The sequence below is a fragment of the Carcharhinus amblyrhynchos genome, chromosome 26 (assembly GCF_965287045.1).
Source record: "Carcharhinus amblyrhynchos chromosome 26, sCarAmb.v2.hapA, whole genome shotgun sequence".
Taxonomy (NCBI): Eukaryota; Metazoa; Chordata; class Chondrichthyes; order Carcharhiniformes; family Carcharhinidae; genus Carcharhinus; species Carcharhinus amblyrhynchos.
Genome location: NC_137349.1, coordinates 27,864,215 through 27,936,303, shown reverse-complemented (window position 1 = coordinate 27,936,303; position 72,089 = coordinate 27,864,215).

Below are 72,089 nucleotides of genomic sequence, written 5' to 3'. Positions count from 1 at the left end.
CATCACCAGGCAGCAGAAGAACCAACCAGCTATTAAGCCACCATTGGGAGATTGCAAACTGTTTTTATGCCAGTGTCACCTCTACAGGTAACAGTGCACACAGCCTCCTGATGGAATGTGTAGAAGTCCATGTGGGGCATGGGTGGCATATGATGGGTTCGGGAGATAGTGGGAATGTCCACCACAACAACAACAGGGTCCAATATTAGTGGTGGATGCTGGACAATAACAGGCAGCAGGGTGATAAGGTGTGATTGAAACGATTAAACCAAAGTGGACGCTGTGCTCCATTCTTTGAATACCTAAGCAAAAACATTGGAGACAGTCCGGAGAATGATCATTATTATTTTCTTATTCTCATTGGAGTTTCAAGGAATAAGAGACAACCTTATTGAGACATAAGGGGCACCATTTTCACACACATACACCACCCCCCCCCGCCAAGCTGGTTGTGTAGCGTAGCAGGGCGGGCAAATATCAGTGGGAGGCCAATAATGGGAATTATGGTCAGTGTCCGGATAGTTGCAATCTTCCCAGGTCATTTTTTAAGACAGAACGAGACTGATTACAATATTCATAGGCTGATTCAAATCTCTTTAGTGAGCCCGGGGATGCAGTTGTCCGGGTTCGTTTGGGTTTTCGACCTCGCCGGTGGAAGTTCATTTCAGCAGGGATCACAGATAGTCGCCAGTATTTGGGAACTGATATGGTAGCCTCGCTGGTGGGATCGGAGGCCATTAAGAGCTTCTGGTTGGGGGGCAGTGGCACGGTGCCCATTGGACAATGCCATCCTGGCACTCTGGCAGTGTCCATCAATGATGTCTGGGGAGGGAGTTGGGGCTGACGATATCCGGGGCAGGGCGGGGACCAGTGATCAGGAGGCTGATGATGTCCGAGAAAGGCATAACACCCGAGCTCCCATATACTCTGCGATTGGTGCATGCCCAATGGTGCCCTTAGCAGGATTAGGCTCCCTCCCCCTCCACTGGCATGTATCTCCTGATGGCCTCTGTCGTGCATAGAATGCTGTGAATTCATTAAACTTAGCTTGCCCAAAAAATGGGGTGGGGGGGGCCTCACATTTTCCTACCCATTTGGCACTTAGGAAAATTGCACCCATGGAATTTTCAGAGTTGATGCTGAGAAGTTGTTTCTCGTCGTGGGAGAGTCTAAAACAAGAGGGCATAATCTCAGAGTAAGGGGCCACCATTTAAGACAGAGATTAGGAGGAATTTCTTCTCTTAGAGAGTATTGAATCTGGAAATTCTTTACTAGCGAGGGCTGTGAAAGCTGGATCATTCAGTATGTTTGATGCTGAGATAGACATTTTTAATCAGTAAGGGAATCAAAAGTTATGGGGATAAGGCTGATAAAAGTTGAATTGAGAATTATCATATAAGATCAGTCATGATTTCATTGAATAGTGGAGTGGGCTTGATGAGCTAAATAGCCTACTTCTGCTCCTATGTCTCATGGTCTTATGGTAAAGGAACGCTCAACAGACTCTTATTATCTGAATTCTTAATGCTCACATGAACAGTCATTTTTTTTTTGTTTTTAGTTATTCCTAGTTAGAAAACATTTCTTTCCTATCTCCTCATGTGCTTTTATGTATGTCTGTTTTGCAACAACCAACCCCAGGTTTGAATATATATCTTACCAATACTCCTCTGATTTTGTGCAACTTCACCTTTTGTACCAGTTTACCATGAGGTTCTTAGCAAAGGTTTTACTGAAGTCAATTTATACAACATCCACTGCCTTATCATCTTCATCACTTCCTCGAAAAACTCGATCAAGTTAATGAGGCACAACCTCCCCTTCACAAAACTATGCTGTCTATCATTAATAAGTCCATTTGTTTCCAAATGTGAGTAAATCCTGTCCCTAAGAATCTTTTCCAATAATTTTCTACCACTGATGTAACGCTTACCGGCCTATAATTTTTTGGTTTATCTTGATGCCCTTCTTAAACAATGGAACAACATTGGCTCTTCTCCAATCCTCTGGAACTTTACCTGTATCCAAAGAGGATGCAAAGATTTCTGTCAAGGCCCCAGCAATTTCCACGCTTGCATTCTGGAGTAGATCCCATCAGGCCCTGGGGACTTATCTGTTTCAATGCTTTTTAAGACACCCAACAGCTCCTCCTTTTTGCTATTGACATGACCCAAAATATCTACACACCCTACCCTAGGCTCCTCATCCACCAAGTCCTTCTGACTGGTGAATACTGAGGCAAGGTGTTCATTTAGAATTCCCACCCATTTCCTCTGGTCCCATGCATAGATTCCCTCCACTATCCTTGAGTGAACCAACCTTTTCCCTGGCTACCCTCTTGTTCTTTACACAAGTAAGTCTTAGGATTTTCCTTAATCCTGTTTGCTAAGGACTTTTCATAGCCCCTTTTAGCCCTCCTAACTCCTTTCATAAGTTCGTTCCTATTTTCTTTATATTCTTCAAGGGCTCCATCTATCCTAAGCCTTTTAGACCTTATGAATGCTTCTTTTTTCATTTTGACAAACTTCATAATATCCTTGTTATCCAGGGCTTCTGATACTTGCCACACTTATCCTTTATCCTCGCAGGTACATCCCGGTCCTGAATTCCATTCAACTGCCATTTAAAAGACTCCCACATGTCGGATGTTGATTTGTCCTCAGACAGCCTTCCCCAACCTACACTCTCCAGATCCTGCCTAATGTAATCATTGCCACACATGCAGAGCTGAATAAATTGTTTAAATAAGAATTTGCTTTTCATTTGCAGGCCCAGGACTGACAGGGGGTTGGGGGTAAAGGGGGTTGCCCCCTGGGCATTGCCAGCCTGGTCCCTTGGCTGTGCCCAAGGGCCAAAGTGGCAATGCCCAGAAGGCACCTTGGCACTGCCCACCTTGCATTGGGCAGTGCCAAGGGGGTGAGGTCTATGTGGGGAGGGGGGGTTGATTGGTGGGGGTGGGGATGTCCTGCTGCCACTCTGCAGTTGAGATTGTAGGCAGAGGGACAACGGACAGCAATTAGTGCTGGCCATCCGGGGGTGGGGGGGATGTGTGGGGTGTTGGCCTCCCAAGAGGTTTGAGGATTGGGAGATGGGACCTGCCAGCGGGGCAGGGACAAGATCAAGGCTGGTTGGTGGGGAGGTAGTGGTTGTGCTTGGGCCTGGCCTGGAGACGTCTCGAAAGCCAGCGATCGGAGGGGTGGGGGGGGATCGGAGGGGCACAGGTCTGGCCCAGAGATGTCCGGAAGGCCAGCAATTGGGAGGGGGGGGGTTCGGAGGGGCAGCTTTGCAGGGTCACAGGGCTAGTCAGTGATTGAGCTGGCCAGCAATCATGAGGTTGACAGTATGGGGCTACTGTGCATGCGCTGATCTCGTTGCTAACAGATCGTCACATATACAGTGGCCCACTCAGCGCTATGCTGCTGGCCTCTGCAATGGAAATAGGCCCCTCCCTGTGATTTATGTCATGATTCATTGTCTTTAAAGTTTGATGTCACCGTTCTGCTGCTTCCTGCAGCTCTGGATGGTACACAATTGATTTAAGTTGTTAAACTCCCAAGCTACCCATAACCTCCTGGAATAATTTGATTAAAATCTGATCCTTGATTTGGTTGATTTCTGTGGGTAGTCCCTATCTAGTAAACAACTGAAGTAACTCCTCTACAGTTCTTTTAGCTGTAAAATTGCATAATGAAATGGTCCCTGGAAACCTAGTAGACAGGTATATTGTAGGCAATAGACATTGATTCCCACTTTTCACTTAGGGAAGAATTCTACACAATCAACAAAAACTCTCGTAAAACGTTCCTCAATTGCTGGGGTGGGTTTTAAGGGTGCTGGTTTTTATCACCACATGAGGTTTCCCTATGACCTGCCATGTGTGACACGACCGGCAAAATGTAATCACTTCTTTATGTAGTCTAGGCCAATAAAAATGTTTTTCCATTTTAGCTTAAGTTTTCCTTACTCCCAAATGATCTCCTACTGGTACTTTTCATGTGCTACCCGCATCACTTCCCAGGCCTCCATTTCCTCATTAAGACATAATGTTTAAGATGATAACATTCTGGTATGCACTCAGATTCCTCTTCTATGTATGGTTTTTGATACAACTGTTTTATTTCTATATCTTTCTATTGTAACTCTGCCAACTTTCCTGAATTAAAAGTATCCACCTCATCCTCCACCTGTTCTTGTTCTTTTCCAATCATCTAATCAAAAATTGTTTCTGAAAATTGAACTTCAACTTCTTATCTTCACTCTTTGATTTCTTCTCTTGTCTTAACGTATGACTTTGTGACTTTGTTACTACATAATCAAGAGAAATCCCAGGATATACATCCTTTAACAACTCAGTTGTTTGATTCTCCACAGTCTTTTCAACCACAATAGGCATCACTCCCACCTGTGATTGCGTTATTTTGTTACCCAAAATAAATTATATTCCTGGACAAGATAATTTCTCTATTACTCCTCCTTCTACTTCACCACTCTTCACTGGACTCTCCAACCACACCTTATATAATGGAACACGACTATTCTCACCTTGAATTCCACATATCACTACCTTTTGTGGCAATAATCCTTCCAAACTACATAACTCCTCATCTCTTACCACCAAAGGTTGACTTGGTCCCGTATCTCTTAAAATTTTTAACTTCTTTACCTACTCCACCTGGTACACATGGGTAAACTTTACTCACATAGTAAATTCTTTAAAGATATCTGGCACCTTCTTATCAATCCATTCCTGACCAAGCTGTACATTCTTGTGGACCTCCTTCACTTCAGTTGGGCTTTCCTTTACCACCTTTACAAGCCCCACTGGCTTATCCTGTTTTACAACGTTAGTCTTCTCGGTGCTTTTCTTATATTACTGCAACTTTGCATGGCCTAATTTATTACAGTGAAAATATCTAAGGCTTTTCATTTCTCTTCCACCCTCCTGCACTTCCTTTTTTAACCTCAGATACTATCTCTCACAAGATTTCCTATACCGTTACCACCTGAGAATTTCTGTTTTCCCCAGTTTCTATCTCTCACAGGCTGAAACTCATATCGGAAACCAAGTTTTGACTGCTGAACTAATTCATAATCATCTGCCATCTCTGCTGCTAACCAGTTTTAACACTCTTTTTCCACATGTGTTCTCACTACATCAAGAACTGAATTTTTAAACTCCTCCAGAATAATCATTTCTTTAAGAGGTTATAGGTCTGGTCTATTTTCAAAGCCCTTATCTATCTATCAAAATTACTCTGTTTGATCCTTTCAGATTCTGTGCATTTGACCAGGTTCTTCCCTTAGATTTCTAAACTGATGTTTGTAGGCTTCTGGCACTAGTTCATATGCACTTAAGATGGATTTTTCACTTGATCATAACTCACAGATACCTCCTCTGATAGTGAAGCAAACACCTCACTAGCTCTACCTACCAACTTTGTTTGGATCAGTAATGACCATGTGGTCGGTGGCCATTTCATTTGTTTAGCCACTTTCTCAAATGAAATGAAAAGGGCTTCTACATCCTTCCCATCAAACCTTGGCAATGCTTGGACGTATTTAAATACCTCTCCATCAGTCCTTTGACTATAATGCTGTTGCTCTTTCTCACTGTCCTCATTTGCCTTTTCCCTTTACCTCTGCCAATTTAAACTGGTGCTCACTTTTTTATTGCTGGTTTCTGAAGTTCAAATTCATGTTTTCTTTTTCTTCAGCTAGGGCTATCCTTTCTTTATCTTTTTGTTTTGCCTGGGCTATTCTTTCCCTTTCATTTCCCTTATTTGTAATTCAAACAGTTAAATTTCTTTTTCTTGTTGCAGTTCAAACTATTTTAATTCTTTTTCATGTTCAAGCTGTTTAATTTGTAATTGAATTCTAGCCATTTCCAATGATTCTGACTGTGTTCCTGGCTATCTTAAATACTGAGCTATCATCACAATGATCTCCCTCCTCATCACGCAATCAGGTAATGTCAACTGCAACAGAATCACAGAATACGGGGCAGAAGAGGCCCTTTGGCCCATCGAGTCTGCACCAATGCACAAAAAGCCCTGACCTGCCCACCAAACCCCACTTGCCAGCACTTGGCCCATCATCATTCGTTTTTGTGAATTCCAAAAGCTTTTTGAAACCCACCTCTTCCCAAAGCACCAAGGAGAAAGAAAGACTCTGGTTACTAGTTAGCAAAGCACCAACAGCGGGATTTTCACTCCAGGAAGTGAAGAAGCCTTGCTTCTAACTGGCCAGCAGAATTTACAATACCAGGAAGAGAGAGAGAAAAACACTGCTTCTCAGTCTGATGAAAACACCTTCGAAATTAAAACTGAAAGTAAATTTTTGGATTCCTTTGTAGAGGAACCATCTGACTTTTACTTGTCAATCAATCTTCCCACAACACTTCATTAAACAAAACCCCATTTAAACCATTTAAGCAGCAACAAAAAGACATTTAAGTAGACAACTGGTGTCACAGTGAAAACAAAAGGCCTGCTTACAAAATGCAGAGTGCATGTTTTTTAAAAAAAATACATTTCTTAAAGGCACACTAGCATCACAGAACATTCAAAATTGGCAACCCAGTTCACATGAGGAACTTCAGAGACTTTCTCAGCTGGGTTCCTGGGATCATAATGGGGAAAATGGGGCCCTTATCTTATAAAGTAAAAGTGCAGGTCAAAGTTGTGAAGAAGTACCTGGACCACCTCAAGAATAAGGAGTGCAGGCCCCATTACCAGCCATGGATGTGGCCTGTGCCAGCACTGGGGCATGAACCGAAGCTGACCAAAGCCTGCCCCTCTGGATATGAGGATACAGATTCTGAGATTAAAGCGAAGGAAGCTAATGCCCCAACTGAAGCTGAGCCCCAGGAACAATCTATGTCTATGGTTTAATGATGTTCACTCTGAAAATGAAGGTTTCCAATTCAGTTCATGCAACTAGGTTCGGTCCCTCCTTCGATCTACCACAAGTGGATTGCCAAGCGGTGGAAAGGACCTTCCCACTGCAGGGGTGCTGGGAATAAATGGATTTAAGGGGGGAGAAATGTTATAATAGCCAGGAGGATATGGGGATAGTCAATAGATCCATGGGCCTCATGGAATAAGAATTCCCCTATTGAGCATGCAGAAAGAAGCAGCAGGAGTTTAAAACCAGATGTCTCTACCCAGACTGGGCATTGTAGATCTTGGGACTTTGACTTGTGTAATGTAGCCACTGAAGTGGTGTTTTATTCAATGTGTAACTAAGGAGTATTACACGACAAATAATACTGACAAAGAATAAATATACGAGTATAATAGATGTTGCAAAGAAATGTTAAAATGGAAGTACTAATTTTTCAATTTTTAAAGTATATACATTTTAAAATTAACTGTTGCAATACACTTATCAATTATAATAAATACTGAATAATTAAAATGGGATACCAATTTGAATAATCACATATTTCAACTTTTTTTGTGGAAACTGCCATGAAAATATCTGGGCCGCAAATTTTCCCAAAAACGCTGAATTGACAGCAAAATTGTTCTAGATCCCGACTGCTTTGTCAGTTCAGCTTCTCACTTGAATCTTGCACTTTGTGCACTGCAGAGGTCCCAATCATGAATCTCATTAAAAACCCAGGAGGGCAGGGCCTACTCAGTCTGATAGTTCTGGAACTCTGCGCATGTGCAGTGGCCCCAATCTGTCAGACTCCCCATTTGCTGGCCAGCTCGATCACTGGGCAGCCCGGGACCCCCGCAGTGCTGCCCCTCCAGCTCTCCCTCAGCCTGATTGTGGCCCCCACAATAATTCCTGGGCGAGCCCTGAACCCCCCATCCCGAAGCATCCTAATGTCCAGCCCAACCCCCTCTCAACAATGGCGATTCCCCATCTCCCTGGCCGACCCCCCTCCTCCCGAACCTCACAGAAGACCACCCCCTCCAACCCAGCCCGGCCCAATCACTGGCCTCCCTCCATCCCACATCAATCCCAAAGCAGAATGGCAGTGGGAACCCCCCACCCCATTGATTTGCCCCAAGGCCCTATCCACAATAGGCCCCACTCCTTTGACACTGCCCATTGGGCAGTGCTAAGGTGCCCCCTGGGCAAGGGCAATTTGCCCTTTAGTCAGTACCACAGGGCACAGGCTGTCACTGCCAAGGTGCCCATGTCTGGGGGCACCACCCCTGCCGCCCAACCCCCTGAAAGGCACCAATATCCCCCTCTTCATTCTGTGTAGTCTCCTGCTAGTTCCCCGAACATGGGGATCTACTCTAAATCCCACCAGAATGAAGCACTCCTGGTGGGGTGGGAGATTCAATTGAAATTGGTAAGTTCCCGATAATTAATTACATTCAAACTACATTTAAAACATATTAAATACAGATTCAAATTACATAAGAACATAAGAAATAGGAGCAGGAGTAGGCCATCTAGCCCTTCGAGCCTGCCCCGCCATTCAATAAGATCATGGCTGATCTGTCGTGGCTCAGTTCCACTTTCCCGCCCTCTCCCCATAACCCTTAATCCCCTCGCTTATCAAAAACCCATCAGCCCGCGTCTTAAAAATATTTAGCGAGGCAGCCTCCACCACTTCAACGGGCAGAGAATTCCAGAGATTCACCACCCTTTGACTGAACAAGTTCCTCCTCAACTCCGTTCTAAACCGCCCCCCCTTTATCTTGAGGCTGTGCCCCCTAGTCCTATTGTCCTTTCTGAGCGGGAAGAGTCTCTCCACCTCTATCCTATCCATCCCATTCATCATCTTATACGTCTCAATGAGATCTCCCCTCATTCTTCTAAACTCTAACCAGTACAAGCCTAGTTTATTCAGCCTCTCCTCATAGCTCAACCCCTTCAACTCCGGCATCAGCCTAGTAAACCTCCTCTGCACTCCCTCCAAGGCCAAAATATCCTTGCGTAAGTGCGGCGACCAAAACTGCACACAGTACTCCAGCTGCGGCCTCACCAGTGCCCTATACAACTGCAGCAAGACCTCCCTACCTTTATATTCAATCCCCCTCGCTATGAAGGCCAGCATCCCATTAGCCTTCCTGACCACCTGCTGCACCTGCAGGCTGGGTTTTTGAGACTCATGCACAAGGACCCCGAGGTCCCTCTGCACCGTCACCTGCTGCAGTTTTTCGCCACGTAAGTAATAGTCCTTCCTACCATTATTCCTACCAAAGTGGACCACCTCGCACTTGCCAACATTAAATTCCATTTGCCAGTTCCTGGCCCATTCACCCAGCCTATCTAGATCCTTCTGCAGACTCTCCACACCCTCCGCGCAATTTGCCATTCCACCAATCTTGGTGTCATCAGCAAATTTCGACACCATACACTCGGTTCCCTCCTCCAGATCATCTATATAAATGGTAAATAGCTGAGGCCCCAGCACCGACCCCTGGGGCACTCCACTAGTCACCAACCGCCAATCCGAATAGCACCCATTGACCCCCACTCTCTGCCTCCTATTTGACAGCCAATCCTCTATCCACGCTAACACCCTACCCCCAACTCCATGCCCCCTTATCTTCTGCAATAACCTCTTGTGAGGTACCTTGTCAAACGCCTTCTGAAAATCAAGAAAGTGATTACTTACCTGCCTTCCCGCTAGTTTCCAGTGTGGTCTGGCCTGCGACTGTTTGGGAGATGCAACACATTCCCGGTGCATGTGCAAATCCCGGAACAAGGCCGGTGACCTGCATATTCCAACCTGACCCACCAGAAAAGTTGCGGGTCACGATGAGAGAATCGCGACCCTGCTTTCGCTATCTCTGTTCAGCAGATTGATATACATATCTTTCTATCTTCGAAATTATTCAAAAACTAAGTTGATGAAAAACACAAAGACTTGTCTAACGATCCCCAGATTGCACATTGTCCAAGGTCCTTCCTGATCTTTGTCTCCATGATTCTATATGAAGCATAACAAACACATCTAAAGTTGCAAGAACAACAAACTAGGACTTACCATACAATTTTGCAGAGGTATTGTCAAGTTGTTAATAGCATGACTGATTTGAATAGTACAGTGTAAGAAGTCAGCGATGCCTTCAAAGTAACCACTTCTGGTTTTAAGTATGACCAGATCTCCATTTTTGTCAAACATTAGCAATCCATCAATTGAAGGCGTTACTTTCTTAATCTATAGAAATCAAACCATTGTTAAAAATTACAGGTTGTGCAACAAAAAATGTTAATCACAGATAATGCAACTAAGAGGTGGAAAGAGTATTTATTCTTCATGTGTTTTTTAAAAAAAAAATCACTGAAATTCTCAATGATCAGGATTCGAGAAAAATACTTTTGTAACATTCGTTTTTCAAGCGAAAAATACATGACTGATGGTTTTAGGGACTGTCAGGGAAATGAGGAATTTTAATATTTTTCTTTTGGTATTAACTGTTGTATTTCTTGCATACTGGAAAACAGGCTGGTGGGAGTGTAATTGGATAAGGAGACAGACTTCAAAGGTCTAATTATCAGTAAGAAGTGGCTTTGATATATTAATAAACAGAGGAAAGCAGGAGGAACTTAAATAAGAATTTACATAAGGCTTAAAAGAAGTAATTTTGAAGTTGGTTAAGTTCAAAGGGCCACAAATACAACTTGTCAAATCATAAGTGAGGCAACAATAGGGTTAATTTACTTTTTAAAAAAATAGGAGTGAAGTAAAAGCAAGGAGTTTAATCAGTGCCAGGAAAAGGGAACTTCTGACTATACAAAACAATAGACAGTGGAGAGATGAAAGGGAAGTACTGAAGCCTGTGTGAGGAAGAGCTGCTTAGATCTCCCAAAAGACAGTATGGGAGCTGGTCAACACTCCCAGAATATAGTGTGAAAGCTGGTAATATCTCCAAGCAGACAGTGTAGTGCCTGGTAAAGCTAAAATACACACCATGGACAAGGCCCAGGGAATGAGTTTGCTGTGACTATCAAAAATCACCCTAAGAGCAACAGAGCATTGTGTGGTAAAGTTAACCGAATTCTATTGATTTAAAAATCTATAAGGACTGTTGCCATCAGAAAAGGAATTAGCTCTGAGTGTAGTTTAAGAACTTTTTGGAACTGTTTTAAAGTACAATCAACTGTGTGAAGCTATTATTGTATAAGTATTGTTTTTGTTTTCTTTATTTTAATAAATATTTACTTTAAAATACAACAATTGGCCAGGTTCAATTCCTGCCTCGAGTCACTGTGTGTGGAGTTGGCACCTTCTCCGTGTCTGCGAGAGCTTCCTCCAGGTGCTCCAGTTTCCTCCCACAGTCTAAAGATGTGCAGTTTAGATGAATTGACCATGCTTAAAATCTTGCTCAGTGTACCCGAATAAGCGCTAGAGTATGGCGACTAGGGGATATTGACAATAATTTCATTGCAGTGTGAGTGTAAGATTACTTGTGACTAATAAATAAACTTTATTTCCATCTTACATATATTCAGCAACTTGGTCTTCACAGCCTTCTGTGGCAGAGAATTCCACAGGGTCACCACCCTCTGAGTGAAGAAGTTTCTCATCTCAGTCCTAAGTGGCTTACCTTGTATCCTGAAACTGTGACACCCCTATTCTAGACATCCAAGCCTGAGGAAATAATGCCCCTGTCTATCCTGCCCTGTCAGAGTTTTATGCATTTCAATTTGATCCCCCTATTTTTCTAAATTTCAGTGAATACAGAGCCCAGTTGATGCAATCTCTCCGCATACGGCAATCTGACCATCCCAAGCATCAATCTTTGAACCTTTGCTGCACTTCCTCTATAGCAAGTACATTCTTTCCTGGGTAAGACAGAACTGCACACAATACTCCAGATGTGCAAATGTTCTAGGGAATGAAGCCAGACAGGTGATTGAGGTGATGGTGGGGAGCATTTTAGTGAGACTGATCACAACATGGTACAATTTAATATAAAAGCAAAATACTGCAGTTGCTGGAATCTGAAATAAATATAAAAAATGCTGGAAAATCTCAGCAAGTCTGACAGCATCTGTGGAGAAATAATAGAGCCAACAAATCTAGATGACCCTTTGTAAGAGCTGCTCTGACAAAGGTTCATCTAGACTCAAAACATTGGGTCAGGTGTGAAAACTTGGTAAAGTCAGGCATAAAGCGAGTAGCACAGTCTGCACCCACCTCTGTGCTGGTTCACCTTTATCACGGCCCGAAAGTGGCCGCGATTAGGACCGTGCCCAAAACAGGCTTGATGCATTTCAATTGACTTAATGGGCTGAACACCCAACTTTAATGGCACTTGCCCCTTTGCCACCGCGTTCGCCAATCCAGAATCGGCATGAAACAGACATGTTCCGAGTAAGTCCGATTTGGATACTCCATCAGTGAGGGTTAGTGAGAAGGTAAGTGCCTAGTGTCCAACGGCTCTCTGCTGCTTATGGAGGTCATTTCATTGTGGCCATTTTCTTTCTCAGATCGGTGGGGTCTTTGCGAGTTTGTGGGGGGTGGGAGCTATTGCTCAGCAGGGTGTTTGATATCCGATTTGCAACACGGACCCAGGTCTCAGTACTGACCTCAGGTATTGTGGATGCTCTTGGGTCCTAGTGCACTCAACGCTCTGCAAGTTGAAAGATGTGCACAAAGCCCTTGCAAATTGCACTGCTGCAGCCTCTCAACTTTTAAAGGAGCTGTGGTTCTGGGGAGCATTTGGATGGGGGAATGGGGGGGGGGTCTGAGATTCTGGAGAGCATGTGGCTTGGGGAATGCGGGGGTTTGTGATTCTGGGGAGCATGTGGTTGGGGGAATGGGTAGTATGTACAGTATGTACAGTTGATGGGCTAGGGGCAAGCAGCTTTCCCTAACCTCGAAATGTGTTTCTCTCCATCTCCAACCCACCTCCCCCTGCCTTTCAGAGTGATGAGATGGCTATTGTGATGCAACCGATTGATCTTGCTGTTGGTTTGGTTGCTGCTGGAGCTGAGAAGGAGGAGCAGGAAGAAGAAGAGTTGCAGGCATAGAATGCCCAGGCCTTAGCCCTTGCAGGAGTAAAGGGAGATGATCACCAGAGGCAGGAGGTGGCTGCCATTCGCCCAGACAGGTAGGGGTGGGTGCAGAAGAAGGAGGGAGCAGAGACCCCGGCAGTTCCGCGCACAAGTGTCATTTGAGCAGATGTCAGACACCATGTGCTGCCGACAATTCCGCCTCTGAACAGAGACACTTCAACACCCGTGACACCTGTTGCAGGGCTTGGCACCTTGGAGAAAAGCTATCCACTCTTAGTGGCTGTCAAATTGATGGCTGCTGTGAACTTTTATACAACTGGCTACTTCCAGACCACTAGCAGAGATGTATGTGGCATTTCCCAGTCAGCTGTGCCAGTGTCAAGCAGGTCACGGAAGCCCTATATGCCCGAGCAGGGCAATACATCAAATTTAACCTGGACCGGGCCCATCAGGAAGCCTGGGCTGCAGGGTTCACAGCCATTGCGGTGATGCCTAATGTACAGGGGGCCATTGACTACACCCAGGTTGCCCTCAAGGCCCCCCTGCAGAATCCACAAAGATTTATCAACAGAAAGAGGTTCCACTCTCTGAATGTTCAACTAGTGTGTGACCATAATATGAATATTATGCACGTCTGCACGAGACACCCTGGCAGCGTGCATGACAGCTTCATTTTCAGGAGCTCTGACATCCCAGAAGCATTTGAGGAGGAGCCCAGGCTGAGGGGTGGCTCGTGGGTGATTTGGGTTACCCGTTTCAGACATGGCTGATGACGCCTGTGCAGAGGCCTGTGACTGAGGCAGATACCTGCTAAAACGAAGCCCATGTAGCCACCCACACAAGAGTGGAGAGGTACATTGTGCTCCTCAAAATATGATTCCAGTGCCTGGACGGCTCTGGCGGGGCCCTACAATACATGCCCCTGATCTCTTTCCACATTGTGGTGGTATACTGTGCCCTGCACAACCTGGAACAGCAAAGAGCTGACCTATTGGAGGAGGAGGACGTGGAAGCTAATCAGCCAGGTGTCACTGGGGAGGATTCTGCCAAGCAGGAGAAGGAGGAGAAGGAGGACAAGGAGGAGGAGGAAGAGGAAAAACACGTCAAGCAACACCACCCCAAGCGTTGGAGAGCTAGCAGCTCAAATGAGGCATGCTTGAGCAGCTAGGGGGGCCCTAATCACCTGGCAGTTCAATCACTAGGGACTTGTGTCTGTTCCATTCCCTCCGGCCTCCCCTCAAGTCCTTCTATCTCCTGCAACATTGTTACACCAGGGTGGTGGGCCTGGGTACGCTCTATTAGTGAGTTTCTTTGGCAGGCAGGAGGGTGATGACAACTTGCTCAGCACCATTATGATGATGCCCCTGATGCAAACTAAACTGACTCCTATCTGAGCTCTGCATGCACACTGGCACCTGGGCCCACATCTGGGTAAGGGATCTGAAACCCCCATACAGAGCCCTGAGGCAGGTACAGTAGGGGAAGGGAGGGAATCACTCGTGGGTTCTGGGGAACCAATGACTAACTTTTCTCAGTGACACAGCATCGAGGGGCCTCCCCAGCTGACATCAACATGAAGCGTCCCTCTGGCGATTATCAGTGGAAGAGGATTCCTATTTGAGACAAATTAGTCACAGGTGGGTGGTGAAAAAACATTTAATGATTACAATAAACGTGTTTAAATCATAAGTTCTAACATAAAAATTTGTGAACGGAAAACATTAAAGTGCTTAAAGATCTAACTAGTGCAGCCCTTCACCTGTGCCATCTTAGTGCTTTTACAACTTCCTAATCTTAACCTATCACTATGTCTCAGTGTCTCTCCAGAATGTACATCAGAGGTGGAGGGGCCAGCTGCCTACCTTGCTCCGTTGCCTGTGATGCATGTGGTGGACGTCCTGTGGAGGCCCTGGACCTTGAGAGCCCTGACTGGCTTCCAAGTGTCTAGGATGTTTCCATGACACCATCTTCATTCTGCTGCCCTTGAGATGCCCCAATGTCAGGAAAGGGGGAAGTCAGAAGGTGTAGTCACTGTCACAGTCTCCTGGCTGGAAGGCCCTGGCAAATGCTCAAGCCCTCCCTTCTCCCTCGGGGTTCCTGTGTGCCCCTGGGTCACTCCATGGGATGGCAGTGCTTCTGCAGTGAACTCTAGAAGCTCCAGTGTCATCTGGCCCTGCCAGTCCTGGAGGACCACCATGGGTAGTCGTGCCCTCAGCCATGGCCACCTGAGCCAGGTGCCACCTGTCAATGGCCATGACAAGTGCCCTCTGAGACTGGGCCATGCTCTATAGCCCCTCAGCTATGACCCTGTGTCTGGGCCACGTTCTCAAGGACTGTTGCCATAGCTGTAGTGTTTCAGTGCTGTCCCACTGGGTCCTCTGCAAACTCTCGAGTCTCTCAGTCATGGGCCTTGAGAATCCTGTCCAGTCCCTCAGCTGTGGCCTGCTGTGACTCAGCCATTGCGAGGACCTGCCGCTTATGGTGAGGATCCCCTGTCCCACCCTTGCTGTGTTGGCCTGGGAACCACACAATATCTGGTAATAGCTGGTCTGAAAGCTTTGGGACTTCTCCAAAAGGCCCCGCAGTTAGTCCAGTGTGGCTGTCAGCCCCTCCTGCATTGCTTGGCTCTGTTGCTGAATCTTGTGCAGCTGAGGGAGAAGTGATTGCAGAGACTCAGCATGTAGATTGGGCCAGCTGAGTCCTCGCCTCCAGCAGGCCCCCGTCAATGTAAATTATCAGATGTGTTGTGCTCGCCAGAGATTGACCCAGAAGCCTCACCATTAACTGGACCCACCGACAGTATCAGCATCAGTATCTGGAATGGTGAACTGCAAGGTGGAAGTTGATGCCAAAACAACGTCACCCTCGAAGGTCCCTCCGAGGATTTGTCTGATCTGTCTGGAGTAGGATGGGCGAGTGCCGCAGTGGACGCCACGATGCCAGATGGCCCTGGGATGTCCAGATCTGTCCCTGTAACACAGGACACAAGGTTAAGTGCAAGAAAGAGAAAGAAATCTAGGATGCAAAAAACGTGATTCACATTTCACCACTGAACATAGAACAAAGTACAAAGAGTACATCACAGGAACAGGCCCTTTGGTCCTCCAAGCTCGCAGCAGCCAGGCTGCCCATCTGAATTGTAACCCCAGAGCCTTCCAGGGACCATATGCCTCTATTCCTATCCCATTCATATAGCTGTAAAGACGTCCCTTAAAGATCACTCTCGTATCTGCTTCCGCAACCTCCCCCGGCAGCAGGTTCCAGGCACCCATCACCTTCTCTGAGCAAATAAACATGTCTCATATATCTCCTTTAAACTTTGCCCCTAGCATCCAAAACTCATGCCCCTGAGAAGTTGCCTCAAATTGAGTGGAGGATTTATTGACAGGTGCTCAGTTCTTGTCTCCAGCCCAACCAAGCTATCACACTGACAGCCCACATCTCCCCTTCTCTGGGCATCTCCAGCCCCGCTCTTCAAAGGGGGTGAGGACCCAGAGGTCTGGCTCTGTCTTCGCCCTCTCTCTGATGTTATGGTTAGTCTTCTCCTGTGGAGCCATGAAATAAACGATGAAGTGACTCCTGCAGAGAATCAGGTGGTGGCCCTTAGAGGGCAAGCGCCGCAGTGCTCTTGGTGGGGGAAAAGAAGGTGCTGGAAACATGCAGGATGCTGGACATGGGAGGATCTGGTGGGGTTGGGAGGGGGGTGTACGGTTGGGGAATGATCTAGATGGGGTTAAGCTCTCACCTTTGCTGCCCACATGAGGTGATTGACCTTTTTGCAGCACTGCTTCCCCATTCTGGGGGTCAGTGTCATGGCACTAGGGCGGCAACTGCCTCACAGACCGTATTGCCATCAGCCTCCCTAGTTCTGTTTCCTCCTGGGGGGAAGAGGGTATCCTGCCTCCCTTCTGCCGCATCCAGCAGTCTCCCCAGGTTGCCCTCAATAAATCATTTTTTCCTGTACGGCCTGCCTGCCTGTCCATCCTTGGATTTTTTATCGAACTGCTCCTCATTAGGGCAGATCAGCTGCAGCAGTTTGGCACAGCATTCCAGCAAATTACATGCAGTTTGCTTGTTAGCATTGAGGGGAAGGCAAGTGAGTACTTGCAAGTGTGTTGATTGGGCCTGTGGGGTGTTGGTGGTGCATCAGTGTCTAAATGATTGGGGTTAGGGGAGAAAGGAGGCGGTGTCATACAGCTACTGGAGTCAGGAGGAGATGGGGGCCTTGTGCAGGGGGGTCCGGGGGGCGGGAGCTCACTCTGTCTGAGATTCAGGGGGGTGGTGGTGGCTGCTGCCAATCTGCCTCAGATCAGTGCGGGGGGGGGGGTGGGTGGGAGAGAATGGAGCACTCTGCCTGAGATCAGTGGGGGGAGAAGGGGGAGCTGCTGCTACTCTGCATGAAATTGAGGGCGGGGGAGGGGTGAGGGGTCTGTGATCAGTCTGGGTGGGGGGATATGGGAGTCAGTAATGTTGTAGGGGTGGGGCAATGTCTGTGGAAGCCACGGAGCGGGATTATCCGACCCAGGAGGAATGTGGCAGGGGAGCAGCATTCTATCATTCTTTTTCTGAGCATGCGCGGTTGGAGGAGCTGATTGGAGCTACAGTGTTGAGTGAGTTAAGCCCTGCTCACAGGATTGTGCAGCGCAATTTGGATTCACTGATATTTTTGCAGGCAAAATGCATATGGGAGCACTTAGAACGGGCCTAAAAGTCAGATCTGAGACATTCCCAGTTTCAAGTCCATCCAGCACCTAGAATCAAAATGGTAAAATAGGGCCCACTGGCTCTTTTCTCCCTCCACAGATGCTGTCAGACCTGTTGACATTTTCCAGCATTTTTGTGTATGGTTCAATTTAAGCTTGTTATGGACAAGAAAATAGAGAAGCTGGGAAAAAAAAAATTTGGAATGGGGGAGAGTGGTATTTGTGTAAAATAAGAAAGCATCTGGCCAAGGTAGACTGGGAACAGCCACTAATGGGAAGATCTCCAGAAGAGCAGGGGGTATTGAAAAAGGAAATGGGCAGGGTGCAAGCCCAGTATGTTCCCTCTAATGTGATAAGTAGGAATAACAATTCCAGAGGACGATGGACGACCATAAAGATATTCAGGAATCAAACAAAAGGAAAAGTAAGGCTTTTAAAAAGTACAAGGGGAGCAAATCACTGGGGCATTAGTGAGGTACATAAAAAGTGCAGGGCGGAGCTTAAGAAAGCTATTAGGAAAGCAAAGAGGGGATATGAGAAAGCTGTTGCTGTTAAAATTAGGCAAAATCCCAAGATATTCTACAAGTATATCAATGGAAAGAGGATAACCAGGGAAAGAGTAGGGCCCATTACAGAACAAGTATTAATCTGTGATGGAGCCAGAGGACATTGGTAGAGTGTTGAATGAATACTTTACATCCATCTTCACCCAAGAGAATGAGGATGATGGCATGGAATTCAGGGAGAAAGATTGTGAGGTTCTTGAGCAAATTGACATATGGAAGGACAAAGTATTGGAGGTGTTGGCAGCATTGAAAGTGGATAGATCTCCAGGTCCAGATGAATTGTGCCCTAAGCTGCTGTAAGAGGCAAGGGAGGAGATTGCAGGCTCTAACCCAAATTTTCAATTGCTCTGGAGTGGTGCCAGATGACTGGAGAACAGCTGGTGTAGTTCCACTATTTAAGAAGGGTTGTAGAGACAAACCAAGGAACTGCAGATCAGTGAGTCTCACGTCAGTGCCAGAGAAAATGTTGGCGAAACGTCTGAAGGAGAGCATCTATCTCCACTTGGAGAGGCAAAGCTTGATCAGGGAAAGTGAGCATGGCTTCATCAGGAGGAGGTCATGCTGAACAAATCTGATAGGATTTTTTGAGGAGTGACCAGATATGTAGACGAGGATAGTGCAGTTGATGTAGTTTATATGGATTTCAGCAAAGACCTTGTCAAGGTCCCACATAGAAGATTTGTAAAGAAGGTAAATTCTCATGGGATACAGGGTAGTTTGATAAAGTGGATTGAAAATTGGCTCAGTTGTAGGAGACAGAGGGTATGACAGAAGGCTACTTTAGTGGCTGGAAGGCAGTGTCCAATGGCGTATCACAGGGATCTGTGTTGGGTCCCTTATTATTCGTTATTTATATAAATGACATAGATGACTATGTGAAGGGTTGGATAAGTAAGAATGCTGATTATACAAAGATTGGATGGGTGGTTAACAGTGAGGTGGAATGTCTTGGGCTACAAGAAGATATAGGCTGAATGGTCAAATAGGCGGATAAATTGCAGAAAGAATTTAACCTTGAGAAGTTTGAGGTGGCACACTTGAAAGAAATAATTTGACAAGTACTCAATGAATGGCAGCACACTAGGAAGTTTTGTGAAACAAAGGGACCTTGGCATGTTTGTCCACAGATCTCTGAAGACGGAAGGGCATGTTAGGAAGGTTGTGAAAAAGGCATATGGAATGCTTGCCTTCATCAATCGAGGCACAGATTACAAAAGTAGGGAAGTCATGTTGGAGTTGTATAGAACTTTGGTGAGGCCACAGCTAGAGTACTGTATGCAATTCTAGTCACCACATTATAGGAAGGATGTGATTGCACTGGAGGCAGTGCAGAGAAGATTTGTTGTTTTATCTTACATTTGTTGGCAGGGTTTAAGTTACTTATCCACTTACCCATGATTAGAATGTTCAGGCACGTATTGAACTTGGTGGATAGAAATGAATGCTATTCCAAAATCTACTGATAGGTTACTGACGGTTTGTGGTTACAAATAGAGTTTGGGTGTTTCTAAAGTGTCAGTGTGGACTTGATGGGCCGAAGGGCATAAGAACATAACATAAGAAATAGGAGCAGGAGTAGGCCATCCAGCCCTTCGAGCCTGCCCCGCCACCCAATAAGATCATGGCTGATCTGTCGTGGCTCAGTTCCACATTCCCGCCCTCTCCCCATAACCCTTAATCCCCTCGCTTATCAAAAACCCATCAACCCGCGTCTCAAAAATATTTAGCGAGGCAGCCTCCACCACCTCAACGGGCAGAGAATTCCAGAGATTCACCACCCTTTGAGTGAAGAAGTTCCTCCTCAGCTCCGTTCTAAACCGCACCCCCCTTTATCTTGAGGCTGTGCCCCCTAGTCCTACTGTCCTTTCTGAGCGGGAAGAGTCTCTCCACCTCTATCCTATCCATCCCATTCATCATCTTATACGTCTCAATGAGATCTCCCCTCATTCTTCTAAACTCTAACCAGTACAAGCCTAGTTTATTCAGCCTCTCCTCATAGCTCAACCCCCTCAACTCCAGTATCAGCCTAGTAAACCTCCTCTGCACTCCCTCCAAGGCCAAAATATCCTTGCGTAAGTACGGTGACCAAAACTGCACACAGTACTCCAGCTGCGGCCTCACCAATGCCCTATACAGCCGCAGCAAGACCTCCCTACTTTTATATTCAATCCCCCTCGCTATGAAGGGCAGAGTGGATAAGGAACAGCTGTTCCCTCAGTTGAAGGGTCAGTCACAAGGAGACATAGATTCAAGGTGAGGGGCAGACGGTTTAGGGGGCTTTTTTTTAAGCCAGAGGGTGGTGGTGGTCTGGAATGCTCTGCCTGAGAGGATGGTAGAGGCAGGTTGCCTCACATCTTTAAAAAGTATCTGGATGAGCAATTGGCACATCACAGAACCATAGAAAATCACAGCTCAGAAATAGGACTTTTGGCCCTTCTCGTCTGCGGCAAACCATTTATTGCCTAGTCCCACTGACCTGCACTTGGACCATATCCCTCCACACCCCTCTCATCCATGTACCCGTCCAAGTTTTTCTTAAATGTTAAAAGTGACTCCGCATTTACCACTTTATCTGGCAGCTCGTTCCACACTCCCACCATTCTCTGCGTGAAGAAGCACCCCCTAATATTCCCTTTAAACTTTTCTCCTTTCACCCTTAACCCACGCCCTCTGTTTTTTTTTCTCCCCTCAGTGGAAAAAGCCTGCTTGCATTCACCCCATCTATACCCATCATAACATTCAAGGCTATGGGCCAAGTGTTGGCAGTTGTGATTAGGTGAGAGTTTGGGTGTTTCTAAAGTATCAGTATGGACTTGATGGGCTGAAGGGCCTCTTCCGCGCTGAATGATTCTATGATTCTAGGTATGGTTTCATAAGGTACCTGTGCGGAATGCAGCAAGACATCTCTGCACCTGTACTCAAGTCCTCCTGCGATATAAGTCATACAATTTGACTTCCTGACTGCTTGTAGTGGTACAATAGTTAGCACTGCTGTCTCATAGCGCCAGGGATTTGGGTTCAATTCTGGCCTCAGGTGACTCTGTGGAGTTTGCACATTCTCCCCATGTATGCTTGGGTTTCCTTCGGGTTCTCCAGTTTCGTGCCACAGTCCAAAGGTGTGCAGGTTAGGTTGATTGGCCATGCTAAATTAACCCTAGTATCAGGGCATTAGCAGGGTAACTATGTGGGGTTACGGGAATAGGGCCTGGGTAGGATTGTGGTCAGTGCAGACCCAATGGGCCAAATGGTCTCCTTCTGCGCTGTAGAGATTCTGTAATGAAAACCTCCTCATAACATACAAATTGCAAAATGCATTTTGGCAGCTGTTTTAAGTTTCCCTTTGAGATTTGGGCAGCTTGGCATTTACTATTAGCCATGCCTTAATAGGGACAGAAGCGTATTAGCTGGAAGTTATGGTCCATGTTAAAATTGAAGACCAATTGAAAACCAAAGAGGCGATTTTCAGCATATATTTGCTCCAAGTATAAACAGTGACATGGGTTCACGAGAGTTGGGAAAAGAGGTTCTCACCGGCATGGTCTAGATTCCTGATTTTCTCCACTCCTCACCATTGACTTATCGAGGTTCCAAACCTTAAATGAGTTTTTCATGAATGTGCATGTTATAAAAGGCCTCCTGCCGCATGATTTCCACCCCACCTCATGGAATATTAATGTCAAGGTTTACAACAGCTTTATGAAGACAGGAAACAGTCAAGGGGATCCTGCTTGGGATGCCAAGGGAAGTATAGCCCCGGGGAGAGCAAGATATGTCCCCGGCACAGACAATATCAACCTGTAAATGCAAAACTATGCCAGGGACAGTAACGGGGGGGTTCTCAATACCTTTTGGGGGGGAGGGAAAAGTACTGAGGTCTTTGAAAGAGGAGATTTTGGCAGTGAGGGGGAGAGTACCCGCGATACTGCTGTGGCGTTTGTAGGGATAGGCGAGAGCTCCAAATAAATTTGCAGTGGGGGTGGGGGGAGCAATCCCAAAACCTGTGTTGGGAAAGAAGGGGAGAAAACCCCGATACCTTTGTAGTGATGTGGGGGGTGGGGGGAGTTTCTCCTCTGTGCTGATCGGGGTCCCTTTAAAGGTGGTGCCACAATCTCTGCGGAGCTGGCCTTACCAGCCCTATCAGGTCCCGCTCCACCAGACTGATGGTGCAAACCACACCCCAGACTTTTTTTTGAGAGTGACTCAAGGTCTGGTCTGAAAACTCAGCAATGCATCCGGAGAGGTACACGCTAGTTTTCAGTCAGAGTTTGAGACTCTGACACATTGGGCAGAATTTTACTGCTTCACTCCTCGCACGAGAGCTGAGAAATCAGGATCATGCCCGATTTCTCAGCTCTCGTGATTTTACGGAAATGGGCGAGAGGCTGAAAACTTTATTCAAAATTAAAATCTTAATTTACATGTGTTTAGTGAGCCTGGTGCTCAGTCGTCAGGGCTTACTTGACTTTATGGCCTTGCCAGGAGAAGTTCTCTCTGGTGAGGAGAACACCTGCTCCCCATGAACAGGGGACAGTCGTGTTGGCCTTGCTGCTGGAACCTGAGGCCACTGAGGCCCCCCAAGGAGGCTGACAGCAAGGGGGGGTTGCCCCTAGGGCAGTGCAAGTCTGACACATAGGCAATGCTAACAGGGCACCAGGGCAATGCCCACTGGTCACCCTGGCAATGCCCACTGAGCCGTGCCAGTGGTGGGACTAAAGGGGCAGGCTGTGAAGGGATGGCCCAATGGGGGGGAGGAGGGGATGGGGGCCTGCTGCCACTCTGCAAGCAATTGGAGGGGCAGGAGGGGCCCGCTGCCATTCTGCAGGCGATTGGATGGGGGTGGAGGGTGGCCTGATCAGTCTGGATGGCGAGGGGTAGCATCTCAGCAGTTGTGGGGGAGGTTGGCTGTTTTGAGGCTACTTGCAACAACAGGGGCCTGACAATTCGTTCACTGTCTGTTAGACCACTGCTGATGGAATTGCACATGTGCAGCATCAGAGGGTGCAATAGCACATGTACAATAGCTCCCTCTGCAAGCTGGCCGGCGCATTAAGCCCAGTCCACTGCCTGCAGCATCTAGAACCAGAGTAGTGCAAAGACTTAGTGCATAATATTGGTCATGAAAACTCACCCAAAAAAACTTTCCCATTTTCACACCAGCTGGATACTTCGGGCAGGATATTACGAGAGGTTTTCTAGGTAGTGTAGGCATGAAACTGGGGCAGTTCCAGATCCATTTTTTTGGGTGCGTTTTCAGGCCCAATCTTATGCACTGTCCCTAAAGTTTTGGGCACATCCATTTCTCGTTATAGAAAGCAGTGGGCAGGGATTAACCTGCCCGAAAACCTGCAGCTCCAACCAGAGCCTCAAACTGCACATGCACAGAGAAAATAACTAAAAGAAAGCAGCTCCACTGCCAGATCCCTCCCAGGCAAGACACAGCCTCCCCTGGCCCCCACAGACAGTGGACCCCCCAAACATTACTGACACTTTTCTCCTCTATCCTGGACCGACTTGCACATGGCCCCCTTCATTCCCTGGCCCCAATGGCTGTTTGACATGACCTTCTCTCCTTCTTCTTCCCCTGATGTGGAGATGCCAGCATTGCACTGGGGTAGGCACAGTAAGTCTTAAAGCACCAGATTAAAGTCGAACAGGTTTATTTGGTAGCACGAGTTGTCCTTTCATCAGTTACTCACCTGATTAACCTGTTGGACTTTAAGCTGGTGTTGTGAGACTTCTTACTGTCTCTCTCCTCTGCCCCCAGTCATCTTGGAAGCACAAATTCACCCCCTTACCCCATCAGCACACCTGCAAGTGCTCACTTGGCTTCTCCTCAATGGTAACAAGCAAACTGCATTTAACTTGCTGAAATGCTCCCTCAAACCGCCTGCAGCTGATCTGCCCTTACAAGGGGCAGCTCCATAGAAATCCCAAGGATGGGCAAACAGGTAGGCAGTGCAGGAAGGAATGGCATGCAGAAAGGCAGCTCCCAGGTTTTCTGAATCTGACCTGGCCAGGTTGCTGAAGGCAGTGGAGGAAAGATGGACACCCTCCTTCCCTCAGCGGGACGTCGTCCCAGAGGAACCAATGGAAAAACAGTCCGAGAGGCTGTCGCCGAATCTAAGACTGCCATGGCACTGGCCAGGAAAACAGCCAGAGTGCTGCAAGAAAATAAATTACCTCATCCGGACAGCAAGGGTGAGTGTTTAACCCCCACCTAGCATCTTCCTCCAAATCACTCCCAGATCCCCCTACCCCCAACACCCTGCATGTTTCGAGTCCCTGACCCACAAGCACTTTCCTCCTCAGCACCCCCACCCCACCCCAAGAGCATCACAGTGCTTGGCCTCTGAGGGCCACTCCCTGATGCCCTGCAGGAATTTTGCCTTTTCATGGCTCCTTCTGTCCCCACAGGGGCTAAGTGCCCATAATCATCGGGAAAGCATGAAGACAGGGGGTGGTGAGCCTGACAAATGAGTCCTCACCCTTCTTGAAGAGGAGGCACTGGAGCTTATGGGAGAGGAGAAAGTCTGGGCCATCAGCAATAGCATGATTGGGCTGGAGTATAGAAGTGAGCATCTATCACTCTTACATTCAATGGAGAAATCTCAAGTAAGTTGCATGCAGCCCAGATTCCTCTCCCTCCCTTGCACTTAACCTTGTGTCCGGCATCCCATGGAGTGACCCAGGTGCCCACTGGAATCCCAAAAGAGGAGGAACGTCTGTAGTCCATGCCAGGGCCTTCCACGCAGGAGATAGCAGCTGAGTTGACACCTTCTGACTCCCCCTTTCCTGACACCAGGGCAGCAGGATGAAGAGGGTGTCATGAAAACATCCCAGACATCTGGAAGCCAGCTAGGGCCCTCAAGGTCCAGGCCCTTCACAAACATACAGGGTGCATGTGGACAGCTGGCCAATTCTACCTCCGATGCACATCCTGGGGAGACATCAAGATATCGTGGTAGGCCAAGTAAAGTTAAGAAGTCGTAGTGGCACTACAATTGCACAGATGAAGGGCAGCACTACGTAGATAGAATTGTTATGCACGTTAAAGTCTCATGTTCACATGTTTGCATGTTATTACTTATTGTTAAGGCGCCAATAAATGTCATTTCACCACCCACCTGTGACTAATTTGTCTCAGACTTGTCTCCAACAGGAGCGTCCTTACTCCTGAGAAGCCCCCCCCAATGCTCTGTCGCTGAGACAGTGTAGGCACCAAAAGAAATTACTGGCTACGGTAGGTGGCATGCATCGGCAGCAACTTATACCATCTGCCATGGCATCCCCAAAACCCACAACAGATTCCCTTCCTCCCCTCAACCAACATGGCCTGTGGCCCTGCATGGGGGTTTAGTGATCCCTCACGCACTAGCAGGGTGTGGGCCCAGGTACCAGTGTGCATAGGGAGCAAAGGTAGGAGTCAGACTACTTTGCATCAGGGTATCATCACCTTCCTGCCACAGAAACTTGCTAACACAGCGTACCCAGGCCCACCATTCTGGCGTTACAATGTTACAGGAGATTGTAAGACTCCGTGGTAGGGGCATGAAACCAACGTGTGACAACACAGATGCCTAGTAGCCAAACTGCATGTTGATCAGCGTCTCCCTTGCTGCCCTTGCATGCCTGATTCTTCCTGCCGCCAGTGCTCCAGCACTTGGGTGGTGTTGCTCTTTATTGTCATCCTCCTCTTCCTCCTCCTGCTGCGCTGCTTCCTCTCCAGCAACACCCAGCTGGTCAGCCTCCACGTCCTCTTCCTCCAAAATGTCTCCTCGCTGCTGTGCCAGGTTGTGTGGGGCGCAGCACACCACCACAATGCCTGACGATAATCAGGGGTCTATACTGGAGGGCCCCTCCAAAGCGGTACAGGCAGCTGAACTGCATTTTGAGGAGCCCAATGCACCGCTCCATTATTTTATGAGTGGCAAAGTGGGCCTTATTATACCAGGTCTCTGCATCAGTCTTAGGCCTACGCGCAGGTGTCATTAGCCAATTCCAAAGGAGGATACCCCGTGTCCCCAAAATGCCATCCCTGCACCAAGGTGAACATCAACTGCACATTTATTGCATGGAATCCTTACCTATTCACAAATCTTGCTGGATTCTTGACTGGAGCCTTTAGTGTGATATGGGTGCAGTCTATAGCCCCCTGCACATCTGGCATCCTCGCAATGGCTGCGAATCCTGCAGACCAGCTGGGCCTGGTCTAGGTCAAATTTGATATATTGTCCGGCCTGGGCATATAGGGCTACCATGACCTCCCTCACACACCGGCACAAAATTCTCCACTGGTGGTCCGGAAGAACCCAGTGGCATAAAAGTTTAAGGCAGTCATTAGTTTCACAGCCACCAGGAGTGGGTGCCCTCGTGCTCTGAGATACCAGGTTCTGCAATGAATGGCACAGGTGTTGCACTGTCTCTTTCCACACCGGAGCCTTCGCTATCTGATAGCTGCTCAAAGGACACTCGTGTGTGGAACTACCGGCATTTCCGCTCCCTCCTTCTCCTGCCCCTCCTCCAACCCCTCAGGGCAATTGGCAGCCACATCTTCCACTGCTTCCGATGGCCGACTTCCTCTCCTGCTGCAAGTGGTTAGGCCTGGGACTTCTCTGCCTGCAATTCATCATCCTGCATTTCTCTTCAGCTCCAGCAGCAACCAAAAGAACAGTAAGATCAATTGGTTACATTACAAAAGTCATCTCATCAATCTGGATGGGGGAGGGGGGAAATTAGGAGAAAGGGAGAGGTTAAAGAATGCTGCTTGCCCCCTGCCCAGCAACACACACACCCCAACCCACCCCCACCCACAGCCTCCCAGCAAAACACAATATCCATAAGCCCCACAAGTTTCAGAATGGTAACACAGCCCCCCATCCCCCTCCCACTCACAGGCAGAGACCCATAACCCACGCAGTAGTGGCTACAGAGTTTGCTTTAAAAGCCCTGAGACTGTATAACTGTCAGTTTTCAGTAAACCCCCACCTGCATCAGTGCTTCCAGCTGTGTGTACTAGGACATGAATGATCCCTATGATTCGAGGTCAGCACTCTGACCCAGGTCCATGCTGAAAGTCCGAGGTTGGACCCCATGAGCAACAAGAGCCCCCCAAACCCCCACATACTTACTGCCTTCCCACGACACAAAACGCAACATGGCCGCCATGAAATAGCCCCTCTGAGCAGCACAGAGCAGTTTGAATGCAGAGACTTACTTCCTTGCTTGCCCACGCTAATTCAGTACCGGAGTTCGACTTATATAGAGGAGGTGTTTTCCAGATTGATCCAGTTGCAGCGAGCGAAGTGGTAAAGGCAAGCAAGCTGGGATGATTGGGCTTGAAAGTCTGTTAGTGACATTGTGATGAATGCAAAAACATGTAAATTGACGTCTCACCCAATGTGAGCGGCTCCCGATTGTGCTGATTTTCTCATTGTGGTGAAGCAGTAACAGGTGCCAAAACAAGTGCCATTCCTGCTATATGCTTCACATCCAATTTTACGACATTTTTGTGCCCAAAAACGAGTGCAACAAGGTCATAAAATCCCACCCTTAGAATCAATCTCATAAAATTCCACCCATAGGAGAACCACAAATATATGTTGCTCATAGTTCAGGAACTAAACAATAGATTAAAAACAAAACATCAAAAGCGGCTACCAGTGTGCATGCTTGCAGCAGTCAAAATAGTGCAGTCAGCTGCAAGGCTATGGCCCATGCATTGGAAAAAGAGATCAGTGCAGACGCAATAGGCTGAATGGAATCTTTCAGCACCGAAACTTTTCTATGGTTCTAATAGGCTGCTAAATATAGAAGACAGGGGCTCAATTTTACACTCACCTGTTCGTGGATTTGAAAGCGGGTGGCTTTTCTGCCATCCACCTACCCATCCCAACCTGTCTCAGTTGGGGAGCTCATCCATCCTTCAGCCTGTTGAGACCCTCAAGTTGCCAATTAATGGTTACTGAAGAGTATCATTCTGTTGCTTCCAGTATTCCACCCATGGCATAGAGGGCCCACAGTATACAGCAAGGATGCGTAAACTTTAGTGACTTGAAATCTGCTTTTTTGATAGTCATCCTAACACAATCTCCCAGCAGTCTTTCCACCCTCCTCCACAGAAACATTCAAACATGTTACACAGTATCTGCCTTAAACATCCAGTCAATGGACTAAAAGAATAGAAATGTATCAAAAACATTCTTGCACACTATTACACAAAGGGCATGAGTAGAGCAGGTCTGTTTTTATGTTATTTTTGTGGTCAATGGTTTGAGAATTTTAACTTAATTTAATTCATGAAATTTAAATTCTCTAACTGCATGATGGGATTTAAATTTTTGTACTCCAGATCATTAATTTGGGCCTCTGGATTATAAATTATGTGACATAACATTGGCTTCTGCAGCCTAAGTAGCAAAGGTTTAATGCTGTGTAATATTCAGTTGGCACTCATCCTATAGGTCTAGGATGTCTTTAATTTTTAACATAAAGAAGAATGATGGCAAGATTGCTGACAGCCCTTCCACTCAGACTAACTGATGCAATCTGGTGGTCAATTAAGGAGATCTTCTTCCCTCAACTTGCAATTAGACAGCAGTGGTGGGGCCTCACTTACATGGGGAGATTAGTGATTGTGCTACATAACACGATGAAAGGTATCCTCATGTGATTTCTCCTCTGTGAGCACTATGCGGTAGTCACTCCTGCCACTACTGTCATGAACAGCTGCATCTGCAGAAGGCAGGTTGGTGAACTCTTGCGGCCCCTGGCAGGCTTCATTTTGGTCCCCAGCAGTGATGGCCACTCGTTAAGTAACAGTGACACCTGCCCTCAACACCTACCATCCTCTCCCATGCTGGGGTCTATCTGACTATTATTCAAAGTTTTGTAAAGTTGCTCAGTTATTTAAAATTGTGTCTCTGAGGTCATGGCCTAAACACTGATTACAAAAGTCCCTTTTTCTGATAAACCCCATTTTTAAACAATCAAGCAAATTGCACAAGGTTACCATTCTCATATAGAAACAAGAATATTTTTTAAAACAAAATACTTCTTAAAGGTTTTGTTCTAAAACATGACCTGACTGCACTGATTCACGCAAGATGTTTCCTTTCACAATATGTGAATGAGTTCGTGCAAAAGCTTGAGTAAAAGAAAAGTTACTTAAAACTAATACAGTCAGAATTGAGCCCAAAACTGAAATTCTCCACAATACTTTTTTTTAACAGAAATATAGGAATATTGGAACAGAAACATTCAGTCCATCCAGCCTGTTCTGCCATTCCTAACCTTGTGGTGGTGAAATGGAATTTTCCAGCTGCAATTATCCCAAGAGCAAAAAATCCTGCCCAAGGTCAACGGACTTTTGCAAAGTCCACCCCCTCTTGCTATGGTTCCCATTGACAGACGAGACGAGAAAATTCCACCTTAAGTATAATACTCTGGAAACATAGTTTTGAATCCCTCCAAGGCAGCTGGTGGAAATCTGAATTCAATAAAATTTTGGAATTCATAGTCTAATGATGACCATGAAACTATTGTCGATTATTGTAAAAATACATCTGGTTCACTAATGTCCTTCAAGGAAGGAAATCTACTGTCATTACAATTATACATTTAAGTGATTACATGATTGCTTAAGAAGCGGTTGTTACGTATGTTGGGCATAGCAACTTTAAGGGAATGGATCAGGTGACCCTGTATGTGGAGTAATCTGCCCAGGGACAGCCCTGAGAGGGCAGTAGTTGTTTGGAGTGCAGAGTGAGCGTGACTATAATAAATACCTGTGTTCCCGGAGGTCTGTCTGTGAAGTGAGTTCTCGAGGATATTTCTCAGTAGTAAAGAATATAACACTGGTGAAGAAAGTTGGAGTGTTCGACAGCTCATAAGGTGAAAGATTGGAACATTCAACATAGACCATGATTCTCCCAAAAAAATTCCAACTGTTGAAATCGAATTCAGCCGGGGTTTCAAAATTAATCTCCCACACTCTGTGCACTGCAGAGTGCCACAATGGAAATCCTGTTGAAAATCAGTGGGTAGGGATATACTGCTGGAGAAGCCGGCAGCACAGTGCTGAGTGGGCCACTGCACATGCACCGATCCGTCAGCACTGAGATTGGCACATATGCAGTGGCCCTGCACTGTTGGCATCCTGACTGCTGCCCATCCCCACAACCTCCAAAATCGATGGCTCAATGAGGCTCAATGGAGATTTTAAAGTCACAATTAACCCTAACTTACGTATCAGTATCCGTTATCCCTTATCGAAGACCTGTTTAGTTGGCTTGCTGGCACAGAAATTTACCAAAAATGGATCTCTCCAAATTTATCTGAAAGTGCCAAAGACTCATAGCCACCTTTAGCTGTCATTGCCCAAAAAGGGTTATTCCATTACAAACAGCTGCCATTTGGGATTATGTCGGCTCAGGCCATTTTTTAAAGGAAATAGACCAGATTTTCAGTGGTCTTCCAGGGGTCCAATATTATTTAGATAACATTAGATAACGGATTTCTTAGATGAGGGACATTTGTGGAACTTAGAAGAGACATTGAAGAGACTGTAGGAACGCAGTGGATGCTGGAGTGTGAAAAGGCTTACCAGGCAGCAAAGGCTTTGAAAGTGTCCAGGATCCTAGTCCATTTTAACCCCAAATTACCTCTGCAGTTGGCCTGTGATGCTTTGGTGTATGGCTTAGGAATAGCACTATCCCACGCGATGGCAAATGGAGAAGATAGGCTCAGTGCAATTTTGACTAGGTCATTCTCTAAAGTAGAAGAGAACTATGATGAAATAAAGAATAAGGCACTTGGCATCATTTTCAGGATTACTAAGTTTCAACACTACCTATATGGCAGGAAATTTGTCTTACTGACGGACCAGAGACGACCGACCAAGATTTTGGGTCCTCACTCGAGGATTCCATTTATGCCCACAGTTCATGTTGTAGGACTCTGAGGAGCACATGGAAATACATGGAATTTGTTATGTAAAGTCTGCGCCCTACCACTCAGAGATGAATGAGTTAGCGGAGCCTTTGGACAGCCTGTTAAACACTTCTTGGAGGCTTCATGGGGTGTGGGGTCATTGATACAAAGATTAAATCAATTCAAGTGTGTACAGGAACATCCCCCATGCAACAATAAATGCTCCCCAGCAGAGTTAATGTTTGAAAGATAGTTGCATACTATGTTTGATCTACAGAGACCTGGTGAGACAAGATGAATAGTGAAGAACCAGGAGGCACAGATGGGCCGGCGAGCCGAACATACCAAACTTAGGGCATTTCAGAAGGGCGAATTGGTACTTGCCAGAAACTATGTTTCAGAGAAGTGGATTCCGGCTGCAATTGTAACCAAGACTGGGCTGGCGGCCCTGCATCAAAGGATGGGGTCCCCATCTATCATTGCAGAGGCATTCCGGAGAGTGTCAGTGGAGGTATCAGGCGAAGAGGGCATTGAATCAATAGTTCCCTTCTACAGAAGAAACTGGGGGGCCGGTATTGTCAACCAGTGATGTGCATGAAGAAGGGTCATCGAGAGTGGTTGCGTCAAGACCACGATCGCTGGAGAGGAACATAAGACCGGTTCCAGTTTCCAGGAAACTCCACAAGAGCGTCATTCCCTCTGACAGATTGATCATATCAATGTAGGATGGACGTATGGCTGGGGAACTAATGAATGGACAAATTCATATTATAAATATACTGTAGGCTCTTTGAGATTGTCTAGTTTGTGGTCTCAAAGAAGATTGCTTGTTGAACATGCTTTGACTTTAAAGACAGCAATAGAAATCACAGTGTCAATGGAACTGGCTGCAAAAGAGGCTTTCATAATTCAGTGCAGGAATGAAGATCTACAAGTTGGGAAGCCAAAAGAATTCAAAATAGCAACAAGCATGTCACAAGTGGTGTTCCTCAGGGATCAGTGCTGAGATCTTTGTTGCTGTGACAAGTGGTGTTCCTCAGGGATCAGTGCTGGGACCTTTGCTGCTTGTAATATATATAAATGATTTGGAGGAAAATGTAACTGGATTGATTAGTAAGTTTGCGGACATCAAAAGGTTGGTGGATTTGCGGATAGCAATGAGGAGCATCAGAGGATACAGCAGGTTTTAGATCAGTTGGAGACTTGGGCGGAGAGATAGCAGATGGAGTTTAATCCGGACAAATGTGAAGTAATGCATTTTGGAAGGTCTAATACAGATAGGAAATATACCGTAAATGGCAGAATTCTTAAGAGTGTTAAAAGGCAAAGGGACTTGGGTGTGCAGATACACAGGTCGCTGAAAGTAACAATGCAGTTGGAGAAACTGGTCAAGAAGGCACATGGCATGCTTGCCTTCATCAGCTGGGGTATTGAGTTTAAAAATTTGCAAGTCATGTTGACGCTTTATAGAACCTTAGTTAGGCTGCACTTGGAATACAGTGTTCAATTCTGGTCGCCACACTACCAGAAGGATGTGGAGGCTTTGGAAAGGGTACAGAAAAGCTTTACCAGGATGTTGCCTGGTATGGAGGGCATTAGCAATGAGTAGAGGTTGGAGAAACTTGGTTTGTTCTCACTGGAGCGACGGAGATTGAGGGGAGACATGAAAGAAGTCTACAAGATCATGATAAGCATGGACAGCTTGGATAGTCAGAAGCTTTTCCCAGGGTGGAAGAGTCAATTAGTAGGAGCATAGGTTTAAGGTGCAGGGGGCAAGGTTTAAAGGAGATGTATGAGGCAGATTTTTTACACAGAGAGTAGTGGGTGCTTGAAACTCATTGCCGAGGGAGGTAGTGGAAACGGATACGGTAGTGACTTTTAAGGGGCGTCTTGACAAATACATGAATAGGATGGGAATGGACAGATATGGTCCCCAGGAGGGTAGAAGGTTTCAGTTAAGTCGGACAGCATGATCAGTGCAGGCTTGGAGGGCCGAAGGGCCTGTAATTTTCTTTGCTCATATGTGCCAAAATGGGCCATTCAGTGAATGAATTCAGGAGCAAGGATAGTCAATGCAAGAAATGTAGCAAAATGAATCACATAGACCAGCTTCCCCTAAGAAGAATATTCAGAAGAATCTGGATAATTTCAAGAAGAAAAACCAGTTGCATTCTACAAAAATAATTTTTAACATGGAAGAAAAGAATTACAGCTGTGAAGAATGTCCAAAAATATGATAAAGAGCTCCAATTGAACATCTTATCCATATAGTGTGAATCACGTAGGTACTGAAGTTAAATGGACAACATATTAGGATGAAATTGATACTAGTGCTGATGTATCTTTAATTCATGAGACTACATACCAACAGAAGCTGAAGCATCTTCCTTTAAAACTAGCTGATGTGATTATAAGGGTATACATAGGATGATATTCTGATTACCAGGTACAGTGAACAGGAGCACTTTAGTAATTTAGAAGCAACATTGGAATTCCTTTCAAGCACATGGTCTGCATATTAAAGAAAGATATGACTTTTCCAGACATTAGTCCAGTATTTGGATCATGTTATTGATAGTAAAAGCCCACATAAAGTGTCTAAAAAGATGGAAGCTATTTTAGAAGCATCACATCTGATGACTGTGACATAATTAAGGTACTTTCTAGAATGAGTAATTTATTATGACAAATTTGTTCCCAACTTAGCTGCATTATTGAAGCCATTGAATAATTTACAATCTGTGAAACAGTTATGGGATGGACATTAGAATGTTAGAAAGCACACAAGGATGCCAAAGATGCTTTCCAGGGGTCTGAAGTACTGGTTCATTTTGATCCGAAGGTACCATTACTGCTTGCTTGTGACATTTCACCTAATGAAGTAGTGGCAGTAGTTTCACATATTATGCATGCAGGATAAGAAATACCCATTGCTTTTGCTTCGTGTATTCTGATTAGTGCTAAATCTAACTATACCCAGCTAGAAAAAGAAACATTTGAGTATCATTTTTGGCATACAATGGTTTCATCATTATTTATATGGTCATCATTTAATCTTATTGGCTGATCATCAACCCTTATCTATTATTTTTGGGCTATATAAAGGCATACTATCGTTAGCTACTAACCAAATGCAAAGATGGTCACTGATTGTATCTGCACACTCCTATGATATAAAGTGTCATCAATCATAGTGCCATGCTCATGCATTATTGGACTTACCTTTATCTATTGAGCAGATGCCACCAACTAGTTTTGCCAATTTTTTCACTTTGCACAAGTTGATTATTTGCCTTTGCAGCCTTTCAAGTTCAGACACATACCAGAATTTATCCCATAATGGGGAAATTGATGGTATGGTCTTGAAAGGAATGATGACAGGACGCATCATATGCATCCTGATTTGAAATCATGGGCAGGATTTAAGGTCTCACTTGTCCTGAAACTGTACAATCCCAACCAAAGTCAACAGACCCTTCCATTGTCTGTCCCTTGCCCCCTCCGATTCCCATGGCGGGTGAGGCAGTAATATTCCTGCTCACGTGTGTCAAGAAAGCTCAAGTTGACCATCTAAGGTGCATCTCTATTGTGGGGAATCCGAGTGATCACTCCTCCTTGTCTGCGTGGAACAACTACATGAAGGACATTCTGGTATTGTCCTGATGAAGGAATTAGTACATAATTATTTTTGATGGCCGAGTCTTGATACTCAGATTGAAGAACACCATTGCCTCATTTATGCCCTTGGGAGTGGCGTAAAATGCCAATTTGTTGTCATGACCACAAAAGGGGGAGAGATGTTAAATATTTAAGTGGTCACATGATTGCTTTAACAACTGGTCACATGATTTGATGGTCACATCATTGGGGTGTTTCACAGGCTCCTGCTTAGTTTCACTTTCTATTCTGTCCAGGTAACAACTCCTACAATGAATCGGTTGTTGGTATTTTGAATTTGGATGTGCAAACAACCTCTTTTTCTTTTTGTTAAAGCCTACAACCATTAACATAGTTAATATATCATGATTACTTGGTCAAGCTTACCTATGACTATGTGGTTAACTCATAAATTGCATAGCCCATGTTTGGTATGATAACATAATGCCATAAGTATGACACTTTGTGGGGCCTATAGTCAATATTGAGACTTTCAGTGCAACCCACTCCTGACTGTAAACTAAAGTACTGCCACTCTGTTGTGTCTATCCTGCCAGTGGGACAGGGAACGTGAGGATGGTGATACTGTCACATGGGAGATTGTCTTGGTATGATTCCATGAGTCAGGCTGTTCCTTGACCAGTCTGTGAATCCACTCTCTTAATTATGGCATTAGCCTCCAAATGTTAGTAAGTAGTACTTTGTAGGATTGACAGAGTTGAGTTTTCCACTGTCATTTCTTGTGCCTAAGTCAATACCAGGTGGTCCATCCAGATTTACTCCCTTTATGCAAGAGTGCTTGCATACACTGGGAGTGGCTTGCTACATCATTTAGAGTCTGTGGGTCTTGCAAACATATTTGGGGAATACTGTGCACACTGAAGCCCCAAAACTATCATGCAGCAGGTGAAATTTAAAAAAAACGCTTGCACAGAATGCTGAATAACAAATTGCAGTGGCTTGATTAAAAAAAAGCTGAGTCGTTTCCGTGAGAACTGAGTGTAATCACTGAATCTGCAATTTCAGTTTTCATAGGTCCACTTTCCAGTGATGAGAATGATCCCATTAATTAGAAAGTCAAATCCCAAGCTCTTTTATACATACCTTCACAACTAATGCATCCATATTGAGGATTCCAAAGTAAATTTCTCCATCCAAAGTCATCACAGCAATTTCATTCAAATCATCTATAACAGAGAGTGAATTGCAGCATTAGTTTTTTCGCTACGATTAGGGATATCTAACTATATAACTTCCATGCTTTGGAGAAGTATAACTTTTAGTTTTGGGAATTGAATTTCTCCCTCCCGGCCCCCATATAATTCTGATCCATGATTACAGAAGGGGGTTAGAGTTTTGAAAACAGCAAACAACAGGTGATCTTATCTTAGTGAATCAGTGGTGTCTTTATCTGGGTAGTGGTTGCATCTGCATTAGTCCCAGCATGGTCGAAGACATCAATTTCCATGAGATCATGACGTAATGATCAACTTCTTATCCAGGTTTGCTACTTGGTGCAGGTGTACATTTAAAAATTTTCTATCATATTTCTGACCTCCCATGACCGGGCCTGTGTGATACTCAGAAGATTGCAGCACTGTGGTAAAAGCAGTGCTATTTGGCTCAGTAAATACCTAAATTCGCCAACGCTGCCAGGTGGGTTATCACCACTACAAAACCATCTCTTGGAAGAATATAAGGATGTGGAAACACATCCGGAGACTTGCCATAGAATCCCTACAGTGCAGAAAGAGATCACTCAGGCCCGTTGAGTCTGCACTTCATTCTGCCCTATCCCCATAATCCCGCATATTTACCATGGTTAATTCACCTAACCTCAGCAGCTTTGTACACCAAGGGGCAATATAGCATGGCCAATCCACCTCACCTGCACATCTTTGGACTGTGGGTTTCCTAGGCACCCAGAGGAAACCCAAGCAAACAGGGGGAGAATGTGTTGACAGGCACCCAAGGTCAGAATGGACCCGGGACCTGGTGCTGTGAGGAGGCATTGCTAACCTCTGTACCACTGTGCCAATGGTTTTATTTTCAAATTTCCAGCCCACAACACCCAATACAATGCACCCCCAACCCCGACTCCCTAACTCTGCTTATAAGCCACTTCCATGGTTTGAGAAAATTCAATGCACTGCCCACATTCTAAAACTAAGCGAAGTAAATGAGCAGAATAGAAAATGCTAGGGGATGATGCTCTGTATTTCAAGAGGCTTGCTAATGTATGTTAGCGCCTAGTTTCCAAAGCAAAATTATTAATTCAACATGAATATATTTAGGTGCCAGGCTAAAGTCTTTTAAAATTCCCACAACCTATGCTAACTTATATACACAAGATTTTCTAAAGGAACCAGAAGCTAGGGTCTTAATTGGTGCTGTATGATCAAATCAGTGCATCTTTAGGAGCATTTAGATCTTTGACTCCAAGCAGCAATATCTGACATTCTAAGATCCAAGAATCAGCTTTTTTGGAATTTTGGTTAGATATGGTGACCAAAACCTACAGTGCAGAAAGAGGTCATTCAGGCCCATTGAGTTTGCACAGCATTCCTCCCAATCTCCGTAATCCCACACATTTACCATGGCTAATTGGTCATAGTAGATTGTGAGTGAAACAAGGAATATTTTGGGTTTTTTTGAAGACCCCAGTTCAAAAGCTAAGGCTACCTTCCAGAAAGAAAAAAAAATGAGCTTGCATCAGTTATAGTACTTCTTACATTCTCAGAACTTTCCCAAAGTCTCAGAACTTTCCCAAAATTGCCAACGTGTTGCATTTTGAAATGTAGCCAATTTTGTCATGTAAGCAAAAGCAGTAGCCAATTTCTGTGCAGCAAGGTCCCACAGTCAATCATGGCACTTTTAAAGAGCACTGTTTAAGCCACAACTGCAGCACTGATTCTAGTTCTGGTTTTCTCATTTTAGGGAAAATGTGAGGGTCCTCAAAAGGATGCAGAGGTAATTTACCAAAATGGTTCCAGGGACAGGGAATGGTTTCAGGAATTGGAGGACTTTAGCTATAAGTTAGGTTGGAGAAATTGGGTTGTTCCCCAGTGGGTTTGCTTTCCTTAGACCAAAGGAAAATTGAGGTGAGATTTAAAAAATAAAGTTTATTTATTAGTCACAAATAGGCTTATATTAGCACTGGGCGGCACAGTAGAACAGTGGTTAGCACTGCTGCTTCACAGCTCCAGAGTCCTGGGTTCAATTCCCGGCTTGGATCACTGTCTGTGTGGAGTTTGCACATTCTCCTCATGTCTGCATGGGTTTCCTGTGAGTACTCCAGTTTCCTCCCACAGTCCAATAAATTGCAGGTTAGGTTGATTGGCCATGCTAAGAAATTGCCCCTTAGTGTCCAGAGATGCGTAGATTAGAGGGATTAGTGGGTATAATATGTAGGGATATGGGGATAGGGCCTGGGTGGGATTGTATTCGGTGCAGACTCGATGGGCCGAAGGGCATCCTTCTGCACTGTAGGGTTCTATGATTCACTGCAATAAAGTTAATCGCCACACTCAGGCAACTGTTCAGGTACAATGAGGGAGGTGCACCTAACCAGCATGTCTTTCGGACTGTGGGAGGAAACCCACGCAGATATGGGGAGAATATGTAGACACCACACAGACAGTGACCCAAGCTGGGAATCGGACGCGAGTCCCTGGCGCTGTGAGGTAATCGAGCTAACCACTGTGTCACCGTGCCACAATGTATAAGGTATGACATGGTTGCTATGCAGACAAGGAAAAACTGTTTTATTAGCTGATGGTACAAGGACTGGGGAACATAGGCATAAGGTTTTGGACAGGATTGCAGGATGGATAGGAGAAAGAACATTTTTATGTAGCAAGTGGTAATGATCTAGGACTCAATGTCCACAAGAGTGGTGGGAGGTGTTTGCAGCTTGTGTGCTAACAATGAATAGACTGTGAGTCTCCAAAATCCAAGAAGGGTTTTGAGAATGACAGGTTATAAAAACTTGTGCTTCAAAATTTACTTCCAAGATAAAAGAGATTTGAGGTCTCTAGGATAGTTAATGATCATTTCTACCTGGCTGTAAGGTCTATGTGATTCACTTTGTCGTTAAGATGGGTTTTGAAAGGGGAAGGGTTTCTAAGATAACCCTGAAAGTCACAGACACAATTTGCCTATCAGAATCCCTGAGAAATGGAGTAGCTGGAGGCTGAAAGTCTCTATGGTTCACCATGCAGAAATATAGATGGGAGCTTATGTTTGAATTAAATTTGGCAAGATTTGAAACAAGGCTAGAATATTCACCTGGCTTGGACCAGAGGCAGAATCCAAAGGAAAAGTCCTCACTGTGAAAGACAGTCTGGGGTTAAAAATTACTCGGCTGGAAAAAGAGAGGAACTAAGTAAATCCTCAGGAGTCAAGAATCGCTTTGGACTGGATCCAGGAAAATCAAATGACTACTTAAGAGACAGCGTCACGTACACCTGTGAAGTAAGTTTTTTGATTGTGTTGAAAGTGGAGGGAAATGTTCTGTAGTTTAAACTTTTCCCGCAACAATAGTATTTAGTCAATCATGGTTTTAATCTGTTTGTTACAGTAAAAGACTTAAAATGTGAACTCTTGTCATATCATCCTTTCAGTTATAGAATCATTACAGTGCAAATTGGTATGTGTTCAAATTTTCTTTTCTGATACCTCTACGAGGATCATAACAGCATTTTATGTCAAGTCTCGTAAAATTATTTCTAGAGTCCTTATAAATAGAGTTCAGAATAGTCCCCTATTTAGTAGGTTGTTATGGTCTCAAAAGATTCAACTACATTCATTAGGCATACTTATACTTTCCAAATCTATACTAATTCTCTCTGATCAGCTTGTATTTTATCAATTGCCCTATCTTTCTTTCCCTAAGAACAGATTCTAGTAACATTCTCACTCCCGAATAGGGACCAAGCAAAAGTGGGACAGTAAACAAAATGGTAACTGAGCTATGCAGCTGGGACCCCTGCCTCCATTTCCGTAAACTGCCAATTTGCAGTGTGGGAAAGGATTCGGGCAGCAAAAAAGACCAAAACCAATTAAACCATTACTTAAGCTTGTTGAGGAAACAGTAAAAGGCCCAACTGTAGACATTGTGCAATTTTACAAGTGGGGCCTGGAATCAAGAGCCCTTAGCAATCATGCCCAGTGAGAGGTGGTGTGAAATGTAATGGAATCAAGCCAACAGAAAGGAAAGTACTAGAAACTTTATTGGAATTGTTTGAACTGGCTGAAAGATCCCATAGCATCCACAGAAAAGTTGCAGAATCTCATCAAAGGGAGACTGGAGAGGCAGGGGTGAGGTCACTGCCACAGGAGTTTGAAACACAACTGGTGTTGATTGGGCATCAGAAAATTGAGCCAGGCTGCTTGACAGCATTTGGGCAGCCAAAGAGTGCAACTGGAAATGAAAGATCTGCCATCACAGAGGTCACCAAAGCTCTGCAGCGACAGCATGCACAATCAGAAAGGATCCCTGGGCACCATGGAGCCAGAGCCATGGAGGAGAAGGACAGTCTACCCAGACAGGATAACCAGAATAAGTAATAATGGCAAAGGAAACCGTGACTTTTCAGGGAGACGTTATAGATATTTGTGTCCTTGTACCTCACTCCACTTCACTAAATTCTGCCTGTAGCAGTAAAGGAATTGTGACATTGAATCTCTTAACCCACAATGCATTTCAATGCCAAGCTACAAACCTCTAGGCAATTCACAATTGTTTGGAAACTGTTGCACCATGATGGTCACAGATGCCCTCTTTCCCAAGACTGGAGGCTACATTAAATTCCCCATTAATGGGACTTCTGGGACTCAGGCCACACTTAGAATGCCACAATCACTAAGTTCCCACAAGCAATGAGCAACATTGACACAACCCATGTGACTATCAGGGCATTAGGTGATAGACCAGGGAAATCCTTCAATAGGAAGACCTTATACTCCACGAATACACAATTGGTGTCTGATCATAATATAAACATCCTGCATGTCTATGCATGCTTTCCTAGAAGCTACCATTATGTATATACCCTCCACCAGTCAAACCTTCCACTTGTCTTCAATCCTACCACAGAGATCTGTGGATGTATTCTAGGGGACAAAAGCTAACCTCTGAGGCGATGGCTTATAACTCCTGCACACGTACCACAAACTACGAGGAAACGGTAGTATAAACACAATAATCTCATGACAAGAATTCTCATTGAGCAGTCCATCCACCCGCTTAAGATGTTATTTCATTGTCTAGACCTAGGATGGTCCCCTGCAATAGACACCTTCTAGGGGTTTTCCCATGGTTATGGTTTGCTGTATGCAGCATAATTCTGGTGCTCTAGAGCTGCTTCGTGCTTGAAGCTTCTTGAGTGTTGATGGAACTGCATTCATGCAGGCAAGAGTATTCCATCACATTCCTGACTTGTGCCTTGTAAATAGCCATAAGGCTTTAGGGAGACAGGATGTGAACTAGCAACTGCAGGATTCTTCGACCCTGATCTGCTCTTGTAGCCACAGTATTTATATGGTTAGTCCAGTTCCGTTTCTGGTTAATGATAACCCCCAGAATGTTGATAATGGGAAATTCAACCATGGTGGTCCTGTTGAATATCAAGAAGCAATGGTTAGATTCTCTCTTGTCGGAGATGGTCTTTGCCACTTGTCAGCCCAACCCTGGATATTGTCCAGGTTTTGCTGTATTTGCGCATAGGCTGCTTCAGTATCTGAGGAGTCTCAAATGATGCTGAGTATTGGCGATGATCAGCAAACATCTCAACTTCTGACTTTATGAAGGAAGGGAGGTCATTGATGGAGCAACTGAAGATGATTGGGCTTATGACACCAACCTTAGGAACTCCTGGAAATATATCTTGGAAATAAGATGATTGACCTAAATGTGTAAAAGAAAATAAGAGAAGTGAAAAGGAGTTATAAGAACAGCAGCCAATATAAAAGGGAAGTCTGTCTTCTATAGGCATATAAATAGTACAAAGAAAGGAGCAGGGCCAAAATTTATGCATGGAGGCAGAGGGCATGGTTGAGGTTTTAAATGAATACTTTGTCTTTATCAAGGAAACAGATGCTGCCAAGGTTATGGTGACAGAGGAGGAAGTTCTGTCATTAGGAGGGTTCAAAGTTGAAAAGAATGAGGTATTAATAAACTGTCAGTACTTAAAGTTGATAAGGAACTGGATGAGATGCATCCAGGTAGACTGAAGGAAATGAGAGTGGAAATTATAGGGCCATTGGCCATAATCTTCCAGTCTTCCCTAGACTTGGGCAAGTGCCAAAAGATTAGAAAATTGTAAACATGAAGGGTGAAATTTCCCCCCAAAAAAAGTGTCATAGCTGCCAAAAAAAAAGGGTAAATTGTGCAGGTCTCTGAGGCACAATTAAGGCAATGAAAGAACCTCCATGCATATCATGCTGTCATGGAGGCTCCAGGTCAGTGACTCGCCGCAAGTGGTCACATCTGTGTGGCATTAAGCAGGGGCAGCTGCATTTAAATGCACCCACTGTAGCCGCAGTCAGTCACACCAGGAAGGTGGCACCATTCAGAGCAGCCCTATGCTTTACAGAGGAAGAGCTTGAATGGCCGCTGGACATCATCGAGGAGAGGAGGGCCATCTTGTTCCCCCGAGACAGTCGACAACCCAGGAGTCAGGTTGGCATGATGGCCTGGGAATTATCTGCTTCAAGAAGACAACCATCATCCCTGTACTAAAGAAAAGCCAGATAGCGTGTCTTAACGACTATCGTCCGGTGGCTCTAACATCCATCATTATGAAGTGCTCCGAAAGGTTAATCATAGCACAGATCAATTCCGGCCGCTGGATCCACTACAGTTCACCTATCACCGCAACAAGTCCACAGAAGATACCAACACCCTGGCTGGAATACCTAGATAACAAAGCCAACTATGTTAGGCTCCTATTTATTGACTAGAGCTCAGCTTTCAACACCATTATTTCTATAAAACTCATCTCCAAACTCTGTGGCTGGAGCTCAGATCCTCCTTCTGCAACTGGATCATAGACTTCCTAACCCACAGACCGCAATCAACAAGGATAGGCAACAACACCTCTCCATGATCACCCTCAATACTGGTACTCCACAAGGCTGGGTCTTCAGCCCCTTACTATATTCCTTATACACTAATGATTATGTGATCAAATTACCCTCCAACTTGTTTGCTGATGTCACCACCATAATGATGAAATAGTATACAGGAATGAGATATAGAGAATCTGGTGAACTGGTGCGATGACAATAATCACTCCTTTAATGTTGACAAAACAAAGAAAATAGTCATTGACTTCAGGAATTGTAGTGATGGACAATACCAGCCTACATTAATGGGGACGAAGTGGAATGGTTGAGACCTTCAAGTTTCTAGGTGTCCAGATCACCAACAACCTGTCCCTCCATGCCACGCTATAGTTAAGAAAGCCCACCAATACCTCTATTTTCTCAGGAGGCTAAGCAAATTTGGCATGTCCACTGCAACTCTCACCAACTTTTACAAATGCATCATAGAAAACATTCTTTCAGGTTGTATCATAGCTTGGTCTAGCTGCTGCTCTGTCCACAAAAAACTATAAAGGGTCATGATCGAAGCTCAGTCCATCACACAAATCAGCCTCCCATTCATTAACTCTGTCTACAGTTCCTGCTGCCTCGCAAAAGCAGCTACCATAATCAAGGACCCCACTTAACTTGGACATACTCTCTTCCACCTTCTCCATCAGGAAAAAGATACAAAAGTCTGAGGTCATATACCAACAGATTCAAGAAAAGCTTCTTGCCTGCTGCAATCAAACTTTTGAAAGGACCTACTTTGTATCAAGTTGATCTTTCAAATCAAATCAAAAATGAAGTCCCCCACCAAGAGTACATTCTATGTCCATGCCACTTTCTATGCTTCCCCCAGTTGGCATTCAACATGGAAGAGTACTGATTCATTAGTTGAGAGAGGATGTACGTGGCAATCAGCAGGTTTCCTTGCCTGTGTTGGACCTGATGCCAGGGGATTTCATGTGGTCCAGAGTCAATGTTGAGGATTCCCAGAGCAACTCCCTCCCTCCATCCAAACTCTATACCAATGTGCTGCCACCATGTCCTCCAAGATCTCCAAAATTAATTTCAACAGGATATCAGACAACAGGTCATCTCAATGGCACAGTGGTTAGCATTGTGGTCTCACAGCATCAAGAAACAGGTTCAACTCTGGCCTTGGGTCACTGTCGCGTGGAGTTTGCACATTCTTCCCTTGTCGACATGGGTTTCCTCTGGGTGCTCCAGTTTCCTCCCACAGTCATGATTGGCCATGCTAAATTGCCCCTTAGTGTTAGGGGATTACTAGGATAACTATATGGGGTTGTGGGAAGCGGGCCTGAGTGGGATTGTTGTCAGTGCAGGCTCGATGGGCTGAAAATCCTCTTTCTGCACTGTAGAGATTCTATGAACAGTTGCAACCACACGATGACAAGGGTCCAAACAAAAGTTACACTGCCACCACGTTGGCATCATAGGCATTCTCAAGCAACAGGTTCATTTCATGGACCACGCTCAGAAAGTCCCACAATTATCCCCACATGTATCTCTAAGATTATGTTTTCCAGAACCTTGCTATTGTAAAGGTACAGTCATTGACGACAGGCATATGGAGGTCACCTTGGAAGAAGGAAGAGGAGGGATGGAAGGGTCATCCAGAGCACATTCATTCTTGACAGCCCATCCTGTGCATGGCTACTGAGATTCCATTACCTTTAGATTTCATTCCTTAATTATCACCCCAAAAAAGCACCTCAAATACAAGTTGTATGCTAGTCCCTTTACTATCACTAGGGAGGGTCCCTCATCCGCTTGTTCAGCTGTGAAGGAACAACATAGGTCTTGAGTTAAATCAGCATAGTCTAAGTTTGCAGAACATGCATTAAATCAACCCAGGTTGCATAACATTATCATTTGCCCACAGCCAATGCTTCCTGTGCACAGATGGCACTCAGATGCTAGTTTCCTTCCCAGTATGGGGTGCTTTGCTGAAAGCACAATTGAGGACTACCAGTTGCTGTAAAGTCACTGGAGCCAATGCTCAAATCAAATTTTGTGGTCATAGGGCACAATTGTGCGACCTCATCCTGCCCGTATATCGGCATGGTGAACTCATAAGATTGCGTGATAATGAAAAAAGGGAATCTTGCCCGTTTTCCTGCCGATTCTGATAATACCAAACATTTTTTTTTACAGGCATGATAAAGATCACACCCAAAATAAACAAAATGCCAATTTGCAAACATCGGCATGCATTTCCATATAACTAATGCAGTCCTCACTCACGCAATCATTCCCCCACACTTTATCTCATCTGCAAGACATCATGCCAGCAAGAAAAATATCTGCTCCATAGAAGTCTGCTCCAGGCACAGCAGTAATGAAAGGGGGCAAGGAGGTAAGTCACTCTGACCACAAGCTTCCATGTGGTCATGGTGCATGGGAGAGGAAGGGGGGGTCTGCTGCAGGTCTGGGGAACAGAACTTGGGGCTCGGATCTGGCTGGAGTCTGCTCTGGAGGTGATGCTGCTGCCAGCCTGGGGGTACAGATCTCGGTTGGGGTCTGCTACAATTTGATTTGATTTATTATTGTCACATGTATTGGTATACAGTGAAAAGTATTGTTTCTTGCACGATATATAGACAAAGCATACATAGAGTACATAGGGAAGAAGGAAAAGAGAGGGTGCAGAATATAGTGGAACAGTCATAGCTAGGGTGTAGAGAAAGATCAGATTAATATAAGGTAGGTCCATTCAAAAGTCTTATGGCAGCAAGGAAGAAACTTTCTTCCTGAGTTGGTTGATATGTGACCTCAGATTTTTGTATCTTTTTCCTCAGGGTAGAAGTGAGTGGTCAGGATTTTACTGCCTTACTCAACCCAACACCAGAAAATCCTGCCTGAGGTCAACAGACATTTCCATTTTCCACCCCTCGCCCGCTCTGATTCCATGGCAGGAGGTGCAGTAGAATTCCGGCGAGTAAGTCTGCAGTGCGTGGGATTCTTGAGGCAATGGATGGGAGGCTGGTTCATGTGATGGACCCTTTGTAGTTTCTTGCTGTCTTGGTCAGAGCAGGAACCATACCAAGCTGTGATAATCCAGAAATGATTCTTTCTATGGTGCATTTGTAAAAATTGGTGAGAGTCGTAGAGGACATGCCAAATTTCCTTAGCCTTCTGAGAAAGTAGAGGCATTGGTAGGCTTTCTTAACTATAGTGTTGGCATGGAGAGACCAGGACAGTTATTGGTGGTCTGCGCACTGAAACCTGAAGCCCTCGACCATTTCCACTTCATCCCCATTGATGTAGACAGGGGCATGTTCTCCACTACGCTTCCTGAAGTCGATGACCAGCTCTTTCGTTTTACTGACATTGAGGGAGAGATTATTGTCATTTCACCAGATTCTCTATCGCTTTCCTGTTTTCCATGTCATCATTGTTTGAGATTCAACCCACGGTGCCATCAGCAAACTTGAAATTGGAGTTGGAGCAGAATTTTTCAGTCATAAGTATATAAGGAGTATAGGTAGGAGCTGAGGACACAGCCTTGTGGGGCACTGGTGTTGAAGTTATCATGGAGGAGATATTATTGCCTCCTTACCGATTGTGGCCTGTGGGTTACGAAGTCTAGGATTAAGTCACAGAGGGAGGAGCTGAGCCCTGGGCCACGGAGTTTGGAGATGAGTTTTGTGGGGATAATGGTGTTGAGGCTGAGCTATAGACAATACGTAGGAGTCTGACATAAATGTCTTTGTTATCCAGGTGTTCCAGGGTTGGGTGTGCTTTGCATCTGCTGTGGGCCTGTTGCGAAGATAGGTGAACTGCACTGGATCCAGGCAATCCAGAAGACTGGAGGTGATGCTTGCCATGACTAACCTTTCAAAGCACTTCATGATGATGAATGTTATAGCCACTAGGTGATATTCATTAAGGCATGGTGCCTGACTTTGATACAAGAACGACAGTCATTTCGTTCAAGCAGGTAGGGACCTCAAATCGGTATAAAGAGAGGTTAAAGACGGACCATCTGCCAGCTGGTCCGTGCAGCATCTGAGTACTCGTCCGAGTCACTCACTTTCCTTGGGTTAATTTTCAAGAAGGCCAATTTGAAATCTGATAGTGACCTTGAATACCAGTTTTGTTGAGGCTTCTGGAGCAGAAGATGTCCTCTCACTAGCCTCTTGCTCAAAATGGGCATAGAATGCATTGAGCTCATCAGGGAGGGCTGCATTGTTGCCAGCGATTCTACATGCCTTCATTCTTGTAGCCTGTTATATTGTGCAGACCTTGCATAATGAAATGTGGCTAGCCTGAGACTCTAGCTTAGTCTGGTATTGTCTCCTGGCATCTTTGATGTTGTCCACAGATCATATCTGGATTTCACCTGACTTGAACGCCCCAGACCCAGACCTCAGTAAGCAGTGGCTATCCCTGTTCATCCATGGTTTCCTGTTGTGGGGAGGAGTTGAGAGCTCATGGCAATCTGGGGGCGCAGACATTGGGGCACAGCATGGCTGGGGCCTGCGGTGGGGCAGGGGGAGTTTCGTGGCAGTCTGGAGGTCCGGTGGTACATAGCCTGGGTGTCATGCTGGCTGGGGCCTGCTGTGGGTGGAAGAAACTCATGGCAGATGCAGGGTGCAGAACTCGGAGGTCAGCACTGGCTGAAGCCACATGTTGAGTACATCTTCCCTGACTGCTGAGAGAACCCCCGAGGGGTCGCTTATGAGTACAGACATCAACCCAGCGCTGTCACCAAGGCGCCCTTCCATCTGTCAGATACACAGGCTCTCAAGCTGACTGCTGATATTCCATCCCAGTAATCTCACTAACACAAACAAGCAACAGGTCTCAAAGCTGTTGCTCCAAGCAAGGAAGCACAGCTGTCAACATAGCTTCTCAAACAGCATAGAACTCGTCCGTGCTGCCCTTCATGGTAACTCACCCCGTTGCAGTAATGGGGCCCCTCCCCCATCTCTAGCCATTGTTGGAAGCTACTGTAATAGACATCCACTTAGGTGCACCCATGTTTATGCTTTAAAGCTTTCCCAATGGAAAGCAGGTCTGGCAAAAGCACAGCAATCTGTTTACTTCCCATGCCTCCCATGGCTAGGGTGAAATGATACTTGCCGTCGCATTGCAGTGGAGCATAGCACTGGGCATGCTGTCGGCTTACCATCATCCATACTCAGTTGGGACACAATTGCCAGAGGAAAGTGAGTGTCTTGTGATTGAGAATTTGACAGGATTTATCTTTCCCCCTACCCCTCAATCCTCAGAGCAATGATGGACTTTGCCATGGAGCCAACAGACCTTGCGGTGATTCTTGGGGCAGAAGAGGAGGAGGAGGAAGAGGGAGGTGTGCAAAAACTGCAAGGCCAGCTCAGGCCAGAGGCTGCAACAGGAGGAGAAAGAGGTGCCGATCGGGAGCAAGTGGCCATCGGCCCGATGGGGAGGCAGTGCACAGAGAAGACATAGACCCCAGCAGTTTAGGACAAGCATGTCTTTCGAGGAGCTGCTGGACAGCATTTGCTGCCATAGGCTCTGGATCCACAAGGAGACAGTGCAGCATCTGACTCAGGTCCTCGTGAACTTGGCATATCGAGAGACAGAAGCACATTCACTCATGGTGCCGGTGAAGGTCACAGCAACCCACAACTCTTATGCCACCAGGTCCTTCCAGTTTGCCAGCGGGGATCTCTATGGCCAGTCCTCGATCCACAAGTTTGTCCGCAAGGTGACGGATGGCCTGTTTGCCTGGACAGGCCAGTACATCAACTTCGACTTGGACTAGGCCCAGGTGGAAGGCTGGGTTGCAGCAAGTGTAAGGAATGTACTCTGGGTAGAGATATAAATGTCCACACCAAGGATGACTGGGTGGTGCCACTTTTGACTGAGTCCTGAACAAATGCTGCCTAGCTGACCTATGGCTGGTGATCAGAGAACGAAAATGAGGGGAAAACCTTATCCTCATGAAACCACAAGTCATATAAACACCTGCCCATGACACTTGGTAGGAGTGACAACCGCCCCACAGTCCTTGCTAAGATGAAGTTCTATCATCATAATATGGACATTCTCCACTCTATATAGAGTATCACTATGCTAAATGGAATAGATTCAGAACAAATCAAGCAGCTTGAAATTGGGTGTCCATGCAATATTATGTGTTAATTGTATCAACTGACGTAAAGTATATACAGGTAGAAGGCAATAATTGATTGGTTACGCGCCCACTTATAAAGAGACATTTACTGACACAGGAGTGGAGTGGAGTCAGGATATACATCCTGAAACGTTTCAGTCTGCAAATAAAGAGCGGGATGTTCAGGCTATGCGTGCCCCAAGATCGGAAATTCCTGCCCGAGGTCAACAAACCTTTAAATGGTCTGCCAAATTTTCTGGACCAGTCCCATGATGGCCTTATTAACAGTCCCTTCAATCACATATCTGATGATCAAGAGTGGCTTGATGGGGTAATTGGCTGAACTGGATTTGTCCAATTTTTTTGTAGACAAGAATGTTTGGGGGAACCAGATAATCTTGCCAAAAACCTATTCCAAGTAAAAACTGGCTCTGGTTTCTTCCTTCAACAATTGGCTATCTAGAGTATAGCATAGTGAACCATTACAGAATTGAATACCACCATTGTTGGTGATCACATGGCCTGTCTATTCACTCACCCAACCATTACTAACAATTCAGTTTAATTGACCTTTCCAAATGTAAAGAAGATTGCAGAATAGCATGCCAGGAGCTAAATTGAGGTGTTAACTGCTGAAGTTACAACATAGGATTACAAACATGCTAAACAGCAGAACCAGTATGTTATAGGAAGAGCTAAGTAATCCCACAATCAAGTGAATTAAATCAAAGCTGCAAAGCCCTGTTACATCCAGCCATGAAAGCTGAGAGGCAATTAAAAACAAACAGGAAGAGAAGGTCCACAAAGATCCTCAATGACAGCAGAACCCTGTATGAGTGTATAAGATTGATGAGTTTGCAAATATTTTCAGCCAAAATTGACACACGAATGATCCATTTTAGCCTCCTATTGAGGTCCCCACCATCACAAAAGCTAAACTGTTCCAACACAGCAATGACATTGGACATCTATCTGACAAAAACTTGCCCAGGTATTCTTGTCTACCAAAAAAATTGGACAAATCCAGTTCAGCCAATTACCCCATCAAGCTACTCTTGATCATCAGGTATGTGATTGAAGGGACCGTTAATAAGGTCATCATGGGATTGGGCTCCAGATTTCAATACAACCTTGGTCCAACATGGACAAAAGAGCTGAGATGAGAATGACAGTCCTTGATAGCAAGGCACTATTTGACCAATCATGACATGAAGGAGCCCTGGTAAAGTCAATGGGGAACAAGGGGAAAATCTCCAATGGCTGGAATCATACCTAGCACAAAAAAAAATTGTTGCATGGTTGAAGGCCAGTCATTTCAGCCAGGACATTGTTGCAAGGGGTAGTATCCTAGATCCAAACATTGTCAGCTAATTTTTTATTAATTCTCTCTTCAATATAAGGTTAAGAGTGAGGATATCCGCTGATAGAACCATCGAACCATAGAAAATTACAGCTCAGAAACAGGCCTTTTGGCCCTTCTTTTCTGTGCCGAACCATTTTTTGCCTAGTCCTTGAACCATTGGACCTGCACTTGAACCATATCCCTCCATGGTTCCAGAATTTCAGTTCCATTCACAATTCTTCACTGAAAGAAGCTGGCTGTACTTGCATGAAGTGAAACTTGAACAACATTCATGTTACACATGTGCCACACACTAACCATCTTCCTAAAGTGAAAATACAGTCACCTCCCCTTGAGCCTTCAATAAAATTCTATTGTCAATACCCCAATTGGAGAAGGCAGCCCATTTGATTGATACCTCATCCAGCATCTCAAACATTCGCTCCCTTCCACCACTAGCTCACAGAAGAAACAATGGGTGGGATCTTGAGCTCTGAGGCCTTACTTTCCCTTCATATATCGGGTTGGCCTTTGCTCCAAGAGGATGTGCTGGCTACCAAGGAAGCATGGCATCCCAGTTCCTCCATGCTGGGTTAGTGTCAAACAGTAACTGAGTGGATGCCCTTCCTTGTTGGGTTCTGCAAATTGGATGGAAGGTGGCCACAACAGAGGGGCAATACTGAGTGCCACTATGAGGTTCTGGGATCCTGCTTTGTTTGAGGCCAGGCTGCAAAGGCAGTGTGGGTGGTATCAGTGATGGGGTTTCATAAGGCACACAGACCCACTCACTTGGGGGAGGGCAAATGCAGTGAAACCTAAAACTCTTACTCTGTCAATAATGTAAGGCCAGCGGGGGTTATTGGAAAGGAAGTTTAAATCCATTTTTCTATGAACTCTGACTGTCGGGTATAGCAGTGAGAGGGCATTTAATGTTCTCATGCAAGACTGCTTAACTGTAAGGCATTGAACGCCTGGAAGAATGAGGCTGCCGCCTAAGGAACTGTTTGAAAAGCAATTGCATACCTCTCAAGAAGAATGTCAAGATGAATGTTGTTACCAGAATGACTGTTTCGTTGAGGAGTCCAGCATGCCAGTTTGATAGCAAGAGCTAGATCTGGTTGCGGTCTGGAGACAAAGGTTAACCCTTAGGAATATCAAACCCAACAATGTAGAAGCAGCTTTCAAATCAAGCTTTAGCAGTACATAACTCACATTGTGGAGAATCCCCAGGCCAGATAGGATGGTGATAGCAGACAGCACTCACCCTGTTCGATATCATGACAGACACCAGTTTTGAGGTGTCCCATCAGGATGCAGACGTTATTGTTATACATTCTCACTGATGCACTTTATCGCTTTGCAAGGTCAGGACTTATGTTCTTTGAACGGGGAGGAGGGAATGTGTAGGTCAGGTGTCATGAGACAATGGAGGCTCAACACTATTCATCCTGTTGGAGTACAGAGAAATCTATGTGGGGATGTGACTGTATTGAGAGAGAGGGTGGCATGAGGAAGCACAGAAATTCACATGGGGTAATGGGAAACATTTGGATGGAAATCACAGATGCATGTAGCAACGAGAGTCAGGGCTCTGTTAGGACTCTGAACGTTACAAAGTTCATTCCTTCAGTGCATCATTCATGAGAATCGTGGAGCCTGTTGAGTTGGCTTTCTACTGATTGAGATTGACCAGCTGCAGAGACAACGATGTGCTGTTGCACGTGGCCAGGACCAGTGGCTTGCAGCTGTTCAGGGAGCAGGATCACACATGGAGGAACAGCATCCACTCCCCCATCATAGCCAGAAGTGTAAATCCTCCAATGGCAACATAGGTCACCAGCATTGGAGCATCGGGACTCCTCTCATGCAATATTATCGGCTCGCCGCACACAACCACCGGCATAGCGAGCCAGTTATACTATTTTGAACACTATTAGCGGGCCTGGAACTGAATTCTCCAGGTCCGCTAGCATCTCCCATCCCACCAGCTTGTTTCACTCTAGCAGGGACTACACTAGCTCCCAACAACGGGTAACTAGCGGCCCGACCTTGCTGGAATGAAGAAGGGAGGTGGGGGAGGGCAACTATGGCCCCCAAGGGGTCAGGCAGTGGGGGGAGGGGGTGAATCCTGGGCATGGGCATTCTGGCAGTGCCAGCCTGGGCCCCCAGCAATGTCCATGGGGGAAAGTGCCAATGCCCAGGGGGCAGTGTCAAAGTGCAGGGCTTAATGGGGGACAGGACCTTGGGGTGGGGCTTGCTGGAGGCAGGGCCTGGGGTGATCTGTGAGGGGTCCTGCTGCCACTGCAATCGATGGGGGCAGGAGGGAGGCCAGCAATTAGAGTGGGCTGGGGGTGAAGGGATGGTCAACCGGAGCTGGCCAGTGATCTGACTGAAGAAAGACTGACACTTCGGGGCTACTGCACATTTGATTTATTATTGTCACATGTATTAGTATACAGTGAAAAGTATTGTTTCTCGCGCGCAATACAGACAAAGCATACTGTTCATAGAGGAGGAAACGAGACAGTGCAGAAGGTAATGTTACAGTCATAGTTAAGGTGTAGAGAAAGATCAATTTAATGCAAGGTAGGTCCATTCAAAACTCTGATGGCAGCAGGGAGGAAGTTGTTCTTGAGTCAGTTGGTATGTGACCTCAGACTTTTGCATCTTTTTCCCGACAAAAGAAGGTGGAAGAGAGTATGTCCAGGGTGCTTGGTGTCCTTAATTATGTTGGCTGCTTTGCCAAGGCAGTGGTAAGTGTAGACAGAGTCAATGGATGGAAGGCTGGTATGTGAGATGGATTGGGTTACATTCATGACCTTTTGTAATTTCTTGCAGTATGTGCATGAGCAGAGGCCGCTGGTTTCAGCCTCTCCAGCACGAATAAACCCTGTCCCCTGAGATTTAATGATATTCATGCTGGTGGCCTCTGCATTGCACAGAGTGTGGGAGTTTCCCACTGAAAAAAACAGCATGAATTACTCCAGTTTTCCCACAAATTCAACACTTAGAATTTTTTTGGGAGAGTTCCAGGCCTAGTCTTTGACCTACTCTAGTAGAGACAGTGTTGATATGGCTAGTCTAGTTTAGTATCTGGTCAATGATAACCCCCAGGATGTTAATAGTGGGGGATTCAGCAATGGTAATGCCATTGAATGTCAAGGGATAATGGTTAGATCCTCTCTTATTGAAGATGGCCATTGCCTGGCATTTGTGTGGTGCAAATATTACTTGCCACTTGTCAGCCCAAACCTGGGTAGGATATAGAACATCGAACATTGAACACTGCAGCACAAACAGGCCGTTCAGCCCACAAGTTGCACTGATCATATCCCCACCTACCAGGCTCATCTATAACCCTCAATCCCATTAAATCCCATGTACCCATCCAGAAGTCTCTTAAAAGACCCCAATGAGTTCGCCTCTACCACCACCAACGGCAGCCGATTCTGCTCACTCACCACCCTTTGAGTGAAAAACTTACCCCGATATCTCCTCTGTACCTGCTCCCCAGCACCTCAAACCTGTGTGCTCTCGTAGCGACCATTTCAGCCCTGGGAAATAGCCTCTGAGAATCCACCCTATGTATACCACTCAACATCTTATAAGCCTCTATCAGGTTGCCTCTCAACCTTCGTCTCTCCAGGGAGAAGGGACCTAACTCTGTCAACCTATCCTCATAAGGCATGCCACCCAATTCAGGCAACATCCTTGTAAATCTCCTCTGCACCCTCTCAAGAGCTTCCATATCCTTCTTGTAGTGAGGTGACCAGAACTGCCGACAGTACTCTAAGTGGGGTCTGACAAGGGTCTTATAAAGTTGCAGCATTATCTCCCGACTACTAAACTCAATCCCTCAATTAATGAAGGCTAGTACACCATACGCCTTCTTGACCACATCCTCCACCTGCGAGGCCGATTTAAGAGTCCTATGGACTCGGATCCCAAGGTCCTTCTGCTCCTCTACACTGCTAAGAGTCCTACCCTTGATATTTTACTCCTTCCTCCCATTGGACCTGCAGGTCCAATGGGATGAAGGGTAGTGTCCATACACTGGCTGCATTTGGACATGGGCTACTTCAGTATCTAAGAAATTGCAAATGGCACTGAACTTGTGTAGTTATCAGAGAATATCCCCATTTCTGACCTTATGATGGATGGAAGGTCCCTGATGAAGCAGCTGAAAATGCTTGGGTCTTGGACACCACCCTGAGGAACTGCTGCAGTGATGTCCTGGAATTGAGATGACTGACCTCCAAGCACCATAACAATCTTCCTTTGTGCCAGGTATGACTCCAACTTACGGGTTTTCTGAAGCGTTTTCCCCAATTCCCATTAACTCCAATTTAGCTAGGGCTCCTTCATGCCATACTCAATGAAATGCTGCCTTGATGTGAAGAACTGTCATCTTCATGTCACTGCTGGCATTCAGCTCTTTTGTCAATGTTTGTGAGGTCAGGAGTTGAACGACCCTGATGGAATCCAAAATGAGCGTCTTTGAGCAGGCTATTGCTGAATAAGTGCCACTTGATCACATTGATGATGACCCCCTCCATCACTTTACTGATGATTGGAAGCAGACTGATTGGATTTGCCCTGTTTCCTACATACAGGACATACCTGGGGTATTTTCCACATTGTCGAGTAGATGCCAGCATTGTAGCTGTACTGGAACAACTTGCCTAGAGGTGTGGCAAGTTCTGGAGGGTAAGTCTTCAATACTATTGTCGGAATATTGTCAGGACCCATAGCCTTTGCAGTATCCAGTGTCTTCAACTGTTCTTTGACATCACATGTAGTAGATCAAATTGGCTGAAGATTGACATCAGTGATTCTGTAGAACCTTTGGAGGAGGCCAAGATAATCATCCACTTGGCACTTCTGACTGAAGATTGTTGCAAATGCTTCAGCCTTATTTTGTTTACTTTATTTTGTTAGATGAGAAAGGGGATACTTCTGTCTTTGAAACAAAACATCCAGAAACTCCATGGCTTGATTTCTTTCACCAGTACTCAAATAATTACCTGAACTTATCTTGAGATCTTTCTCCTTTCTCATTGATTCTCAAGGAGGACATTTCATCTGTACCACTGATGACAGCCATTTCCTTTCTTACTACGACAAATGGTCTTCCATTTGCTTTTGAACAATCTGCCTGCATGTGTCCCAATTTGTTACAATTGAAACACTTTGGCGTCCAAATGTCACTTCCACCTCAGAGCCTTCCCTTCTGAACTGAGGTGAAATTTCCTGACCATTCCCAACTATTTGATCTCTGCTTTGACTATTTGTATTATTCTCTCAATCCCAGCTCCTATTTTAGCCAAAATTATTTTGCTTTTCCTTTTCAAATTCAATATAAGTTTGTCCTGACAGTTTCTTACATTCCAAAATTTCTGTCTGGACACCTCAGGACCTGATACTTAGCAGTCTACTTTGTAAAAGTCATGTCCAAATATCTTTAGGCAATTTACAAAGCTACCTTTTCACAAAAAAACTACATTTTTCCTCAAACTGCTCCAATGTCTATGCTTTAACCATCAGTTTTTTTAGCTGAACATCTGTCTCTCCTTTTCCCTTTCTTCATTTTTTAAAAAAATCAACCATGGGGCATGAGTGTCGCTGGCTGGCTAGCATTTATTGCCCATCCCTAGTTGCCCTTGAGAAGGTGGTGGTGAGTTGCTTTCTTGAAACGCTGCAGTCCACATGTCGTGGGTTGACCTACAATGCCATTAGGGAGGGAATTTCATGATTTCGACTCAGCAAGTGCGAAGAAATAGCAATATATTTCCAGGTCAGGATGGTGAGTGGCTTGGAGCGGAACTTGTAGGTGGTGGTGTTCCCATGAGTCTGTTGCTCTTGTCCTTCTAGATGAAAGTGGTCGTAGGTTTGGAACATGCTGTCTAAGGATCTTTTGCGAATTAATTAATTAACCCTCCACTTTTCCTGAATTTCAAATTTCTTCATTTCCAGTTCTCTTTGTAATTGAATCTTTGCCAATTCAATTGCTTCACTTTTCAAGAGAACTTGGTCTATCAGACAATCCTTGCAACTTTGAATGTTACACTATACTTTCAATAATGTCAGCTTTCCTTATCCCGGCTGGTAATTCAAGTTTATCTGACAATTCAGTTAACTGACACTTGGTTATTTTCTGTAAATCAGTCAGAGTTAAATCTTTCATCTTTGTGAAAATCTTAGTAATTTCCAATGCCATTTTGGATTCTAATCCATACAATATATCTCACAGTAACTCCAATTCTTATGTCTGTTACCTCAGCATTCCACTTACTCTTTTTGAAGGTTTCACAAGAATGAGGATTCTCCCCCAAAAAAACGAAGTGCCCAATGGGTGGAAAAACTGGAGATTTTCCCGGCCATTTTTTGTGTACTTACCTGAACGAACCTCCAGCATTCTGTGCATCAAAGACAGCCTCAGAGAGATTCATGCTGGTTGTGTGTGTGTGTGTGGGGGGGGGGGGGACACACTCATCCCACTGGAGAGACCAATAGTATTGAACAGGCCACTGCGCACGTGCTGATCTGTCAGTGGGGAGATCAGCGCATGAACGCTGGCCTCACATCGCTAACTCCCTGACCATTGGCCTCCGCGATGTTATCCCCGACCACCCCCACCCTCTTATTGCCAGCCTTCCCGATCATCTCCTGTCAGCCATTGTCAGCCTCAACCCTTCTCCTAAGGCATACCCTGACCCCTCACTCATGGCCAGAACCAATCCCTCACAAAAGCCAGCCCTGGTCAATCTGCTCATGGCTAGCCGCGATCACACTCCTCCCTCCCTCCCACTCCGATCCCATTTCAGGGTGCACAGTGGTTGTCCCACCACTTCCCCACCAACATTGATCGCTGCCACCCACCCCCTCTGGCCCCACACCCTTGGCAGTACCAGTATGCCCCTTGGCCAGTGCCATGGTGCCAGGCTGGCTATGCCCAAGGGGCAACACCACCACCCTCAACACCCAGGAGGACGTCAATTGTTTCGGTCTCCACCAGCAGGATGGGCACTCTTGATCCCTGTTGGTTCGGACCACTCCCAGCATGGGAGGGAGACACTAGTGGGCCCAGAAACTATCATCTCGGGGAGAGCTGATTACATCAGAAAAAGGGCTCGGGAGACTCGCAATCGGCCAGATGCTGGTCCTGAGTCCCGCTGATGTCTCCGGGCCTGCTGCACTACACGAGTTGAGAGAATCCCGGCTACTACCTTTTAACAATAAATCCCAGAACAAAATTTTATTTGTTTTCCATGTTTCAAAATATCCCAACAAATTATTATGAATCAACATCCAATACAGTTTTCACGACACTCTAAAACCAAATGACCTGTGCTACTCAAGAGATCTTCCAAGAATTTCTTGTTACAATCCCCTCAAATGATTGTCACCAAACTCCATTCCCAAAAAAGACACTTCAAATTTTCTTTCAAACAATGCTTTCAAGCAGCTGTTTTCATTAAGAATCCAGTCCCAGGTTTTCTAAACTATCCTTTCACAATTCCTGTCTTGAATATTTTTCCACAAACTCAGTTCCAGCCACCATTTTCTGCAATTAGTTCAAATAATGTCTCACCAACTGTAGTAAGAAATCCGAAACCTTACTTCAGGTATCCTTCTGGCCTCTCACAATCCAATTTCTTTTCAGCTCTCTGTTATTTTACTGAACAGGATCCTGTTCTATTCACTGTTTCCTCTGTTCCTTTAACTTGAAGCTGCTTGGAGACTTCTCTTCATTTTTCTAGTTTCCTTAACTAACTGTTCTTTAGATTTCTGCACTTGTTTTCTTAACCATTATTCCTTGGTAGTCATTAGTAATTTGTAGGCCAAGGACAGCTGAGGACCCTAGTATTAGAAATTAAGAATACTAATTCTTAAGTATTAGTATGCTTAAGTATTTTTACTTAAACTGAATTCATTTAATTAAGTATTAATTTTAATTAGTAGAGGTTTAAGTATTTAACCTCTTAAATATTAAGTATTTAATAAATATTTAAGTTGTTTTTAATTAGTAGAGGTTTACACCTCAAAACCCTAAACCTTATTGTTTCAAAGGTAGATCATGCCTTTACAAACTTAACACCATCCAAAATGGAAATGATATATCTGATATTAAATATCAGACTAGGGACAGAGTTCAAGCCTGAAGATTTGTACTGCATTCATAAGCAACTCTTGTTTCACTCTAAGACTTAATATATTATCTGTCTCATGAATTGATTTATGGCATTGTATCACTCAGCTTGTTCACTTTTATTCCAAGTCATTTTGGAGCACAGAAATTCTGCTCCAAAATTAATCTTTTTTTAAAAGTAAAGAATAGCAACATGCCCTTATCTCTCACTAACATGAGCTGTTTATTTTCATATTCTGCATCATTTTCCAATGTGCACCAACAAAAACAGAGTCTACATCTTGACTATGTTCATCTGGTAATAACGATACTTCAGTAGCAAGAAATATAAAAACTAACTTCACAAGGCACATGGAGCCTTGAATTATAGGGAGTGGGATAGCTTGAGCTTGGGATTGGACATAGCTTGGCACAACATTGCAGGCTGTAATGTTCTATGTTCTGTGTAAATCAAAGTAAAAGTTTAATAAAGAAACTTCCTTACATCACCACTTCAGCCATAAATGCTCTCCATAATCCCTATCTGCTTTCTATTTATATCAAGACCACCACATCATGTTGCCTATTGGTTACATTGCCTACTGAATCAGCTGATCACCACAGCATGTCACCATTAGTTACATTGCAACAGGCTATGGGTATGTATCATATACAATAATTCCTTCCCAGTATAAAAGATCTCCTCAAACCTCCTGCTTAAAGAACAAAAGAATTATTCAAATGGAAAAAACTAAGGTTGATTTCCATTTTAAGTTGATGAATTAAACATTGCAGAATGATATTTTTCAGATGATTTCATCATGTTTAATATACATACTGGTTACAACTTGGTCAATGGTTTGCTGATCATGTAGCAACTTGTTCTTTCGCACTTGGCCTACTTGAACCCAAACTGGATACACATTCTGGCCTGTAAAACAGAATAGTTATAGATATGGATTATATAGGTCATTAAAATGACTTAAAATATCTTAAATCAAACATTGTATATTTAAAGCTTGATACTTGGGTAATTGGTAGTGTTGTGGTAATGCTATTAGACTAGTTTAACTAGAGGTTCAGGATGATTAATACAGTGGACATCCTATCCGCTGTCTACTCGCCGTGCGCATGGCCCTTCCCCCACTGCAATTATACAAATAGCAGGAGTGATTTCCACCTGCCAGAGGACCAATTGAGATCCTTAAATGGACAACTGAAGCCTACAAATGGGGCCTCATCTCACTACTGTCAATTGCCAGAGGCAGGGGAGGTCCTGTAGATTTACTTCCATGGGCTGGTAGCAGGCAGGGAGAGGGTACCTCCCTTACTGGCCTCTGGGGCCAACAGAATCCTGGATTATAAACCCCCAGCCCCAAGTTGCCCTCCTGCCCCCGCATCCCCCACCAATCCCATTGCTGATCCCCAAACATTACAAAGTTCCAATCCATTGCAGTTCATCATCCAAGTACAGTACTGGAAGTGTCCATAAATCTGCACGACTGGTACTACAGTCCATCAAGGGTAAATTGGCTATTAAATGGCTGCATGGTAGCTACTTTCCTTCTCCATCTCAGACCTTTGATCAGATGCGTTAGGAACACAAGGCAAGTTGCAGTCAATTATAATCTATTAAATATTAAATGAAGAACAGAACAAAGACAGATCTTATGATGTGGTTTAATAGTCTTCTCTGCGTATAAACTCTTCAAAATTAGTCTTTGCTTTGAAGAATTTCAGTTCCTTTTCTTAAAGTTTATTTTATAAACTACTATAAGCTAGCCTGATCTCCAGCCAACAGCTGTACACACCAACCCGATTTCCATTAGTACAGTCTTCACAGGTTGGCAGAACCTCCACAGTTGGATGGTGAAGATCTGCTAATGTTATCTTTAGTTTTCATTTCTTTGGAAATTGGGTCAATTTCCTTTCACCATGTTTTTTTTTCAGTTTCTTTTCAGTTAGAATCTGCCTTGAAGATAAAAGTTTTGAAACCACGGATTCCATTTGAGCGCTCAAGTTTATCCAATATTAAAACACTGCCGCACTTCCTCTTAAGAAACATTAAATCACTAAATATACTAATAAGACATTGAAGCTCATTAATAACTAAGGTCACCTTTAGGCACAAGAGGACAAATAGATCATATGCTTCAACACAGAGATGATTGTCTTGGTGAAAGCATCAAAACAGATGCTAAATAGGCAATTTGCTAATAAAAAAAGTCTATTTGAAAATGTGGATTTTCAAGTTAATCGTTAATAATCATGTTTTAAATCTATTTGCTGGCACTGAAACCAACAATTGCAGTTTTAACACTCAAGTGATGACTTGACACAAGTTTCTTCAAGTTATATATGAATTCTGCACTTACCCAATCCCACTGGAGAGAAATCGTTGTAGAAGACTGAGAGAAAGTACCTAATTTGTCAAAAGTGCACTGCATTTCCTGTACAGCTCCAGTAGAGGAGGAAAGACTTTGAGCCTGATTTAACCATCGCATTGCGCCCTGGCGCGAAAACTTGGTACAGTCGGGCATGAGGCAAATAGCGCAATCCATGCCTGCCTCCGCGTCAGTTTCCCCTTGACCAAGGCCTGAAAATGGCCACGATCAGGACCGCACCTAAAATGGGCGCAACAGTCATTTAAATGTATTTGCATGCATTTCACGACACTTAACAGGCTGCAAGCCCAACTTTACCAGCACATCTCCCTTTACCACCATGTTAGCCAATCCAGAATTGGCGTGAAACAGATGTGCTCCATAGAAGTCCAATTCGGGAGCTCCATTAGTGAGGATTAGTGAAGAGGCAAGTGCCTAGCGTCTGACGGCTCTGTGCTGCTTAGAGAGGTCCATTTGTTGTGGCCATTTTGTTTCTCGGGTCAGGAGGGGCTCTGCAAGCATGTGGGGGGCTGCTGCTCAGCAGGGTGTCCGATGTCCAATTTGCAGCACGGACCTGGGTCACAGCACTGACCTTGGGTCTTGTGAATGCTGCTGCGTCCCAGTGCACTCAGCATTCTTCCAGCTGAAGGATGTGCACAAAGCCCTTGCAAATTGTGCTGCCACAGCCTCAGAGGAGCTGTGATTCTGGGGAGCATGGGGGTGGGGAATGGAGGTTTGTGATTCGGAGGAGCACGTGGGTGGGGGAATGGGCAGTATGGACAGTGTGTGTTGCTGGGCTAGGGGCATGTGTTTCTCTCAATCTCCAAGGAGGAACAGGAGGAAGAATTGCGGGCACAGGCTTTACTACTTGCAGGAGTGGAGGAAGATGACCACCAGAGGCAGGAGATGGTTGCCATTCGCCCGGGGAGGTGGGGGGGGGGGGGGGGGGGGGGGTGCAGGGGCAGAAAGAGGGAGCAGAGACATTGGCAGTTCCAAGCACAAGGGTCATTTGAACAGATGTAGGACACCTGTGCTGCCGAAGGCTCAGCATCCGAAGGGAAACAATGCAACACCTGTGCCACCTTTTGCAGGACCTGGTACCTCTGAGCGGTGGGGGGGAGTGGGGGGGCACCCACTTTCAGTGGCTGTCAAATTGACGGCCACTCTGAATTTTCATGCAACTGGCTCCTTCCAGACCCCTAGCAGAGATGTATGTGGCATTTCCCAGTCAGCTGTGCACATCTCTGTCAAACAGGTCCTGGAAGTGCTGTATGCCCAGGTTGGGCAGTACCTCAAATTTCACCTGGACCAGGCCCATCAGGAAGCCTGGGCTGCAGGGTTTGCGGCCATTGTGGGGCTGCTTAATGTACAGAAGGCATTGACTGCACCCAGATTGCCTTCAAGGCCCCACTGCAAAATCCATGAAGATTGGTCAACAAAGGGGTTCCAGTCCCTATATGTCCAACTTTTGCAACCGCAATATGAACATTATGTACATCTGCACAACACACACTGGCAGTGTGCATGACAGCTTCTTTCTTAGGAGCTCTGATATACTGGAGCTATTTGAGGAGGAGCCCAGGATGCAGGGGTGGCTCATGGGTGATATGGGTATGGCTGATGAAACCTGTGCGGAGGCCTGTGACTGAGATAGAGACATGTTATAATGAGGCCCATGAAGCCACCCACTTGATAGTGGAGAGGCACATAGGAATCTTCAAAATGCGATTCCGGTGCCTGGAACACTCTGGCGGGGCAGTACAATACAGTCTCTGATCGCTTCGCGCACTGTATTGTGCTATGCCCTGCACAAACTAGCACAGCAGAGGGGTGACTTGTTGGAGGAGGAGGAAAAAGACACAAAGGCCAACCAGCCAGGCATTGTTGGGGAGGAGGCCACCCAGCAGGAGGAGGAAGAGGAGGAGGACAAAGAGCAGGAAGAGGAGGAGTACTGCGAGCAACACTATCCAGGCACTGGAGGGCTGGCAGCTTGAATGAGGCATGTGCGGGTGGTTAGGGAGGCCCTGATCACCAGGTGCTTCAGTCACTAGAAGCCTGTGTCTGTGCACATAGGTTCCATTTGCTAGCGCGCCCCCCCCCACCACAACTTCCCTGAAGTCCTTCTATCACCTGCAATATTGTCACATCTGAGTGGTGGACCTGGGTCGGTGTGTTAGCGAGTGTCTTTGCCAGGCAGAAGGGTGATGATGACTCGCTAAACAACATTATGATGATGCATCTGGGCCCACATCTGTGTAGTGGCTAAAGGTCACAAACTCTTATACAGGGCCCTAGGGACGGTGGGGTGGGAGAAGGAGGGAATCGCTCATGGGTTCTAAGAGAACCAATGGCTTAATTTTCTCAGTGACACACAATTGAGGGCCCTCCCCATCCCTCCTGCTCTGGTCAATGGAAGACGATTCTTGTTCGAGACAAATATGAGACAAACGAATCACAGATGTGTGGTTAAAAAAAAATTAATGATGACAGTGTGAAAAGAAAATGTTAAGGTGATTAAAGATCTGATTGGTGCAGTCTTTCACCAGTAGCATTTTAGAGCAACTATAACTTCCTAACCTTACATGGTCTAACACTACCTCAGTGTCACCCCAGAATGTACATCAGAGGTGGAGAGGGCCAGCTGCCTACCTTGTCCTGTTGCCTGTGATGCGCTGGCAGGCGTCCTCTGGACCTTGACATCCCTGGCCAGCTTCCAGGTGTCTAGGACGTTTCCATGACACCCTCTTCATCCCACTGCCCCCGAGGTCCGCCAGTGTCAGGAAGGGGTGAGTCAGAAGGTGTAGCCATAGGCACAGTCTCCTGGCTGGAAGGCTCTGGCATGGGCTCAAGCCCTTCCTCCTCCCTTGGGGTTCCTGTGGGCCCCTGGGTCACTCCATGGGACAGTGGTACATCTGCACTGAGCTCCAGAAGCTCCAGCATCACCTGGCCCTGCCAATCCTGGAGGACTACCTGCGTCTTACCCATGACGGTCAAGCCCTCAGTGATGCCGACCTGAGTCGGGGGCCACTTGTCAATGGCCGCAGGAAGTGTCCTCTGAAACCAGGCCATTCTCTGCAGCCCCTCAGCCATGACATTCGGCGACTGGACCACGCTCTCAAGGGCTGCTCCCATTGTCCACTGTGTCTTAATGCTGTCCCACTGAGTCTCCTGCAAGGTCTTGAGCCTCTCATCCATGGAACGCAGAACCTTCAGAATCCACAGCTGTGGCCCACTATGACTCGGCCATCACTTGGAACCTGCCACATGCTGAGGATTCACTGCCCCAGGCATTCCACTGCAGACACCATCTTTGCAGTGTTGGCCTGGGAACCATGCAAGAGAGACAATAGCTGGTCCGCTTGAAAGTTTGGGACTCCAGTGTGGCCTTCAGCCCCTTCTGCATTCCCTGGCTCTGTTGCTGCATCTCCAGCAGCTGAGGGAGAAATGATCGTGGAGGCCCAGCATTTAACCCAGGGCCAACTAAGTCCTCACCTCTGGCAGGCCCTTGCCAGAGGTCTTGGACGTTCCCTCCTCCACCAAACGAAGTACATCAGAAGATGTGTCATGCGTGCTAGACAGTGACCCAGAAGCCTCACTACTAACTGGACCCACCGAAGTGTCAGTATCTGGGATGGTGAACTGCAAAAACAGTGCCACTCTCAGAGGTCCCTGCAGCCATATCCTCCGAGGATTTGTCTGAACTGTCTGGAGCAGGATGGGTGGGAGCTTCAGTGGGGGCCATGATGCCAGAAGGCCTCAGGGCGTCCAGATGTGTCTCTGCCTGAAATTGGTGGAGAAGAAGGGGGTTCTGCTGCCACTCTGCCTGAGATCAGTGGGAGTTGGGGGGGGCGGGGGGGGCTGGACTGCTGCTGCTCAGCCTTAGATCAGTGAAGGAGAAAGGGGCTCTGCTGCCACTTTGCCTCAGATCGGGGGGCGGGGGGGGAGGGGGCCATGATCGGTCTGGGTGGCAGAGGGGTGGGGGGATGAGGGAATCAGTAATGTGGTTGGGGGGAGCAATGTCCGTGGGGGCCAGGGGGAGGCATTATCCAACCTAGGAGGGATATGGCAGGGGAGCAGCATTCTCTTCTTGCAAATATGCAGTTGGAGGTGCCAATCAGAGCTGCAGGGTTTCAGGCACGTTAACCCCCACCCACAGATTGCTGCAATGCGATTTGGAATCGCTCATATTTTTGCAGGGAGAGAGTGTATGAAGACGCTGAAGAATGGGCACCGAACTGGTCCCAGGGTGAGAGATACGTCCTCAATACGTCGAGTGGTGACAGGACATTCTTAAGGGAGACGGTGAGCAGCCAGAAATTGTTATACGTATTGATTCCAATGAGATAGGTAGTAAAAGTGATGAAGCATGAATAAAGGGAGTTAGGCAGAAAGCTAAAGTGCAGGACCTCGAAGAAAGTGATTTCTGGACTGCTACCAGTGCCACTGCTATTGAGAGTAGGAATAGGAAGACTAGGCAGATGAATGCGTGGCTTGGGAGCTGATGCAGGGGGCACGGATCTAGAGTTCTGGATCATTGGGATCGTTTCTGGGGAAGGGGTGACCTATTCAAGGGGGAAGGGTTATACCTGAACTGGAGGGGGAATTAATATCCTGGCGGGGAGATTTGCTAGAGCCACTCAGGAGGGTTTAAACCGGTTTGGCCGGGGGGAGGGGTTGCACTTTTCATAGAAACCCAACAGTACAGAAAGAGGCCATCTGGCCCATCAAGTCTACACTAACCACAATCCCACCCAGGCCCTACCCCCATATCCCTAAATATTTTACCCACTAATCCCTCTAACCTATGCACCTCAGGACACTAAGGGCAATTTTTAGCATGGCCAATCAACCTAACCCGCACATCTTTGGACTGTGGGGGGGAAACCGGAGCATCCGGAGGAAACCCACACAGACACGAGGAGAATGTGCAAACTCCACACAGACAGTGACCCAAGCTGGGAATCAAACCCAGGCCCCTGGAGCTGTGAAGCAGCAGTGCTAACCACTGTGCTACCGTGATTAGGGAAAACATCACAGCAGTACCGAAAGGGGATATATCCAAGGGTTCAGCCACTGAGACTACATGGGTAGAACTGAGAAATGAGAATTTGATTGGGCCCCAAATAGCGGGAAATTGAAGAGCAAAGTAAAGAAGATTTTAGATAATTCCAAAAAAAATAGGGTGGTAATAGTAGGGGATTTTAATTTTCCCAACATTGACTGGAACAGCCATTGTAAAGGGTTGGTTGGAGAGAAATTTGTTGAATGCATTCAGGAGGAATTTCTCATTCAGTATGTGGATGGCTCAACTAGAAAGGAGCAAAACTTGACCTCCTCTTGGGAAATAAGGAAGGGTGGGTGACAGAAGTGTTAGTGAGGAATCACTTTGGGACCAGTGACCATCATTCTATTAGTTTTAAGATAGCTATAGAGAATGATAGGTCTGACCCAAAAGGTAAAATTCTGAATTGGGGCAAGACCAATTTTGATGGTATCAGACAGGAACTTTCAAAAGTTCTCCCCAAAGTTAATTGGGGAAGTCTGTGGGAAGGCAAAGGGACGTCTGGTAAGTGGGAGGCTTTCAAAAGTGTGTTAACGTGGGTTCAGGATAAGCACATTCCTCTTAGAGTGAAGGGCAAGGCTGGTAGAAGTAGGAAACCCCGGATGACTCAGAATATGGAGGCCCTGATTAAGAAGAAGAACGTGGCACATGACATGCATTGGCAGCTGGAATCAAATGAATCCCTTGAGAGTATAGGGGATGTATGAGTAGAGTTAAGAGAGGAATCAGGAGGGCAAAAAGGGGACACAAGATTATTTTGGCAGATAAAGCAAAGGAGAATCCAAAGAGCTTCTACAAACACATAAAGGCCAAAAGAGTAACTAGGGAGAGAGTAGGGCCTCTTAAGGATCAATAAGGTCATCTATGTGCAGATCCACAAGAGGTGGGTGAGATCCTAAATGAATATCTCTCATCGGTATTCACTGTTGAGAAAAGTTAGGGAACTTGGGAAAATAAATAGTGATGACTTGAGGAGTGTATATATAACAGAGGAGGTGGAGCTGGAAATCTTAAAGCACATCAAGGTAAATAAATCCCCGCGACCTGAAGAAGTGTATCCCAGAATATTGTGGGAGACTAGGGAGGAAATTGCGGGTCCCCTAGCAGAGATATTTGTCTCATCGATAGTCACAAGTGAGATGTCTGAAGATTGGAGGATGGCAAATATTGTGCCTTTGTTTGAAAAGAGTTGCAGGGGAAAACCTGGGAACTACAGGCCTGTGAGCCTAACATCTGTGGTGGGTAAGTTGTTGGAAGGTATTTTGAGAGACAGGATCTACAGGCATTTAGAGACACAAGGACCAATTAGGAACTGTCAGCATGACTTTGAGTGGAAAATCATTTCTCACAAATTTGATTGGGTTTTCTGAAGGGGTAACCAAGAAGGTAGATGAGGGCAGTGCAGTTCCCTTTCTTTATTCAACTTCCTTTGTTGGTTGCAATAAGATCAAGCTGAAAAGGATCCCTTCCTTTGAGGATTTCTTTACTCAGTCCCAATACTTAAGTTTTAAAAGGAGCTAATTTAACCAAGCTTTCTTGATTTAAAGAGTGATACTCATCTCCCATTATCTCCACTGAAGATGTCAATTAGTTTCTGCATGCTTTAGAAGTATCCTTGTCTGGAAACAGGATGTGGTTCCATTGTCAGAGTAAGACCCACCAACAATTCAACCATCTTTGGCTTGTGTGTCCGTTTTTAAAATCTCATGTCTTATTCAAAGTTCTAAATTTCTGGATATAATGTGGTGTTTTTCCTCCATTATTATGACAGAATCAGCAAGTGAGACCAGAGTATGGCTTCAAATACTCCTTGAAACCCACAGCAACAATTGTTTACACCTGGTCAATAGTTCAGTGTTAGCAGAGGTTGTCAAATTATGCATTATCAACTGAAATGGCATGCAGCTCATTAGTAAGCACCAGCAGGCAATTTAACTGTCAATCCATCCCTTGGTGATCTTCCAGGAATCCTGTCCTAACTTGTGATTCAACTGTTTTACCAAGTTAGAATTTTACGCTAAATAAGAGCTAAAATGGCATTGCAGATAATATCACAACTTGGCCAACTTGTGAAGCTCCTTAGTATCAAGTGTCTGGTGAAAATAGTGCCATAGTTTATTTAATTATTATTTAATAGTTTATTCCTGATGCCAAACACATTATTCTCAACAACTAAATGGCAATTTAAAAAATTATCTTCCTCCCATTAGCCAATGACAAATTCTAAAACAATATTCCATTGGTGGAGTTGGGGGAGTGGGGGGGGGAAGCGTTCCACCTACACATTATTAAATAAATCATTCTTCAATTATGAGCCTGTATAGTTAATACCACCAGGCAGTGACATCAGATATGCTTCCTATCTTCACTCCACTTAGCGGCAAGCAGGAGCAATGTTGGCAATCAAAAGCAGCAAGCATGAGTTAACTGTTCCCCTCACTAACTTGGTTAATTTGAGACCACTTGGAATACCCATATTGTTATTTGACTCACAACAAGTAACAACAGAGAAAGGATCAAACGTACGTTAACGTTTCTGGTCAGAAACTCCAAAGTGGTTTTTGGAGCCTGCCTGGATCAGAAGTTTTGCACCTTAAATGTGGCTAGGGTAAACATAATAGGTTTCACTTCAGATGTGATTCAAGTGATCCACAGGGGAGATTTTATCAAACAAAATTTATTTAAGAATATAGTTAACATGTATAATAAGAACATTAGCAATAAATTCTATCAATTACAAACAACACCAAAACAGCCGGACCCTCTAAACAGGTTTAATACAACATAGATTAATCTCATGTGAAACTGGAATTGGGTCCTTTGGATGAAGTCTGTGCAGGTCTCTGAATAGAGTCAGAACAGTTTGAAGTCAGAACAGCTTCCCAAAACACCAGGGACTCTAGGCAAGCCACTGAGAGCAGATTCCCTCCTTCAGAAAGGCAAAACGTTGCTTTCAGATAACCAGCAGAATTTCCAAAACCGGGAGAGGCACCTCCTTCCAGCTTAACATCCCTGCTGAAACCCAACTAAACAGCAGCTCAAACTCAAAATGAAACCATATAAATCCACTGCAAAGGAAAACACAACTGTCCAAAAACACATGACCGTCCTCCTAACAGCAGATCATAAACAACCCAGAGCTAAAATAAACAGATCCCATTTAAGCTACTGAAATAGCAAAAAGACATCTCCAGACAAGCTGGTGCCATAATGACATCAACTAAGGTTGTGAGCTGAGAAATACTGAAGCTGTGAGAGCTGCAGAAATCATGATTTTTAAAACTAGCCTTTCTTAAAGGTACACTAACGTCACACCTGGGAGATTCCAGTTTTACATTGTCCACTATCAAAACCAACAATGCATTTGACCACAAAGATGTTGGGAGAGCCCTCTGTACAAAATTTCAGTCATTTGACTTATATATGATTAATTTCTAGGCATTATTATGTTCCAATGAAAAATAGCATTCCAGTGATTATTTACCATGATTAGGAGAAAAAAGCAGTGTATGCTGACTCCAAATAACAATGTGCCCCCTCATTCCAGCTGGCTGTATAACTGAAGGTACAGTATCACCAGGCTCCATATAGAAATCATTTGAAGAGAGGTTATTGTAGACTGAAAAATGCCTAAAAAAAAACTAATAATAAATGTTAATTTCCAAAACTATTACCAAGGAAATTCAAGATCTAACTAATATATCACAATAGGTATATGAATCTAGAGTGAAAGCAGTTATTCAAATCTTTGACAAATCATTAGGAAAGCACATTTCAAGTCTTCTATATTTCTGCACACCTTTTTTCAAGAGGTAGATGCATTGGATACTGTTCAAAGAACAACAATGATTCTTAGGAGCCCAGCTATGGGTGTTACAAATCAGGTTGGATACTTCAAGGTGTTCTGTGAAGCTCACCTGACCTGTAACATTTTATGTTGAATTTGGCTAGGATGAGCATGAGAGGTTTCACTTCAAGTGTGTTTCAACTGACCCACGAGGGAATATTGTTGACGTGTATAGTAAGACAATTAGCAAGAACTTTTAACAATTACAAACAAGAAACACAACAACCATCATAATGTATAACTTTTAAGGAAGATATTTAAGGTGTTCCAACAAAAGCCAACATCCAATACACAAAACCCTGCAAATAAACACAATACAGCATATGTTAATGCCCGCGTGTTACAGGAATCCAGCCTTCTGGGTTGTATGCTAAAAATCCCTTGTGAAGCAACTCAGAAGAGGTTGTAAATAAATCTGTTTCCCAAAACATGGCTTCTTTAAGGCAGGATAGCAATAAGCCTGCCCTTCAGCTAATTGATAATAGTTTCAGAACCAAAGAGAAGATCAGGGAGAAACTGCTTCTTAGCTTGCTGCTAAATTGCTTCCAACACACTCCCCGAAACAAAACTGAAAGCCCAAAGGAAAAAAACCCCTATCACCCGACTGCCACAAATGAAATTGAAAGCCCTATCATCTGATTGCCACATTTTCCAATGACATCACTGAAGCTATAAGCTGTCTGATTTTTTTAAAAAAACCTTTCTTAAAGGTACACTCACATGACATGAGGAAAAGTTTACACTGAGTTAAACATGACTAAGGGGAATATTGCTGAGTATAAACAATGTAGATGCAAATATTTCACTTGAATTGTGAGCATCTCAGAGCACAGATTCAAAACTAGCAAGCCACTAATGAAATCAGAGATTGAGTTGAAGTAATTTAGTTGAGCCTGTTACACATATCCAGTAGCTTCATGCATGGCATGGTGGTTAGCACTGCTCCCTCACCATAGCAGGGAACCGGATTTGTTTTAGCCTTAAAGTGAATGTGTGGAGTTTGTATGTTTTCCTTGCGTCTGCATGGGTTTCCTCTGCGTGCTTTGGTTTCCTCGCACAGTCCAAAGACGCGCAGGTTAGGTTGATTGGCCACACTAAATAGTGTAGTTTAGTTGGATTAGCCATGGTAAATGTGCGGGGTCACAGAAAGAGGGTGGAAGAGAGGGACTGAATATTCTTTTGGAGAGTCGGTATAGACTTGATGGCCCAGATGGCCTCTTTCTGCACTGTGGGGATCCTATGGTTCATCCACTAATGGATTTTTAAAATGGACTGCCAGCCAAATCAGTTCATGTTATTTGATTAGTGTCTTCAAAAATCTCAAAAGGTACCTGGTTAGGAACAGGACAAGACATGTAACTCCTTCTCAGCCTGAACCTAAATTCCTAGGGCTAGAGTAGGTGTTTATCATTTGAAATAGGAGATATATAGAGTTGAAGCCACAGTCAGATCATGTATATTCTCATTACATGGCAGAGCAGGCTCAAAGAGCCGAATGGCCTACTCCAGCTCCCAATTTGCATGCTCGTACATATGTTTACGATTACATAGAATATCATTCAGATCAACCAATCCATGCCTGTTTTAAATACCACATTAGCAAATATTCTAGAAGAGTTGAAGGCAATTAGATGTTAGCAAATGTAACTCTGCAATTTAAAAAGGGGGAGAGAAAAAAGGCAGGTACAGGCAATTTGATCCATGATTAATGTCAGTAAAATAATGCAATTTATTATTAAAGAAGTCTTAACATTGCATTCAGAAAATCATAGCATTATCAGATAGGTTATAATCCAGGTCAGAAACTCCAAGATGTTTTACGCAGTCAATCTAGATGGTAAGTTTTGCACATTGAAGTTTGGCACAGGTAAGCACGGGGAGTTGGGGGGGGGGGGGGGGGGGGCGGGGGGGGAGAATACTCTCATCCAATTTTTTAGCACAGTAGGCCGGGAGAGTCACACTTCAGCCAATTCGCAGGATTCCTGTGAGCGTTCATGCCACGTTTGCTCCCAGGCCTAGATTTCTGGCGGCGCCAGAAATCAGCTGAGAAGCAGGGCTAGCATTTAAATAGTATTTCACATACTATTTAAATAATATTAATGGGCCTGGGACTGAATTCTCCAGGCCTGCTAGCATCTCCCATCCCTCCAGGAGTATTTCACTCCAGCGGGGTTCAGATTAGCTCCCCACTTTCGGAGAACTAATCTGGAGTGAGGGGGGGTGGGGGGTAGCAATCTGGCGATCAAGGTGGCAAGCAAACTGGGAGGCCGAAAGTTTAAAGCCACTGCGCATGTGCAGAGGCCTGCTGATTTCAGCCTCTCCAGC